The sequence below is a fragment of the Solanum stenotomum genome, chromosome 10 (assembly GCF_019186545.1).
Source record: "Solanum stenotomum isolate F172 chromosome 10, ASM1918654v1, whole genome shotgun sequence".
Lineage (NCBI taxonomy): Eukaryota > Viridiplantae > Streptophyta > Magnoliopsida > Solanales > Solanaceae > Solanum > Solanum stenotomum.
The window spans coordinates 47,688,321-47,753,941 of record NC_064291.1 but is presented as its reverse complement, the minus strand read 5'-3'; the positions used below and the strand labels follow the sequence as shown (position 1 = coordinate 47,753,941).

The 65,621-nt window shown below is 31.2% G+C and overlaps 8 protein-coding genes across 10 annotated transcripts; 4 read left to right on the top strand and 4 right to left on the bottom strand.

Annotated features, from left to right (window-relative positions):
- The first annotated feature begins 6,866 nt into the window (after positions 1-6,866).
- LOC125843092 (transcription factor bHLH52-like) lies at positions 6,867-8,007 on the top strand. The gene is made up of 2 exons (XM_049522323.1): positions 6,867-7,637; positions 7,834-8,007. The coding sequence occupies exons 1-2, from the start codon at positions 6,867-6,869 to the stop codon at positions 8,005-8,007; spliced, it is 945 nt and encodes a 314-aa protein (XP_049378280.1).
- Positions 8,008-14,291: 6,284 nt separating this feature from the next.
- LOC125841243 (uncharacterized) lies at positions 14,292-20,195 on the bottom strand. Its single transcript, XM_049520330.1, has 9 exons — positions 19,794-20,195; positions 19,494-19,697; positions 19,024-19,081; positions 18,887-18,949; positions 16,986-17,055; positions 15,322-15,437; positions 15,023-15,112; positions 14,806-14,937; positions 14,292-14,536 (listed from the first exon to the last, which is right to left on the bottom strand). Exons 1-9 carry the CDS (start codon positions 20,150-20,152, stop codon positions 14,402-14,404), a joined length of 1,227 nt encoding a protein of 408 aa, XP_049376287.1. The 5' UTR covers positions 20,153-20,195; the 3' UTR covers positions 14,292-14,401.
- Positions 20,196-24,458: 4,263 nt separating this feature from the next.
- On the top strand, positions 24,459-25,491 carry LOC125843091 (transcription factor bHLH52-like). The gene is made up of 2 exons (XM_049522322.1): positions 24,459-25,223; positions 25,309-25,491. The coding sequence occupies exons 1-2, from the start codon at positions 24,459-24,461 to the stop codon at positions 25,489-25,491; spliced, it is 948 nt and encodes a 315-aa protein (XP_049378279.1).
- Positions 25,492-26,853: 1,362 nt separating this feature from the next.
- Positions 26,854-29,570, top strand: LOC125841251 (60S ribosomal protein L7-3-like). Its single transcript, XM_049520337.1, has 7 exons — positions 26,854-26,984; positions 27,783-27,967; positions 28,051-28,148; positions 28,232-28,289; positions 28,823-28,902; positions 28,989-29,091; positions 29,178-29,570. The coding sequence occupies exons 2-7, from the start codon at positions 27,785-27,787 to the stop codon at positions 29,391-29,393; spliced, it is 738 nt and encodes a 245-aa protein (XP_049376294.1). The 5' UTR covers positions 26,854-26,984; positions 27,783-27,784; the 3' UTR covers positions 29,394-29,570.
- Positions 29,571-32,015: 2,445 nt separating this feature from the next.
- On the bottom strand, positions 32,016-40,360 carry LOC125841237 (uncharacterized). Of its 2 annotated transcripts, none has more exons than XM_049520322.1 (6): positions 40,039-40,360; positions 38,599-39,657; positions 38,082-38,276; positions 37,846-37,979; positions 36,152-36,262; positions 32,016-32,290 (listed from the first exon to the last, which is right to left on the bottom strand). In XM_049520322.1, exons 1-6 carry the CDS (start codon positions 40,207-40,209, stop codon positions 32,245-32,247), a joined length of 1,716 nt encoding a protein of 571 aa, XP_049376279.1. In that variant the 5' UTR covers positions 40,210-40,360; the 3' UTR covers positions 32,016-32,244. The 2 variants fall into 2 exon arrangements, with proteins under 2 accessions (XP_049376279.1, XP_049376278.1); XM_049520321.1 differs by having other exon boundaries at positions 37,846-38,000; positions 40,039-40,359.
- A 2,991-nt stretch (positions 40,361-43,351) lies between these two features.
- LOC125841256 (uncharacterized) lies at positions 43,352-48,815 on the top strand. Of its 2 annotated transcripts, XM_049520342.1 has the most exons (6): positions 43,352-43,581; positions 43,798-43,871; positions 43,964-44,033; positions 46,382-46,491; positions 47,024-47,138; positions 48,560-48,815. In XM_049520342.1, exons 2-6 carry the CDS (start codon positions 43,811-43,813, stop codon positions 48,642-48,644), a joined length of 441 nt encoding a protein of 146 aa, XP_049376299.1. In that variant the 5' UTR covers positions 43,352-43,581; positions 43,798-43,810; the 3' UTR covers positions 48,645-48,815. The 2 variants fall into 2 exon arrangements, with proteins under 2 accessions (XP_049376299.1, XP_049376300.1); XM_049520343.1 differs by lacking the exon at positions 43,964-44,033 and having other exon boundaries at positions 46,387-46,491.
- An 84-nt stretch (positions 48,816-48,899) lies between these two features.
- LOC125841245 (pectin acetylesterase 8-like) lies at positions 48,900-53,814 on the bottom strand. Its single transcript, XM_049520332.1, has 12 exons — positions 53,686-53,814; positions 53,233-53,315; positions 52,430-52,559; positions 51,844-51,923; positions 51,649-51,735; positions 50,640-50,764; positions 50,441-50,501; positions 50,298-50,351; positions 49,792-49,869; positions 49,576-49,681; positions 49,182-49,327; positions 48,900-49,028 (listed from the first exon to the last, which is right to left on the bottom strand). The coding sequence occupies exons 1-12, from the start codon at positions 53,792-53,794 to the stop codon at positions 48,936-48,938; spliced, it is 1,152 nt and encodes a 383-aa protein (XP_049376289.1). The 5' UTR covers positions 53,795-53,814; the 3' UTR covers positions 48,900-48,935.
- A 2,148-nt stretch (positions 53,815-55,962) lies between these two features.
- On the bottom strand, positions 55,963-58,229 carry LOC125843090 (pectin acetylesterase 8-like). Its single transcript, XM_049522321.1, has 12 exons — positions 58,100-58,229; positions 57,933-58,015; positions 57,714-57,843; positions 57,551-57,630; positions 57,381-57,467; positions 57,142-57,266; positions 57,004-57,064; positions 56,861-56,914; positions 56,668-56,745; positions 56,458-56,563; positions 56,200-56,345; positions 55,963-56,055 (listed from the first exon to the last, which is right to left on the bottom strand). Exons 1-12 carry the CDS (start codon positions 58,227-58,229, stop codon positions 55,963-55,965), a joined length of 1,173 nt encoding a protein of 390 aa, XP_049378278.1.
- Positions 58,230-65,621: the final 7,392 nt, after the last annotated feature.

Genomic DNA, 65,621 nt, shown 5'->3' with positions numbered 1-65,621 from the left:
TTACATTTAAATGTTATAAATTGCTTAATAACTTAAATATTAAATAGTAAATAGTAAATCATCATATTAATATACATAAATTACCACTAACTCATCATTATGTAAATGTATGTAACACCCACTAATTGTATTCATTATGTTTTTTACTCTCTCATCGATAATTTCAAATGGATTAATATCATATTTGTGACAGCTCTTTGTGTTTCTCAATGTTATCATATAAATAGTGACATTTGACACAATAATATTGTACCCACTTAAACCAATTGAAAAAAAAAGAAGAGAAAATCTCTATGCTCTCTTCTCTTGTCTCTTTTTATTTGTTTAGTTTAACCTTTATGTTTCTTGTTTGTTGTTATTGTACAAATTTCTATTGTTGTGTTGTTATTATTATTGAGAATTTGCCATGATTTGTTGCTTTGTATACATTAGCCTATCATGTGGTATTTTAGTATCCTCATTTGAATATTGAATTTGTCCAATTGTTATTTATTTTTACTTTAAGTACTTTTAGTCAATTTTACAGTTAAAAGTTTATTTTTTAAATTAGGAAGATATCATATTGAAACAATGTTGAATTTTGCAATAAAAATTTATATGGAGTATTTTGAGATAAACGTGCAACGCACGTTTCCAGATCTAGTTCAATTATAAGTATGCGTGTAAGTATTTAGCCGTTAATTTTGAGAGATCTTGAAGATGCTTTTCATTTTATTTTTATAAAAATGTAGTAAGTTTTATCGGACAATATGTTATTAAATGAATTTTATTTGTAAAAAATAATAATTTTGTGAATAGACATTATTAGTGTTTTTCTTGAAATAGACATCAAACAACTTTTTTTTTAAAAAAGAATATTGTAATTATAAAAACCATTTTCAGTTTTTGTTTATTTTGACTTACATCATTTATTTATTTCTTCTTTCGATTCATTGTAACAAAAACTCCGTGACTTTGGCGCGAAGATCTCCGAGTACCCACTTTTGTCACCACGAGCTCTAATTAGCAAAAATTTAGGCATGTGCTAATTAATTAAGAATTTTTGCAATATACCATGAAAACTAAATTTGAATTAAATTAAATTATATAAAATTACAACCAATCAAGAAACAAGCTATTTTTTTTTCAACAAACGATTTTCTAAGTACACTTAAATTTAAGCACTACATATGAACCGTTCCTCCTTTAACTAGACGTTGATTTTGAGTCCTAAATACAAAATATCCTTGGAAAAAATTGCTTTCCTCGAATGGACCCTAATCACCATATAATGGGTCCTATGCAATACGAGTTCAATTTAATTGAACTTCAACGTGAATATTGAGTACCAAATAAAAAAAAGATGCTACATATGCTAAATATTGTATTTCTTTGAGACCAAAATTAGTTAGACAGACAATTGAGTTTCACTTTAAACGTGCATACACAAATTGGTGTTGCTAGCCAGATGAGATTTTATATATATATACACTAGATAAGCGATGCCCGTGCTAAGCACGGGCCCAATATGTTGGATTTTGATGTAATACTATCACACATATGTACATCATTATACATGTATCATTGGATTCTTTTATCTCCAATATGTATTCATCATTTTCAATGAGTAAAAGTTGTAGGCATCAACTTAGCAAATAACTTTTTTATCATTCCTAACACCACCGTGTGGAGAAGTTTAGGATGAATACTTGCAAAAGACAAGTAATATCAATAATTAAAACATGGAAATGGATGTCAAACTATTCAAGAAGTATTGAAACTCCCATGCACATTATTATTTTTCCAACAATGAAGAAGAAAAACTAACAATATTTTACCAATTGCAATATTTACTATTAAAAAAAGTACAATGTGCAAAACTAATAAGAATTCCAAATGTTTATTCAAATTACCAACCAAAAAAGATTATTCAATTATAAAAAGTGAAGNCCCCCCCCCCCCCCCCCGAAAAAAAAAGAAGAAAAGAGGACATCAGCATCCTTCTTTCTTTTTAGCCTTGAATTGGCAACCAAAAAAAAAAAAAAGAGCAAGACATTGCATATATACTATAGCTTCTAATATATAATAAAATAATATAATATTTTTTTCTTACTGAATAAGATCCTAAATACATACAAATTCATTTCATCAATAGAGTTACATTTTCTCTACAGTCAAATACATCACAAATCCCCTTCCTCAATCGATAAGAATTGTGAAATGACTTTTATGCTTATGAACAATGTGATCAATCATTCATGATCCTTTTGAAAGTTGTCCTTCGATTTACTTCCTTCTCCAACTCTTCCATCACCCCTACTTCTTCCAGTTCATGCATCAATCACCATTAATCCATAGTTCTTGCATCAATCATCATTAATCCATTCTTAGATTCTCCTCTTATGTTGTAATAGTATTACTTTTGTTTACTGTTGAAACAGTGTTCTGTGTAATTTTACAATTCTTATTAACTTAGGTCCTAAGAACAAGCCAATGGAACACCATTGAACTTCTCTGAATGATGAAGCTGCAAATTCAGTTATCAAACAAATGCATTAGAATATCTTGCCAACCGCTAATATTAATCGTACTACTTAACCGTCGCACTAAGTGTGATTAAAATTAGCGAATGAGTTGCAGTCACCTTCCTAGAATAATGTGCATTGGCCACAGGTCCAACATAGAATCTTTTGTAAACCAAACCATCGTGAACGACATGTATGCCGTTCCAAATACTGTGATCCCCAGCCCCTTCATAATAGAAGACCATTTCATCACGAAGGTTGTTCAGTTCGAGAAGTCTTTCTCTTAGTTTGTGGTGCAATTGCAACAATTTAACTTAACAACAATCTTATCATAATCACCACGAATGAAATAAGGCATTTAATTTAAGCTCCAAATTGTCGAATTATAAGTGGTACACTGCTAAAAAAATACAATGTGCAAAACCAATAAGAACTCCAAATGTTATTCAAATTACCATCCAAAAAAGACGATCCAAATGTAAAGAGTGAGGTATATAAGCCTTGCATCTGATAAAACTTCCACCGTTGAAAACTCAAAAAATTCTCAAAATTTGCACTATACGGTTCTCACCATTCTCTATAATCCACAAATTATCAAGGACCATAATAACCTTAGGGGTCCTTTATTTCATTAGATAAGGTGGCATAGCTCATTTGTGAAACACACTCCACAACCACATTTATGGAACTACAAATACATTTTTTTGACCGTTCTAATTTGCTTAAACATTAAGTTTTTTAGATAATATTAGTTAGAATTGCAAAGGTATCTATCTATAATTAGAGAGACTCATATACTTGCTAAGAAGGACATGCCTTCATGTTTTTAGGTTTGTTAAGTTGATTTTGAAAAGTCCTATATTCATTATGTTCTAGTGACAAGCTACAAACAAGGTAATACTTCTAACAAATAAGGGAAACAATGAAAATAGAAGTAGCTTATGGGGTGAAGGTGACGATACCTTAAATGGACCAAAGATTAGTATTTGCAAGCCATTCATTTAAAACCTCAAAATCTCCCTTTTGAAAACAGCTTCGAGTATCCACATTGTTGCTGATAATATGAAGCTGTTGAGATGAAGATACTACAGACCATGAGTATTAATCTGAGTAAGAAAAAAAAATCGTGACTTCATAATCCAGAGAAAACAAACCAAGAGAGAGACCAAAAAAGAGGCGGGAGAAAGCTCAGAAAAGTTGGGCAAACATGACAGATATTTGGTGGACGGATAACACCACAATCAAAATAATGCTCAAACAACAAACTCAACTACCTTCCCCCTGACCAAAACAAGAACACTATTAATTAAATTAAAGTAGGGGCAAAAAATTAAAGGAAAGTGATAGCTTTTAGTGAGAAAGAACCTTTTTTTCAACTAATAATTCTCAATCAACAGTGAGACAATGCAGATACTTCTAGAGAGTAGTAACACTCTTAAAACGTTTTTTTTGTTAGGCAAAATCTCTATGGTGCAGCAATCTAAACGTTCTACTTTTAGTGAACTTGTTGAACAAAATAAAATCATCGTACAACGCAAAACTCTCATCACAACTCACGATTCTAGCTCAAAAGTCTGAACCAAATTTTATCTTGCTGAAACCAACCATCCCTGATTTGCGTAGAAAGGAATAAAGCAATATAATGTATGTTCTTCATTTCAAATTGTTTGCCTAATTTTGACTTGGTACGAAGTTTAAGAAAGGAAGAAATATGTAAAATGTATCAAAATGTCCTTTAATATCGTGGTGTTAAACATGTTATGTGGAAATTGAAAATTAAAGAGTTGCAAAAAAAGAAGTAAAGAGGCATCTTTTTTTTAAACAAAGGAAGTAGGTATCAAAATCCATATTCTTAATCCAAACACAGAACTAACATCTTGTGAGAAAGTTCAACAATTGATTATAAATAAAGTCAAAACAAAAAATCCACAGAGAAATTTGTAAATTTCCACTTCCAGTTGTAAATTTCCACTCCCAGTTGATATAATCTAAACGAGAAATAAGAATAATTTCTAAGTAAAACATAAGAAGAAAAAAGAGAATAAGATTAGACCGTACGAGTCTCATTCAGTCACCAAAGCCTTGTGCACCCTAATAAATTGACAAAGCTTAAAATAGTAATATGATTTGATCTGAGATGAAAACTTAAAGAGGATTAAAAAAAACCTAATGCTAAACTTCCTTATTATTGGAATTCTGAAAAGATTCATATGGTTGCTTGACCTTAGCCTTGCCTCTGGGTTTGAGAGAGAAATTAACGAGAGAAGAAGGAAAGGGAGGAATGATCGAGAAGCTCCTAAGAAGAAATAATTGATTCAAAAGACAAAAATACCCCAACATTTGTTTTAAATAACTAAAAAGTACAAATCTGTCTAACTTTTATTGCACAATGTACAATAAGATTATGATGTGGTCGTCTTGGTTCATCATGCTTCTACATAATAGAAATATATATATATATATATATATATATATATATGTTTATATCACAATTAGATTATCTTATTTAATTATAATACCCCTGAACTACAGGAAAATGTTTAAAAATATTCTTTTGGTAAATCAAGTGCAATAATTATTATTGTAAAAAAATAAAAGGTTTATGTAATTGTTTTTATAGATCCGCGGTAAAACAAAAAAGAAAGTGGTAAAAACTAATCTAAAGCACAAGTAGCGGTTACTCTTTAGCTAATCACAACTGCACTACTCTTAATTACTTAATTTACTATTTACTATTTGATTATTTTTATTTTTATTCTTTTTTTAGTTCATTGTAACAAAAGCTCCGTAACTTTGGCGCCAAGATCTCCATTTTCTGTTTAATATTATTGCAAGTTTAAGTTGCTCTTATATTTACGCATATGCTAATTGATTTAGTCAACCTTTCATAAATAATCTAACTATTGTTGAAGTTTTTGCACGGATAACTTTATTTGGGGTGATTTTTAATTTTGCCCTAAAATATGATGATATTTAATTTTTGTTCATATGGGTCAAAATATCTTTATATGTTATCTAATTTCACTTGACATAATTTAGATTTTTTTTTGCTTATATGACGTAAATTCTTATATTAAGTTATCCAACACAAGTTGTGTAGTATATAATTCGCTTAGTATAAATTTCACAGAAATATTATGATACGAAAATATAAATTTATATTGAATCGAAATTGTTTGTTATTTTAGTGTTGAGGACTAAAACTAAAGACTATCTAAAATTAAAGAATAGCCCGGCCATTTGTGCTAATGACCCATTCTTCGCCACTGTCCTAATTTTAAGCCCAAATATGGAGAAATGGGGCCTTATATTTAAAGTTTTATGTTGCTAAAAATGTTGGAAAAACATGAAAATTCGTATGGAGAAATTTTTAAAAATAATTTCATTAGATTATTGCGTAAACAACTTAAAGAAGAAAAAAAGGAGACCATTTGGCGCGTTGTAGAAAATACATTAAAAAAGTTTCTTTTTGGAAACCTCAAACCTAATAAAAATTTATTACGAGATACCAAAAATTATATATTTAGCACACTGCAATTTTTGTTGTCCTCAAAAAGCTTGTGATCATATATTTTCAGAGATTTACTTATTTCTTTTTCAAGCTACACTTTAGAAAGTAGTTTTTTTCGTACCTTAACTCTTAAGCGTTAAACAATGAAAATAATAATTTAAAAAAAAAAAAAACTTACTCTCGTAATTGCTTTTTTCAACAAACTTTCGCAAAACATAGATTTTTTTTTTTTTTTTTTGTGTGTGTAGACTTTTATCATTTTCAATTATAGTAATAATTTCGAACTTAAAAACTACATTATTTAATTAGGTATTAATACGAATAAATACTTACTTTGTATCATAAAGCCACTAGTTAAAAGGGATTATAAAAGACAAATTGGATCATTTTTTCCCCTTATAAATGATAAAACAGTATAAGAAAAAAAGAAAGTAAAAACAATTACAGTAAAAAAAAAGAGTAAAGAACGGTTAATAAAGTGAAATCGGTTAATGTCCCTATAACTTCTCCATTACTCTTCTAAAAAGTAACTGTCATTGAGATCCCGCACCCCCAACCCACCCACCCACCCCTCCGCCGTCATCATATATTAATCTCAACACTAATTACTTAGTTTGTCAGCCACAGAGAAAAACAAGACTTGTTTGTTAGGTCTACTTTTGTTGAACAAGTGAGGAAAAACAGCAAGATTCACCAAGACATATAATATCTCAATTAAGGTAATTATCCTTAAACTAATTTTATCTTTCTTACATTAACCACTTCATGTTTAAGCTACTATACTAGTATTTGTTACTTAAGCTCATTTTGTATTTTGCTTGTAAAGGGTGTGTTATTGGATCCATTGAAGAATGGCTAGTGTTAGCTACTATTCTGCTTCTAAATTGGAACCAAATGTTGAAGAATTCAATTCAGAAGAAATGCAGCACCTTCTCTTTGATTTCAACTATGATGATGGTCACACCTTTTCTGATGAAAATCAAGATTGTTATTTTGATCCAGACGAGTTTATTTTACCTGTCGAAATGAATAACAATTCTTGTTTCATGCCAGAGTACTCTGTTTTTGAGAAACAACAAGAGGTCGTTCAAGATGACATAATGAATAACAATTCTTGTTTCATTCCAAACTACTCTGTTTTTGAGAGCACCCCAAAACGTCAAAAGGTTTTTGACTTCCTTCCAAATAGTACTATAATAACCCCGGCCACTCACAATTCATCATTCATGCCAGAGTACTCTGTTTATGAGAAACAACAAAAGGTCTTTCAAGACAACTGTCAAAGTTTGTTCAATGAGGGGTTTGTGCCAAATCCTCCAATGTTTGAGGATTTTGCCTCGTATTTGCTTCCAGAAATTCCTATGCCTGTTTTTAGCAGCAATAATGCTGGAGTTGTCGCGAAGAAAGGCGGTAGTAATAATAATAATGAGAAGAAGATGTCAGCACAGAGTATCGCGGCGAGGCAAAGGAGGAAGAAGATTAGCGATAAGACACAAGAATTGGGTAAATTGATACCTGGTGGACACAGGATGAATACTGCTGAAATGCTTCAAGCTACTTTCAAGTATATTAAGTTGTTGCAAGCACAAGCTGGACTTCTTGCATTCATGGGATCATATCAGGTAAGTAAATAAATTATACTACAACATTCTAATTTTATCCTATACTTTATTTTTATTGTTTGGGTTATGACCTTTATTTCCATTCCTAACACTAGTAGTCGCAATCATAATTCATAATTTTTTTTTAATCGAATATTTAGCTGAAAATTTTGTATACTCAGCTATTAACGTATTTGTATTTGAATTTAATTTTCAGGAATCATTTGAAACATCAAATTTGCAGAAACTTGTTGGATCTTCCTTGATTCAAGAAAAGTTGTATTCAAGTGAACATTGCTTGGTTCCAAAAGTGTTCCTTGAAGCACTAGAAAATAATCAAGAATTCCAAAATTCACAAGTCCTTGAGGAAATCAAAACTTTGATCAAATGATTAATTTTCAGCCAAAGAATTAGTTTAGTTCAGTTCAGTTCAATTAACTGTTGTTTGTTGTCTAAGGCTAGCCATGATTTCATTATATATTTTTTGAAGTTGTAAGTTTTTATTTTTTTCTTAGTTACGATTTTAATTACTGTAATTTTCACTGTAAATTCCTCATTTACAAGGAATTTAATTCCATGTGAAATTGATATTTACTTTTCAATTATTAGCTCAGCTTGCATTAATCTTAATTTATATTGTCAATTAGTTTTATTTCTCTTCTCCTACTCTTCCTCATTTCACTATAATCATAAATCTCAACTGAAAACCATAGTCACAAAATAATTAAAGACATAATGTCTTTGTTTCCATAAATCTGTGAAAACGTGGGTGCAATATATTTATTTCCATTCTTTTCATTTCCTTTGAATTAATTAATGAACTCCATAAGAAAAGAAAGCTTTTTTTTATTTTATTTAATAATATGCCCCCTCTTTTGTTTCCATTATTTCTTTTTCTGTAATTAATTACCCCTCCGTAAGTTTTGTAACTGCAACTTATAAATAAAAAGAAAGGGAAAAGAACACTGGTATAAGCGGCTACTCTTTACTTAATACTTGATAGTTAATAGCGTTATATATATATTCTAATGGTATTAAGGGTAAATACTTTGTCTAGTGGGTTCAATTTGTATAGTTTTTTCATTAAAAACACTTGTTTTTGTCCGATTTTAGTACCTTTTAAATTTTATTTTTTCCGAAGAAAAGAGAATACAAAATAACAATTGAACGAACATTGTAAATATATATGTCTATTATTTCTTGACCTAATGTTAAAAAATGGGGTTTGAAATAAAAATTAGCTTTAAATTTGGCATGTATGATTTTATGCTACTTGAAACGAAATTGGAATATTGGTCTAACTCAAAGAATGATAAACATAATATATTTTTGTTGTTTGATTTCTCATCCAACTTTCCATAATCGTTTTGGAGCCTAAATAAATTTGAAAATACTAGAGTAAGGAAAATTAAAGAAAAACCACTTTTTATAAGAATTTGTTCTATTTATTTAACTTACATGATTGAAACTTGAGATTCTTAACTAAGAACGAAGAAATCTTATTCATCTCACCACAATCCTTGACGTAATAAACACAATAATATTAAATGTTCAAACACAATGAGATTTTGCTTGCAAGATGAGATTCCATGATGCAATATAAGTTATCATGGGTTTGCACTTCGATTATTTCACATTCAACTATAATTAATTAATATTTATTTTTAAAAATTAGTTAATTATACTAAATTTATAATTTTATGTAATCAAATGCAATAAACTCTTTTACCCAAAAAAAAAAACAGAAAATGTTCATGTAATTTTACTCTTATAGAATATAAATCCGCGGTAAAACAACTAAGAAGGTGGTAAAAATGAAGCTAAAGCAGTTGAGGGAGAGTATCTCTCCTTAATGTTAGGATTTTTTATTACTATTCTTCAGCTAATTACAATTTGCAAATGCACTACTCTTAATTACTTGCTTAAGTGTTTATTTTTCTATTTTATTTTCAACTTCCCCAAGTAAATAAAGACTTATTGGATCTTTACATTAAACTAATAGATGCATGACATGTGTTTATACATATTTCTTTAACTCTTAATCACGCTTCATTAAAATTCATCATAACATTATTAAATTATTTATAAATACCCAATGTGGGGTAAATATTTTGCTTGAAACAGGCATTAAACAAGTTGTTTTTTTTAAAAAAAATATATATTTTAATTAAAAAAGTTTAATATACTGTAACTTCTGCAGTTACTTTTTCATTTGATATTAAATTTTGTTTTGATTAAGATTTTAGTTGTCCTTAAATATGAATTTTATTGGGGAAAAAAAGAAATTAAAAATTAGTGAGTGAAAATCATTTTTAATTTTGAAAAATGTTATTTTCAGTTTTCTGTTTATTTTGACGCAACATTACATAATTTATTTATTTTCTCTTCTTTTTTGGTTCATTGTAACAATATCTCCTTAACTTTGGTGCCAAGATTTCTAAGTACCCACTTTGCTACAAAGAGTTCTTATTAGCAAAAAATTAGACATGTGCTAATTAATTAAGAATTTTGACAATTACAATGAAAACTAATCTTTCTCTGGATTTAATTAAGATATATAAAAAATACAATCTTTCAAAAAATAAACTTTTTTTCCACAAACTATTTTCTTGACGCACTTAAGTTTAAATAATATGAACAATCAAAGAATGCAGTGCAATGACATATATAATTAATTTTAATCTCAAATCAAGATAACGGTAAGCCATATGTAGTGCCCTTTTTTTTTTTTTTTTTTGTTTCTATCCATTATATATACTGCAGTTACTTTTTCTTTTGGAGTTAAATTTTGTTTTGAATAACATTTTAGTTGTCTTTAAACATGAATTTTATTGGAAAAAAATTTTAAGATTAATTTTACTTCCATTATGTTTCAATTCCAAATAGGCTTTAGTTGAAAAGCCTTTTAATTTGTTAACCAAAAATTGATTTATTTTTTTCTAACTTTGGACCAAACAAAAGTACGACTCTGTACAATAAGCAAAATAATTTTTAAAAAACACACATATTTATATATTTCTTAAACCCATTTTCAGTCATCTTTTTTATGTTTCTTCTTTCATTTTTGGTACATTGTAACAAAAGCTCCGTAACTTTGGCGTCAAGACCTTCGAGATCATCGCAACTCTCAAATATGATGGTAAATAATTTTTGTCCATATGGGTCAAATTATCTTTATTTATGATCTAATTTCGCCGGCCTAAGATTAGAAGACTTTGGCTCATTTGATATAATCTATGTAGGAATTAAGTTGTCCGACACAAATTGTGCAGCATATAATTCGCTTCGGCATAAATTTTATAGAAATATTATAATATAAAAATATAAACTTATATAGTCATTTTGCGGTTAGATATTTTCGCTACATATTTTTCACTTTTAAGTGTTGAGGGACTAAAACTAAAGACCATCAAATTTGAAGGTAAAATTAAAGATTAGCCTAGGCATTGGTACTAAAGTGTTATGATCCCAATGAGATACAAAATTGCAATTGCAGAAAAGGAATTCAGATTTTGGGACTGTTTTGTGATTTATAAATGCTAAAAATGAATTTCGATTATAAAATGAAATTAACTACGATGAACTAAGTTAACTGAACTAAGAAATACTCCATAGACATAAAATGAGGAAGAAATGATACCAGATATTTTCCATGCATGCCTTTCTCTCTCTAGTTGTTGCGTATATATAACCACCTATTGACGTGGCCTAATCTCAACCCTCGCCCTTCATTAATCAACTTCTAATCCCAGCCCATCATTCCATAATTTTATTATACTTGCACCTTTCATTTCGAACCCAGCCCTCCAACATTTCTAACAACAATCGGGATCATAATATAAAGACCCATTATTCTTCACGGTCTAATTTCTTCACTGCCCTATAATTTACTATTTTATTGCGCAGCTAATTTTGAAGTCCAAAAGAGTCCGATAGGCAATTGGGTTTCAACTGATCACTATTTTAAATGTTCCTACACAAACTCATTTTGTATTTATTATAGCTAATTAATATTTATCTTTTAAAATTAGTTAATCATACTAAATTTATATAATTTTATGTAATCAAGTACAATTTTTTTTTAATCTAAAACAAAAAGAAAAAAAATTATGTAAATTTGCTTAGTTAAAAAAAAAAATAACCTAAAGCACAAGGAGTACTATATTTCAGCTAATAGAAATTAACCTAAAACACAAAAAACAATTTAGGAAGAGTTACTCGTTATTAAATAAATAAAGTGAAAGAGACCCTAATCATATTGTTATAACTTATCCTCCATTATTCTTTCTGCCATTAACTTGTCATTTCTTCACCCAATGCCCCTTCGCCTTCATCATATATTAATTATATTATTGTTATTAATACTAACTACTTTTGTTGGCTAGAGATGGCTTAGTAGAATGAGTGTTCTAAAGTCAAAATTTAGAAAAGAGATATTTAATAAAAAAAAAATTGTATATATTTTTTACTAGTAATTTCATAAAATAGATAGTAATTAATTAGAATTTGATGATTAATTTTTCTTTTTCTCAATGGACAATATAACATTTCTTGTATATTTTGTAAGACATAATAGTCATATATAAATTATTATATGTTATATAATACCACAAATGTTTAAATCTTATGTATATTCTTATTGATTATAGTTTTGAAAACTTTACACAAAATTATCAAAATTATTCTAGAAGTATTTAAAAATAGAATTAAGATTTCACTTATTTATATAATATTTTATATTAACTTTAGTTACAAAAATATGTCTCAATCAATAATATTATAGTGACTGTTACCCTTGAGAAATCCTTCAAAGTTAAAATAATGTCTATTTAAATTTAATTATTTGATAATCTAATTAAATCCATTTATTTTTCATTTGTTTTTTAAAAAAACTTAATGAATCCAAAATGTATAATTAGGTATAATTATGCTACGTAGCCCATCGGCAAACTTATTTACAAAAAAAATAAAATGAAAAAAGATCTTTTTAGCAATTTCTGCAAAAGAATAAAAAAAGCATCGTTTCTAATTTTTGAAGACATCTATTGACTATTCTGCGTTCTTTCTTCTTCTTCATCGCTTATGCTTTTTCCTTCTTCTTTTGTGTTGAATCTTTTCTTTTCGGCATAAATTGTTTCGAACGAATTATATATCGAAAGATTTGAAATGCTGTGAGGATTTTACATTTAAAAATTAAGACTATTTAGAAGTGATTTTGAATTGGCCGAAATTAAATTCAGTACGTATATAGTCAATGTATAGCTCAAGCTGCACATCCACAATGTTATTTGTATATTCATGAATTCAATTATTTAGATTCTATATATAAATAAAGAAAGAAAGCTAATATTTAGTATATTCATGAATTCAATTATTTAGATTCTGTATATAAATAAAGAAAGAAAGCTAATAGTAAATATTTATAACTATTGACCATGAATCCAATTACTATTGTGTATATTAACTTAAAGTTATTGTAGTTTAACCATAAATTTAAAATCTCGAATAAATAGTTACATATTCCCTATAAACCATTTTCAGTTTTTTATTTTATTTTTATTTTGACGCTCTACATATGAACTACCAAAGGATGTGGGCTCCTTCCGATTTCGAGTTTTGAATATGAAAAAGTTACGGTACAATCGCTTGCCTTGAATTGGCCCTACACAATACGAATCTAATTAGTCCAATTTCAATATAAATATCGGACTCTAAATAAAAAATAATTATTTGATTAGTTGGCAATCTACCCTCATTTGAGTAAGTGTGATCGGACAATATTTGAATGAACTTATGTTAAAAGTTCAATATACAAATATTAATAACCAAGCTTCTTCTTGAAAATTACAGGTTTGGTCTTTGCTAGTCGGGTGATATTTAATGATAAAAGTCTTAAGTTGAGTGATTTTTAAAGATAAATATTTTAAATTGAATGATTTTATTGATATAAAACAAAGTTTATTGTCTTTATTAGATAAATTCTTATAATTCAATAACCTTTTAAGATATTAACTCAGTTAAAATGAATGGTAACTTCTGCTTACCTTTTCTTTTGGCATTAAATTTGTTATGGGAAAGATTTTGGTCGTCTTTATAGGGGAACAATTAGTGAGTGAAAATCATTTTTATTTCCAATAATTTTCCAAACAAGTATTGCAATTTCAAATAGCATTTTCAAGCAGAAAAAACTTTTAAACAGAACATTTATGAATTTTTAATTTTGAAAATGTTATGTTAAGTTTTCTGTTTATTTTGACGCACCATTACATAATTTATTTATGTTTTCTTCCTTTTTTGGTTCATTGTAACCAAAGCTCCTCAACTTTGGCGCCAAGATCTCCTTAGTACCACTTTTGCTGCCACGAGCTCTTTATTAGCAAAATTTTAGGCATGTGCTAATTATTGAGAGTGATTTCTTTCTTTTTTTCATACTTTTTAACTCTTGCGTAGTAAATAGTAAAAAATAATTTATAATAAAAAAAACGTATTCATAATTGTAATTGTATGTTTTTCAAAACATATAGTATCTCTCTCTACTTGTAATCTCAATTAAGGTAATTATGCTTAAACTAATTGTAAACTTTTGCAATGTTGTATAGGCATCACATTTCTTCTTTCGTTTCCAGAGGGCAAGGAGACATTTAACTGTACTATTGATGATATATATATATATATATATATATGTGCAGTTTTCTTCGTCGTTGAGCTATACATTGTGCATGAGAGACTTCCATGTTTATGCACATTTCAAAACGATATAGGATATCAGCTGAAGTGACAAAAGATTACTCCTCCAGACAACTGAACCAGTTGGCAATGGTTGTACATAGGCCTTTTGTGTCATTTATTGAAAGAGTCTTAACCACTTGAGCAATAGCATCTGCTGGAGTGTATACAGTTCCTACTCGCCATTTTGGTTCCTGATCACAAAAACAAATAATGACATTGTGTTTCTGTGAAAATGAACGAATAACGCAAAGTTCAGTATGAAGTGTTTTAAGTTTTGGAAGTTGCCATTATTTATCATTAAGTGGTTTGTACCAACATTTCAGCCTGAAAATGAAAGGCAGATTATGCTTTGTCGATGAATTCATCATTCTAACATGTAGAACTGATATCACTCGCTATAAGTCGTTGTAGCTGCTTAAACAAGTGAACAAAGCAAATCTTGCAAGAATGTGCACTATACCTGTACACATGGTGTGATGTGGTTCCCGGTTAATGCAATTTTGTCCACTTTTCCACCAAAAGATTCTACACGAGGCTTTAGTGTCTCTTCAAGCCGATCTGTCTCATCAATTGCGTCATTGTCAAATTTCACCTGAAATAAAAGTTTGAACCCATCAACACTAACATTGACTTACAATCCGAAACTACTCTGGATGATAAAACCATAATACAAATACCAGCAGTGTACGCTTGACATTGTACGCATTTTTGAAACACTCAAGATTTTCTGAAGGTGTTGGCTTGAACTCTGATATCCCTTGAGCAAGCTTAAAGAAGTAACAAGTTCATTAGAGCAGATAGCTAAGAGCAAAATTATCATGTGCCTAAAATTCATAATGCTTAAAGCTGAATATGCATCAAGAAAGTAACATTCAGCAAGATATATAATTAGCAAAAAACAGCAAGAACATGCAATGGAGACTATAAAATTTTCATCCAAATTGCTGGCTCAACAAATAAAATTGACAGCATATACCTCGCCAAATACTGAAGGCAACTGATCAGCAAATTTAGTCAATGAAACAACTGTTTCTGGATCATAGTCGGGGATGATTGTTCCAGCAGTATCAAGCAACACCCTCAACGCATCTCCTACATATTATTGATGAAAAGAAAGTAATTATAACGATGAAAAATATTAGCAGAAAAGGAGACTTCATTGAAAAGGGAAAACAAAACAAGTATAACAAAATGCAAGTAACAACACAAATTTAATCACAGAGAAATTTTAAATGAAGTTTCCTTCTCTATTCTCGTTCTCATTCAGGTGTACCACATCAGGTGTATAAGAACATCTAAAAAGTATACAGATGATAAATTTTAAATTAAGTTTCCTTCTCTATTCTCATTCTCATTTCAGGTGTTCCACATCACGTATATAGGAACGTCTAAAAGGGTATGGAAACCTCTTGGGTTCTTCCCAGTGCCCAGTGTCTTGTCAGGGGTTGGATGTTCAGATTCTTTCACATGAAATTAGATCCAACTTTTACCAAACTCATTCTCACACTTGTAAGAACACATTAAAATCCACCTTCGAACCCAAAATCGGGTCACACGTACTGAGAAGTGTTGAGTATCTAGTACTCCGTTCACTGATTAAAAAAAGAGTTATGCAGAGATCCACATCGGGTGTATAAAGACACCTAAATAAGCAGTGATATCAAATCCGGAGGTTAATCGTACTTTGGCAACTTTACATAAAGCAAAGTTTTGTTTATTTTGGGTGATAGCGGAGAAGTGGACAAACAAGTCACCCTTACTACCACTCTACATAACAGTACATGAGATTTTCACCTCATACGGCTCCTCATTCAATTTTTTCGAATTCATTGGATCCTTTTCCAGATTCAAGAATCCCCCACCTCTTCTTCCGCTCCGACTCGAAAAGTAACTAGGACCAATCTACTCATGTTCTTTTATGTTCTGATTGAACACTATCCCTTCTTTATTATTCTCAAAGGATAAGATTATTCTCTTCACCAATAGAAACAAATTAGACTTGGCCTAAAACTTTCCACTCATACCTGACCTTCACTAAGGATATTCTATTTTTGCTTGATCTAAAAGGATTATATCTCAATGACCCATAGCCATTTTAAATGTAAAACATCAGAAAAGGTAAATGTGAGATTTAAATGACTAGAACCATATATAGTTTTCTAAGAATAACTGGTATACAGCACATATGATTGACGAATTGCAGGAGAAAAATAGAAAGGAGAAGAGAATAGGGATCAAAAGACTATGGTAGGCAAAGTAGGAAAGGAAAATTCAGATAATATTCCCATGTTCTATAATTTGACCTACTTTCCTCTTTTTGTCCCAAAAGCCTTCACCCATTTCTTGAAAATGACAATTTTTCTTCCTCGAACAATTTAAACTCATAAACAAATACTGAATCATGTACATTTTCTACTAAGGATCCCCTTCCTCAATAACTCAAACAATTTTTATACACTTTGCATCAATCTCAACATAAGAATCGATTTGAACATTTTATTCTAAAGCTCCATAGATTTAAATTAGGTAGATGGGTAGCAGTTACATGCAAGATTGCTGCAGATAGGAAATAGCAATTGCCATAGCTATGGTTTCTAGTGAAAATAAGAAATAATAGATGAAGCTGTTAGATAAATCTACCTGAAGCCGATTGAGCCATTGAATACGCTGGAGATATAACAGGCACCATCTGGCCAACAAGAAGACCCAACTGCAAAATGGGATCAAAACTTCAAGAAATGATGCATTTTGGCTGCAGAATGTTCTATGGAGAAAATAAAAGGCAAGACTTGAAGATTCTAGAAGAAGAAATTGTCGCAATGGCCTATTCTATTTGCAGATGGTAGGCTGGCAGCTGACCAAATTCATATTATCAACTTTACCCAAGAAAGGGATCCTCTCCACCTTGACTAGATCATCCTTCAGAAAGCTCCATCACTCAATCTGTCTGACAACGACAAAGCTTCATCCTGCCCCTTCTACCTTACTTGATATGTGGTTAGAACCAACCATCATTAAAATTCATACATTTGGAATAACCATGTATTTATCTGTCAGCTTACTGCTTGTTCAGTTGCTTTCTTCCTTTAGTTGCATTAATCTCTTATTCTGTTATCCCTTCCCTTGAGATATTAAAATGAATCAGTGTCTACGGATGTGCACACTATCGGAAGAGTAGACTGCCTATTCCTTATAAATGTTTGTTTCTATAAAAAAGAAACAACTACCCCTTACCACATTACCTTTATATTCTCCTTTACAGTCTAGGGATCTTCGTGTATTTGCGTTTCTTTTTTCTTTCTTGAGCAGCATGGTTTTGGGAATCTTGTTTTTTGGGGGAGGGTGGTTCGGCTGTGTGTGTGTATTGAGTGATAGGGTGGTTCAGCTCTCCTTACAGCAGTTCAAGCACTCTTTAAAAATCAGGATTTTAGTTTCATTCATCTTCAGCAAGGTCTTGAGCATACAAGGAGGAGGAGAGAGGCAGACTGCTGGTGGAAAAGGGGAGCCTCAGTGCTGAAAAGAGTAAATCTCAATGTGATAGCCTCTATATCCAAATTTACACAGTGTGTTAGAACAGATGTTTATGTATTTGGACAGGTAAACAGCCAGACTACCATTTGATGTTACTAATTATCTAACATCTGAAGCACTAACAAAGCCCTACTCCTTTCAAAATTTTCTTGTGGGAGATTGCTTTCAGGGCAAAAAACATTCATGCGGAATTATTGCAACGAACCATAAAATAGGAAGAGAATGTTCAGAAGCGTCAAACTAAGGCTAGCTTATGCAAATGCCAATTACCTAAGAGATGGAAAGATCTTTAGTTTATGAGACTGAATATAAGGAGGTGAACAGGGTTAAGGATTTCTTTAGATATATAAAAATAATTACCTTGACCTCGAAAAAAGAACCAGGCAGAACTATACCATTAAAGGGTCGTTTGGTAGAATGTACAAGAGAATCTAATACATGTATTAGTAATGAGATTGTTTAATCCTTTGTTTGGAAGGATTTTCAGCATATGTACAACTAATATATGTATTATAGGGTATATTACTGATTCATAGCAGATTATGGTATTAGAAATACAAGGGCTATTAATATATGGATAAATTGTTAAAGAGAGAACTGCCCTTACTACACCAAATCAAACACTAGATAAGAAATAATCCCAGCACAACTAATACATCCTATTAAGTACTATTCTTATATACTCTACGTCTCTACCAAACGACACCTAAGGTAATGAGATATCATATGTTCAGAGAGGAATACATAACAGCGGAAATGATAAGATGAATAATTGTACACAAGTCATGACCACACACAGGTAAAATATAATAAGGACTGAAGCAGAATAAAGGGAACAAACTAAAAGAATCAATCAACTTTGGTACAGTGTCTCCTCTCAAGCTATAACGGAGTGCAAATTGTTCATAGATAGAAGATGGATCATGAGAAAAATTAAGTGAAGACAATATAGCTGCATAAATTTAGAATGTCAGAATCACCACACATTATGTAAGAAGTGGATGAATTACCTGCTCAAAATATGGCACTGCCTCTGACGCTGGCCTATTGTTGTATGATATTATAACATTAGCCTACATGAGAAGACATAAAAAGGGACTCAGTAGATTCATTTCTTTAACTGTGAGCCAGAGGTGAAACACCAAACCTTAGGTATCTTCTCACAAAAATAACTTCCTACGAGCGCTTGAATAAGAGCACCATTACTGCAAGTTGCACATCACCAAAAACGAAAAAGAAAACAGACATTTTAGCCAGGTAATACTTTAATTGAGTTTAAGAAGTTTAACGGAAAAAAAAAGTTAATGCATTTGAAACAAGTATATCAAGAAATCCAATTCAAACTGAGTTCCACTACACATAGCACACAAAAATGATTATGCTAAAGCATTCAAATGAAAATCTATTTTACAAATACCGAGTAACCCATTAAAAATGACAAGCCTAAGGTCCAAAATATTAAACACAAAAGAAAAAAGACGATTCAGGGATCTTAGTAGCTAAGTTGGTTGGTTGGCTGGCTACCTAAACTTTCACTTATTCCATTCCACACCTTGTAATACCCTCTCCTATCAGGCAACCCTGGTGCTAAAGAAAGACAGATTCAACACTAATTACCTGTGGCCAACTGAATAGAGTGGCAAATCAACAATGTCAGCAGCAGAAAGACCAGAATCAGGCAACCCTGATGCTAAAATTGAATCAAAACAAGCATGAAATCTATCAAAAACTTGTCTTGTGACTTGGGCATGATCAAATGTCACATTATAAGGCACACAAATTATCAGATACCCTTCTCTCGCCAAATTCTCCAGTAAATAACTGTTAACAAGAACAACCCAGAAAACAAAATCAAGAAAAGATTCAACTTTTAATCCCAATTCCACAAACTTCAAAGGAAACCACAACTTGTCTAACCTGTAAGTAACTTCAGGAACAGCTCCAATAAAAGCACCACCCACAAATTTGATAATAGCTTTGGGTTTTATACCCTTTGGTGGAGGAATAACCAAACAAGAATCCATCCTTTTGTAAAACTTACCAGTAGTGGGAGTATTGTAATTGATTCTTGTGGAGTTGAAACTACCTATTCCCATATAGTCATTTGAGAGTGTCATTTTAGGAAACTTGAAGAACTTTGGGTTTTTGAGATTTCTGGGAGAAAAGGGGCGGAATAAATATGGAAAAGTATTTAGGAAAAAGGGGTTTTGTTTGATTTCAAGAATATTAGAAGTGAAAGTAGTGGTCGCCATGTAAGCTGCAGAAGTAGAAGCCATTTCTCTACTGTGAGAGTGAAGCAGTGAGGGAATATGGAGAGTTCTTTTAGCTGTTAAATTTGTGGAGCTATGGAGACTTTTATGTAACGTGGCATGATTTTAGCTACAACAAAAGTTCAATTTTATATTCACTAGTCCACTTTAATTGTTATGTTTCCTTTTTTAGAGTTGAAGTAGGAGTTTTGATTAATATTTTATGATGTATTTTTTTATCATATTGTTATATAAAGTGTTATAGTAATTTAATATATTTTTTGAATATTTAGTTTTTTTTATTTAAAATATTGAATTAATATAATTTAATTAAATTTTAAAAATTAGTTAAATTGATTTTTGAAAAACACAACATGACAATCAAAAGTGAACGGAATATAGCATTGATTTAGTGTGATTGTACTGTTACTTTAATATTTTCTTCTCATTTTATTTTTATTTATTATTTAATAAAATATATATTTTATTTTTTACCGTAACCCTATTTTGTACTCTACTTTTTTTTATAAATTTATTATTTGAATTGTTGATATATGACATTACGTAACGACTAAAAATAATATAACATATCCAACTATTATGTTCATCAAAATAATATACTAAGATATAATACAACATAATATAATACATTATAAAATAATACGTATTTTATTTGGGGAAAATGAAATAAAGTAGTAGTATTTTATATCGTTTTCGTTATTTTATTGAATTAGAATTGTTATTTTATTTTACATAAAACAATCGATGATATATTTAGATTTACACGCATAATATTAAGATATTTTTACTACAATTTAATTCCTAACTATAATTATGAAATACGGGTAAAGTTGCATTTATGAAGCAATCTAATTGAATTGTAATGAATTTTCTAATTTTAAGGCATTATATAAAGCATATGTTTGAGTCATTTTTAAGTAACTTAACAAGACATTTTAATTAAAAAATATATAAATTTTTGGATAAAAATAAATCAATCATGATATCATAACATAAAAAATTTCATTACATTAATCTAGACCACATTGTATTTTTATAATCCACCAAATCCTAACAACATTTATATTGCATCAAATTAACACAATCAAAACTTATATTCTATCAAATTATCTAACGTCATTAGTTTCTATCAATCATGAATAAGTAATTTTTTTTTTCTTTTAATTAAGAACTATAGACAAATAATTTGCCTTGCATTTTTTTGTTAGTCGAAAAAAATGTCATCAAATTTTAAGTTTTTGTGCTTTAATTTTATTTTCTGGATAAAGCTATGTAGGTAGAGTTATACCGTTACATCTCATGTTAAATATTCTTATTATATGAAGGTTTTGTTTTTCTCTTTTAATTATTTATATTTGAGTATTACTTATTTCTGTATTTTCATTCTCTCTCTATATATATACAAATATTTTTAATGAATAATTGGGATCTACAATTTCAGGATTGGACTGCTCATTTACAAGGAATATAATTCCATGTGATAGTGATAATTACTTTTCAAGTTGTCAGCTCAGCTTGCATTAATCTTCATTTATTTTTCTACAATCATAAATGTTAACTGAAAACAAAAGTTACAAAAGATGGATTTCACAAAAGAATTAAAGACCCAATGCAATAGTAAAAGTAGTCAGAAAATGTAGGTGAAATATATTTGTAAGAAAGTAAAGTTTTTTTTAAATTTAATAATAGGGAAAAAGGTCTGAAATATATTCAAACTTTGATTGAAATTGTTGTTACAATATCGAACTTTGGAAATGACCTTTTACCCCTCTGCACTATTTAATAGTATATTTTAAAGGTATATATGTGTCCATCCTCTATAAAGTTTGGTATCGTAACAACAACGAACACAACCTAATGCATGATCCTTCATAAGAATTGTTAATTTCTATTTAATTTTCACGGTTAAAACATGAGATTTTTTTATTAAGAATTAAGGAATTTTATTCATCTCATTACAACTCTTGATGTGATAAACGCAACAATTTTATATGTTAATACACAAACTGATTTTGCTGGCAAGATGAAATTTTCTGTGATGCATTGATAAATGTATGATATGTGTTTGCACTTAAGTTATTTTGCATTCAATTATTATTAATTAATATTTATTTTTACAATTTAATTAATCCTACTAAATTTATATAATTTTAGGTAATCGAGTGCAAATTATTTTTTACCGTAAAAAAGAAAAAAAAAATATTATGTAATTTTGCTCTTATAGAACTGCAGTTGTGGGAGAGTATCCCTCCCCAATCCTCAATGTCACAATTTTTGTTACTCTTAATTAGTTGCTTTAAGTGTTAATTTTTTCTTTTATTTTTAACTTCCCTGGTAAATGAGGGGGAAACAAATATTTATGTGATTTACTTGTTCAGTTTTTACCTTAAGCTAATAGATATATGACATGTGTTTATATATATTTCTTCAACTCTAAATCACGCTTCATTAATATTCATCATAACCTTATTAAATTATTTATAAATACCTAATGCCCTCAATTGAGTAAGTGTAATTAGACAATATTTTATTAAATTTATGTTTAGATATGACTTTTAAAAAAAATAAAATTTTGTGAGTAAACATTCATTAATATTTTGCTTAAAATAGGCATCAAACAATTTTTATTTTATTTCTAAAAATATTGTATTATAAACACCATTTTCAATTTTTTTTTTTGTTTATTTTGACACAACATTACATAATTTATTTGTTTTTTCTTCTTATTTGATTCATTGTAACAAAAGCTCCTTAACTTTGGCGCCAAGACTTCTTAGTACCCACTTTTCCCACAAAGAGTTCTTTAGCAAAAATTTAGGCATGTGGTTATAACTTATAATTAATTAAGTATTTTGTACTACAACGAGCAAAACAAATAAAAAATACACATATTTAACCCATTTTCAGTTTTCTGTTGGATAATATTTTGTTATTCTTCTTGATGAAGTTTTTGCATAGATCGCTTTATTTGGGCTGATCTTTAAATTTTTACTCTCAAATATGTTGGTAAATAATTTTTGTCTATATGGGTCAAACTATCTATATTTATGACCTAATTTCGCTCAACATAATTTTAGAAATTTTTGGGTCTTTTAATATATGTAGGAATTACGTTATCCGACATATGTTATATAGTATATAATTTGTTCCACATAAATTCTATGATACAAAAAGGTAAACTTATGCCGTCATTTCAATGTTAGGATATTTTTCGCTATATATTTTTTACTTAAATATCGAGGGACTAAAACTAAAGAGTAAAGAGTAAAGACCATAAATTTGAAGGTAAAAATTAAAAATTGGCCTAGGCGTTTGTGCTAATGACCCATTATTCTATAAAAAGTTATAGTATTTGTGGGAGTATGGAGCCTTATTTCTATAGTTCTGTGTTGCTAAAAAGGTTTTAAAACAACAAGAAATTTCGTATGGAGATATTTTTAAAAGATTATTTAATAAGATCAATGCGTAAATAACTTAAGAAAGGAAAAAAGAGAGACCATTTGGCTCTTTAAAAAAAAATAAAGTAAAAAGTTTATCTTTGGAAAATACAAACCTAATTAAAGTTTATTAGGTAATTAATATTCAAAAATAGATTTAGCATCGCAAATCTGCAATTCTTGTTTTTTTTTTTTTTTTGCTCGAGACAACAATTCTTATTGTCCTCGAAAAGCTTGTCATTGTACATCTTTAAAGAGCTACTTCTTTCTTTTTTCATGTTGCATTTTAGAGAGTGATTTGTTTTTCTTTTTTTGTACTTTTAACTCTTCCGTAGTAAAGGTTACATCATTTAATCAGGTATTAATAGGAATAAATACTTACTTGGTATCGCAAAACTAGGAGTTAAAACTTAAAAGGGATTATAAAAGATAAATTGGATCATTTTTGTCATAAAACAGTATACGAAAAAAAGTTAAAAAAAAAAAAAGGAAAGTAAAAAAACGGTTAGATAATAACTCTCCCCATTATCCTCCACAACTCTTCTAAGAGCAACTGCCATTGACACCCCCCCCCCCACCCCAACCCACCTACCCCTCCGCCGTTAGTCCTATTAATTAACACTAATTACTTAGTTTGTCAGCCACAAAGAAAAACAAGACTTGTTTGTTAGGTCTACTTTTGTTGAACAAGTGAGGAAAAACAGCAAGATTCACCAAGACATATAATATCTCAATTAAGGTAATTATCCTTAAACTAATTTTATCTTTCTTACATTAACCACTTCATGTTTAAGCTACTATAATACTATTTGTTACTTGAGCTCATTTTGTATTTTGCTTGTAAAGGGTGTGTTAACTATTGGATCCATTCAAGAATGGCTAGTGTTAGCTACTACTCTGCTTCTAAATTGGAACCAAATATTGAAGAATTCAACTCAGAAGAAATGATGACTCTTCTTTTTGATTTCAACTATGATGTTGAACACACCTTTTCCGATGAAAATCAAGATCAAGATTGTTATTTCGATCCAGACGAGTTTATTTTACCTGTTGAAAATTCTTGTTTCATGTCAGAATACTCTGTTTTTGAGAAACAACAAGAGGTCTTTCAAGATAACTTAATAACCCCGTCCACTCATAATTCTTGTTTCATGCCAGAGTACTCTGTTTTTGAGAGCACCCCAAAACGTCAAAAGGTTTTTCAAGATGACTTCCTTCCAAATAGTACTCACAATTCATCATTCATGCCAGAGTACTCTGTTTATGAGAAACAACAAAAGGTCTTTCAAGACAACTGTCAAGGTTTGTTCAATGAGGGGTTTGTGCCAAATCCTCCAATGTTTGAGGATTTTGCTTCGTATTTGCTTCCAGAAATTCCTATGCCTGTTTTTAGCAGCAATGATGCTGGAGTTGTCACGAAGAAAGGTGGTAGTAATAATAATAATGAGAAGAAGATGTCAGCACAGAGTATGGCGGCGAGGCAGAGGAGGAAGAAGATTAGTGATAAGACACAAGAATTGGGTAAATTGATACCTGGTGGACACAGGATGAATACTGCTGAAATGCTTCAAGCTACTTTCAAGTATATTAAGTTGTTGCAAGCACAAGCTGGACTTCTTGCATTCATGGGATCATATCAGGTAAGTAAATAAATTATACTACAACATTCTAATTTTTCAGACTTTGTTAGCTATTAACTTATTTGCATTTGTATTTAATTTGCAGGAGAATGAGAAATCATTTGAAACATCATACTTGCACAAGCTTGTTGGATCTTCATTGGTTCAAGAAAAGTTGTATTCAACTGAAAATTGCTTAGTTCCAAAAGTGTTCCTTGAAGCACTAGAGAATAATCAAGAATTCCAAAATTCACAAGTCCTTGAGGAAGTCAAAACTTTGATTAAATGATTAATTTCAAAGAATTAGGGAGTTTTGGATTAGTTCAGTTTAATTGCCTGTTGTTTGTTGTCTTATGTCTTAGGTTAGCTAGCCATGATTTCATTTTTTATTTTATTTTTTGAAGTTTCAAGTATTTATTTTCCTTAGTTTAGCATTTTAATTATGTAATTTTCACTGTAAATTCCTCATTTACAAGGAATTTAATTCCATGTGAAATTGATATTTACTTTTCAATTATTAACTCAGCTTGCATTAATCTTAATTTATATTGCCAATAAGTTTTATTTCTCTTCTCCTACTCTTCTTCATTTCACTACAATCATAAATCTTAACTGAAAACAATAGTCACAAAATAATAAAAGGCATATAATGTCTTTGTTTCCAGTAATTCTTTTTCTGTAATTAATTACCACTCCATAGGTTTTGTAACTGCACCTCATAAAAATTACATATTTTTGTCCTATTTTAGTTCCTTTTTAATTCTTAAAAGTTTTTATATACTATCTGAATATTTATTAATTCAGTTTTGAAATATATAATATTTAACTGCTTTCGGAGTTTAGCCAAAATATATTTTTATTGAGAAGACAAGAAGTATAATTAAGCTAGAGGAATCTCCAAATAAGAAAAAAACTTAATTTAAATCTTTTCCTTTGTCTTCCACAAAAAGAATTTCTTATTGATTCAACCTTTTGCTTGGTTGGTTCATGCAAATATTCTATTTTAGGCTATCATTTAATTTTTTGTCCATATTTTAAATAGTTATGCAAATATAGCCATTAAAAGATTACCTTCTCACTAATTTTAGACTCTGACTTAATATTTGCTCATAAATTTATCAATCTTACAAATAAAATTCTAATATTTTTAAATTTTTTTTTCAAGGTATGTAAATCATAAGAAAAATAATTTATTTTTTGGGCAAATTACAGAAATCACATATTTTTATGGCAAAATTACAATTTATCCCTTAAAAGTTTATAATTACAAAAATCTCTCAAACGGATACAATAATATAAGCGCTGATACATTAATCTGATGCGCGAGATACATTAATCATTAAGTAAGATACATTACATTTTATACATGATACACTAATCTGATGTACATTTTATACATGATACACTAATCTGATGCGCGAGATATATTAATTTGATGCGCGAGATACACTAATTTGATGCACGAAAATGAGAGATTTTGGAGATTTGTAAAACTTATAGGGGGATAATGGTAATAAGTAAACTAAAATGTGGGATTTTGTAATTTTTTATAGTGAGAATTTCAGCTTTTCAAGTTTGGGCTCAAGCATCATAGGCTATATCCAATTTAGCTGACGGGCCTATATCATTATTTTGAACCGACCCGACCCGGCCCATATCCACATCAACCTAGGGCACTAAACTTTACAAAAACCCTAACACAGACAGAGTCGCCAGTTCAGCTGCCGCGAGCACAGAAAAGCTCTAACAACCCTATTCTCTTCTCACTTTTACAATTTCAAGGTACACATACATTGCTTTTATGTACTATATTCCTATTTTTTTGCTAATTGTTATTAGATTTCATTCACATTCTTCTGTTATTGCTTTTACCTTTAGTGTTGCTTCTTAATGCGATTTAGGTAGCTTTTATTTGCTGTTGTTATGGTTTTATGTTGAAGATCTTTGTGTGTGTTCACTTTTACTCGTGGAAAATTATTGTTTTGTTGTTAAGTATGATTCATTGGATTTCCTGATTACTTTATTAAAATCTATTTAAGTGATGGTAGTAAAAGATTTCTGCTTTCTGAGTTTTTTTCTTTTTGGGCTTAGGATTGAAAACTAGTTTCTTAATCTGTTATATGATTTATCATAGAAAATTTTGTTAGAGGAGCTGTAATGCACTCTTAGTAATGACATATGAATTGCGAGATTTAAGGGTGGTAAGGAACAAAGAAATGCTGCATCCAGGTTGTTAATGAATACCATGAGGTCTCAGTTCAAATACCACAAGAGACAAAATTATTACATGATTTCTTGCTATCTGTTCAGAGTTACCTTATACATGTTTCTTGGGGGAGTTGACAGGTCTCCTGTGAAATTAAATAAACCTGGACACCACAGTTATGAAAATAATAAAGAAATGTCTTGTCTTAAGAGATTATGTGTTCATAAGATAGAGCATATTTATGGAGTAGCAATTTAATGGTTTTGGTTATTGTTATGTTTGTAAGTGTGGTGTCCAATTTGATGATCCTTTTAACAATGACCTAGTTCCGGGTGAAATGATATATCATGTTATTTGACATTGTTATATGACAGAGATGGGTGAGGTAGTTAAGGGAGCTGTTCCAGTTCCAGAGTCAGTATTGAAGAAGCAAAAAAGGAGTGAGGAATGGGCCCTTGCAAAGACACAAGAGCTTGTAGCTGCAAAGAAGAAAAGTGCTGAGAACCGGAAATTGATCTACAACAGAGCTAAGCAGTATGCTAAGGAGTACGACCAGCAGGTTGGTCAAGCTCAATCACCCTCAGATAATATTCTTGTTTTGAGTGCCAATTGTAGTAATTAGTTTTCAATTGCTGTTTTTAGGAAAAGGAGTTGATCCGTTTGAAGCGTGAGGCTAGATTGAAAGGTGGTTTCTATGTTGACCCTGAAGCAAAGCTGTTGTTTATCACTAGAATCCGTGGGTAAGAGCTCTTATTGTGGCTGGTCTTTTAAGCTTTGAAATCACTGGTATTGTAATGGTACTCATTAAACTTATATTTCTTAGGATCAACGCTATGCCTCCACAGACCAAAAAGATATTGCAGCTTCTACGGTTGAGACAGGTAACTAACTACTTGTTTGATGGTATTGCTAGATAGAGCTGGTAGGATCTTGTGTTACTACTCAGAACACTCTAGGTTGTTTAAAAGTAATCAGTTAATAACCAGATTGTATTTTTTTTCTCCAATACATGCTTTAATTTTATTTGTTATTTCCCCTTGTTTTGCTTGAAATATACCATAAAAATGTTTTTTTTTTGCGGTATTGTTTCATGGCTCATCTTTTTCAAAAATCTAGAGCAGAATCTTTATTTAACTGGACTTGTACCATGAGTGAGATTTTACTTGAAACTGTCTTCACATAGATTTTATTGCTGAACTTGCTAGTGTTTGATCTGCAGCCTAACAATTGTAGTAGTTGTTCGTATTCTTCGTTATTATATTTCATCACTTCTCTTTTGCATAAAAAAATGAATTTGCATTTTCTTTATATCTTGATTTTGGTGTGGCGGATCCATTTAGATTTTATTTGATATCTTGAGGTTACTTTCCACTATTCTAATTATGTGATTCTCTTACTCCCATGTTGATGGCAGATCTTTAACGGTGTCTTTTTGAAAGTCAACAAAGCCACTGTCAACATGCTTCACAGGGTTGAACCTTATGTTACCTATGGGTAGGTTATCACTTGAGAACTTTGCCATTACCTGGATCATTTTTGCTGTTATCTGTTATTTATAAACATTGGTTTTCCTCTTTCAGTTATCCTAACCTAAAAAGTATTAGAGAATTGATCTACAAGAGAGGTTATGGGAAAGTTGACAAGCAGAGAATTGCTTTGACTGACAACTCTGTCATTGAGCAGGTCAGTTTCTGAAACAACGGCACTTTGGTCTTTGAATTGAATGTTTCTCGTGTTTTGTTGACATGTTGTGATTATACCTGTTTCAGGTATTGGGCAAGTATGGAATTATCTGCATGGAAGACCTAGTCCATGAGATCATGACCGTTGGACCCCATTTCAAGCAGGCCAACAACTTCCTATGGCCGTTCCAACTTAAGGCACCTTTGGGTGGACTGAAGAAGAAAAGGAATCACTATGTTGAAGGAGGTGATGCTGGTAACCGTGAGAACTTTATCAATGAACTTATTAGGAGGATGAACTAAGAGAATTGGAAATTTTGCTGTGTTAGGAGTGAGTAACTACTTTATCTCATCTTTTAAGACCTTTGTGGGGTATTGAAGTGATAAACAGCTTCAGATTTTCTGCCTTCATTTGAGATTGTTTAGAGTTATGACAGTATACGACAATGATGATGTTTTTTTCCGCAAGGAACATATCTATGTCAAATTATTTTCTTTATCTATATTTTGTATTTCTTGTGCCTTTAGTGCCTTGAATGTGATCATAAAATTCCTTTCAATACTTTGGGGCTGGAGAAATGTTAGTAATTCGTTTTTGTGGATTACTTTTCGAGTTAGTAGAGGTTTCAAATGAGATGAAATGCTAAGCATTTTTGAATATGAGCAGTCAAGGCAAGAATGCTAGCATGTATCTTGAAGATGACCATTTACAATTGGAAACTGGAATTGGATGCAACTTCTGAATTTTTGTTTTTTGCATTTGGTGTTATCGAATTGGAATCTCATTCTAACTAAGGATTCTTGTGGTTACTAAAACGTGCTTGCTTTCCTTGGCAAAACCAAAGTTGAGCCAAAAGATCTCAAATTCAAGATAAAATTGCACTTGAGGTTTCAAAATACAGCAGTCTTTTACTGTGCTATATATTTTCCTTCAAAAAAGTAATTGAGCAGAGCGGGAGGGGTATTGACTGGTGAAATGAGTTAAATTATTGTATTGTAGATGTTAGGGGCATTCAATTTAACATAAAGGAACAAGGAAGAAGAAAAGGAGGGTGATTTGATGTTTGTTTGGAATAGACAAAATTTATTGAGACTAAATTTATTAATTTAGTCTGCCTTCGTCACAAAATACTTATTGTGTTTTTCATTTATATGCCCGTAAGAAAACATTAATTAGGAGGGGTGTTTTGATTATTTTATCCTTATTTATATTATCATGATTGAGCTATTTGTTGACTTCCAAAACAATTACAATCAAGGTTAAAATGCAAAAAAAAAAATATTAATTTTTCTTAAACTTCTAAAATGACAAGCATTTTAACTTGGACTTAAAATGTTGCTTAATAAAACGATGTTAAATCCCTCAGATGAATTTGAACCTTCTCTAAAGGTATCCACTAGTAAATTTAAAACAAATAAAAACCTTAGATAACAAAAACTTCAAAATAACAAAAAAAAAAAAGGGAAAATTTTACTAATTTTTTTTTTCAAACAACAATCTGAAATTTAAAGAGACCATTCAAAACCTTAAACCATATTTCCAATCAGAGTTGCAAACATCTTCATTAAATTGGGAGTAGGAAAGGAAAACCGGGGGAGGGATTACAAGGTTGGGAATAGAATCTTCACCAACAACGTAAAAGTTCATGTGATTACCAACTGAGTTACTAAAATTCTCCAGTTTCAAACATCTTGACTTAAAGAAACATGTGAAAAAAAATCTTCATTCTTCTCCAACAACTTCATGTTTTCTACTGGCAATGCCATCCATACTTCAATTCACTTGCCATCAGCACTATTCATAAAATGACATCCACATGGACATTTTACAGGATTAGCTATCCAAATAGGCTTACCCCATCCAAAATCACCTTCATAAAAACCAACTTTACACCAACTAATAAAACCAACAATTCCCACTTCATTTCTCTACTTGTAAACAATTCAAGAATTGAGTTTAAGTAATCTATGTACTCATTTTTCTCATGAATTCTTCTTATATATCCATCTTCTACCTTCCTTAATGATTCTTGGACTTTTTCCACCAACTTTTTGTAATCCATTTCCCCTTCAACTTCCCATTTGGCCATTGTTGGATAAATTAGATCGCCAATGCAATTTGTGGGGAAATTTGGATTCATTCTCTTCCTCAAGTTAACTGATACCATTAGTATGTAACCTTTTTTTTGTCCTTCCATGTTGGTATAATTGATGACCATAGGAAGGCTGATAGAGCCTCAACACGAGTCGCACAATGTTCCTCAACAGGGCAACTCTGTGTTAATGACCACATGGAATCATTGTTAACATAGGATTATTTCCAACATATATTGGTGGAAAAATCCTAGTAACGACAACCATGAATCCATTGATTTCTTGATCATTTTCTTGATTGACTTTTGGCCCATGTTTTGCCAAAAGTACCAAGTGTGGATGCATCACCAACTAAATGCCAAACACACACAAATGGAAATTCCTTCACAAGGGAACTTACTCAATTTTGAACTCCTAGCAAAAGTTGTTCACTTGGTTCTTTAGATCTATCATGAGGTTGGTATGGAAGCAATTGACAAAAAAATTTCAATTTTTGGGTCGTTGACAATGTTGGACAAGGTAATGTTACTAACATTTGCTTCAAGAAAATTGACCCCTTCATCGTTGCATTCGTTTGTGTATACATCTTTTATCCTACCAGCTAAAGGGTACATGTAAGTGTTGCTCTTAATGAAGTAAAGTAATTTGATCCTCTCGTAACTTCCATTATCTCTATACCAATTTAGGAATATAAAAAGATGCTTCTCAGTCGTGAATTGGGTTTCCCGTAGTAACCACCAGCACATTATTTGAAAAATCTGCAGCTCATTTCTTACCCCATATGGAAACGTTGCCCAGATCATTTGGTATGGCACAAGTAGTTGATCCATCTTTAATGGGAAACTATAGGTTTCTATCACAAATGAATATTGTAAAGGAAGACAATTACAACAAAAGAGATGGATAACTGCATTGAAACAGGACCAAACTCTCAAACTGTGCATAATCAAGTGTATCGAAGAAAGTTTCAGGACATGTGAAGTTACTCCTGGCGCCAACTCTTCTTGCAACACTATCAAGGGGATCCATAATACAATACAGGATATCCAGGAAAGCAACATCAAACATTCCCATGGCAGATATCACCTCTACATAATGGGCATACCCTACATAAAATGAACAATTTTAACTCCAGTTTCATTTAGCAGAAGATAATTTTTTGCCAAAACCAAAAAGATAATTATCTCAAGACAAGACAAGATTGTAATCACTCTTATTGCTTTCAGAGATTAACTAAAAAACTAGTGACCACAGATTGCAGGGTACAGATATCATGTTGCAGGCACTTCAGGAACTATACATCCTGTCCAAGTCTAAATTTTTGGGGGGTAAGCAATCTTCATGGGCAGCTCTAATTTCTTTTCCTGGTATGATGATCAACTTTCCATTTATGATCCTCAACGAAGCCTTCAGCTTTAGATGAATATTTATGAGGCCTACAAAGTCATTATCATTGAACGCAAGATTTGTCTGAATATTACCATGTTTCTTTGTGAGATCTAACTTGATAAAACATCCAGAGGCACAACAAGTACATGGTCAATGACCTTCCATACTTGATGACATACATTATCTTTACCCATTTTAAAAGAATAATTTTGAGAACCCTTATCATTCTCTTGTTTATTTCTATCACTGTGAATTCCGCCTCTTACAACATCTGTAGCCACGACCACTAATTATTTCGTCTATTCTCACAATTATCATGTACAACTACATTCATTTAAGGGAATGAACATCCAGTGGAACAACTTCATGATTTTTCGTTAACGAATTGCTCTGCTCAACCACAAGTAAGCATGTGATGAACTAAGAGTATTTCTTAAAACTTTTTTTGTGATATTGCTATTGTAGCAGCACACGTGAAAGCAAGAAAAGTAAAAAAGGTTTTCTCACAATTTCTACTGCATGTCTTAGAGATTCTATCAGTTGAGTGGAAACAGTATGACACATTCAAGATATTTTACCATCATCTTCAAATTGAACTCTGCATAAGTTCTAAGAAACAGGATATGTTTTGGATTTTGTCTTTACATAGTTTCTTGTAATTGGTAATATCTTAATTAAGAGATATTAGTAGGTGTATACAATCAACAATATCCACTCCTTTCTTAGGAGTCCAGAGCCAAAAGGGCAAAAATGGTTGGCACAAAATTCCAGAAGGGCAAACAAATCACGGAAGAAACCAAAGGAGTAAAGGTGTAGGGGGCCCATGCACCTTACCCCTTACGTTGTTAACCAACAAAAGGAACGCGCACAGACACATTGGCCTAGTAAAGTGCACTGACACCTGCACCTTGCAATAGAGGAAAATATTTTATAGTTGATCAACTCATTTTTTTTTGTATTCTTAACATAAAAAGTGAGATCATCCTAACCTCAAAATGAACCCGAAAAAATTCATAACTTTCTACTATTGAAACACCTAGCTTGTACGAATATTTGACTTCTCTATTTGTTGGAGTCTTAACTGAAGTACTCTTAAAAATATCTTCATCTTTTTCGTTGTTAACATGATTGTTATCTTCAACAACAACCATTACTTTAGCCTGTCCTAGGAGGACGTAAATCATTATTACCATGGCATGTGTTAGCCTTGTACATTCTTAACTTCTTCGCCTTGTAACAAAAGACATAACATGATTGTTTCCATCAAAATGATTTTGCTGTAACTTGGATATCTTATTTTCAAAAAGGAACTTTCCATTAATACTCGTGCTAAAACCTTTCGAGTAGCATCTAACATAAGTAATTATTAATGTAGATTTCATATCAAAAAAATAATAATGAGTTAGTAATAAAGAAAATGTGGTAGGAACATCTAATGTGAATAGAAATCTAATTATATGATGAATTTGCAAGTGAAAGTAGTATATATAGAAAAATCAATAGGTATAAGGTGCATGAGCCTTATTAGGCGCATGAGTTCATGTGCTTAAGGAGTATTTTTATATTTTTTTACTTTGAAAGTGTTGATTTGATTCAATCCATTATTTTTGAACAATGACTATTGTAAATTTCAAATATGTAATTATAAATATTTAAATATTATAAATTATCTTGTGAAAATAAAATAATATTGAGATCACTTATCGGATACCATAAAAATAATTCAATGTCGTTGAATTATTTTTAAAACTTTGCTATCAGCGTTATATTAATGATAATGATGTTATGACAATTTATATTTGAATCAATATTGCAAAGATTCAAAACCAGAGGAAAAGAACAAAATCTTAAAGTAAGGTGTATGAGCCCATGCACCTTACTTTATGGTTTTGTCCTTGAATCTTTGTTGTGTTGATTTGATTCAACACTGCAAAGTTTTAAAAATAATTCATATTAGAGTCCGAAGTCTAATATAATTTGAAGTCAAATATAATCTTTTTTTAAACCTTGCGGTGTTTAATCAAATCAACACTGCAAAGATTCACCGTACAAAACCCTAAAGTAAGGCGCATAGGCTCAAGCACATGAACCCATGTGCCTTACTTGAAGGTTATGTTCTTTTCCTCCGATCTTGAATCTTTGTAGTGTTGATTCAAATCAACACTGCAAAGTTTTAAAAATAATATAAATTGTCATGTCATATTATCATTATCACTAATATAACATTGATGGCAAAGTACAACAATTTTAATAAATTTCAAATATATAATTATCAAAATCATTATTAAAATAAATAATTAGTTATTTTTCTATTATTAAATAAAATATTATAAATTATCATGTACTATGAAATTCAATTAATATTGAGACCAATTATCGAATACCATAAAGACAATTTGAAGTCTAATATAAATTATTTTTAAAACTTTGCAACCCTTACTTAGGGTTTTGTTTTTTTCCTCCGGTCTTGAATCTTTATAATGTTGATTTGATTCAACAGTGCAAAGGCACAGGTGTCAATGCGCCTTACAAGGCCAGTGTGTCAATGCGCATTACAAGGCCGGTGTGTCAGTGCGCCTTACAAGGCCGGTGTGTCAGTGCGCCTTACAAGGCCGGTGTGCCAGTGCGCCTTACAAGGTCGGTGTGTCAGTGCACCTTCCTTTTGTCAATTAACACCTTTAACAGCGTAAGGGGAAAGGCGCAAGGTCCCCTTGCGCCTTTACCCATTTGGTTTCTTCTGCGATTTGTTTGCCCTTTCGGAATTTTGGGCCAATTTTTTTGCCCTTTTGGCTTTGGACTTTTCTTAGGTGTGTTGTTAGGTTTAACAAACTTCTTATAATAAAAAATATCTTGGTTGGATGTATAACATGATATCAAGTTATCAACCTACAATAATCATAGTGTGTTGTTATTCCATAGGTTGTACACAAAGATCTTTCTCAAAATTTCTCTCCAACTATATACTAAGACCTTGGAAGAGTAGCTTTCTAAGAAGAAACCTTGAGGAGGTTTGTAATATAAACTCTAATTTCGTCTTTTTCCAGATAAGAGTGGTCTCTGAGCCAGTTTAAGTGCACCTTGACTAGTCCACTGAGTCCTGATATCTCTCACATGTACAGAGACCGATTATCTCTATCAGTTATGCCTTAGACGATAAGAAAAAATCACCTAGTGCTTTTATCTAGGTTGGAATTTGAACCGGGGTCTCCAAAGTTTTCACCCACTTCATGGACCACTAAGCAACACCCTAGGGTGTTGATGAACTCTGATTTCAAAAGTGATACTTTTGCTTTAGTATGGTAGCAAAGGCGACGGAAAGATTGAGGCAGAAGGGTACTAACCAGGGAAACTCCCTAAACTGGTTAGGAAACAAGTCCTAAACAGATTCCATCTAATCAAATCATATTCAAGTACATTTTTGTTCATCTCTTTGCCAAATATCATGATAAGAGGAAAGGCTAGATTGAAGTTTGTAACTTCAGTCTACAGGAAAATTGGATGAAACAAATAGATGAGAAGCCTCTGAATTTTGAAGTTGACTGAAAGATAGCAGCACAAAACAAAAGGGGAAAGTATACCTGTGAACTTCTTTGAGCCATTTGTCAACACAAGTCCTGTGAAATTCATGATGGCAAGGCAGTGTTCGTAACATATCTCCTTCCTCGTACTCAACCAGACAAATGTAACATCTATCAAAATAAAGCCAAATAGTTTACATGAAGGAAATAAGGCCATATCAAGCTAACAAGACCACCTAACGAATCAATTTTTTGACTAAGAATGAAAGAAAGAAAAGGAAAAATTTAAATACTCTACATATAGAATTAGATAATAAACAAAATATGAAAGAGTTTTAACATAAAGAACCCAACCGTGTTATATTTACTCCCAGACAACCAGTAATGATTATTTTAACTTAGTCCAGGATGGCATAACCAAATAGATTATTTCTAGGTTTAAATCCTATGCTAGCAGCAGATTGAGCATGAAAAAAGACCACTACTTTCACCTACAACTCTTTAAAACTTCTATTTCAGAATAAATTAATGAAAGTACAAGTGACAGCAAAATACTAGTAGAGAAGACCCTTAAGATTATTGGTACTTCGTTGCAAATGCTTTGGAGTTGAGAGGTTTCCCAGTATCTTAAATTATTTTCTTTCTTTTTTTAGAATCATTGCATTCTCACGGTGTTAGACTGTTTGTGTTGGTATCATCAAATATACAAGGACACATCTTTCTTCTAGGGTTAGAGATACAATTATATCAATTATATAGTTCGGAACAGTATGCCAAAGCACTATTCGTGCAGGTGTACGTGCTTGCATTTCAGACAAAGCAAACTCTCCATGCTGAAAAGAAAAAGAATACAATGGTAGAAATCCTAGCTGAAGCAAAGATCTGCTCATTAAATGGCTCTAAATCTTCTTATTCCAATATAACTAATGCCAAGTGAGCTGGCTAGTTTGGTTTATTTGATATGCCTCGCACAATTCAAATTCCACACTGAGAGCAATAAAAATCAGATCCTCTCACATATTGGAAAACCAGAAAATAAAGATACGTCAAGCTTATCTTTCACAACATTCATCAACATTCTTCAATCAGTATTCTATAACAAACCTTTAGATACATCTATATTCACCTTCGTTCAGAGGAAGAAAGATTTTCATTTTGGGATTTGCCGAATGCAGTATAGAAGGAACTAAAGAGGGTTAAGCAAGACTCATCTGGCCATTGAGCCTATTTTCATTGGTCATAATGTTTCCTTTTCCATAGGACTACTAATTAATCATGCTAGTAAGAAGTGCTACTCTTTTTCAGTGATTTTCCTTCAATCTCCTGAGTATCTTCTAGCTATTTTTTTATCAGACAAGTTGAATTTTTAGTTATTTAGCAACCAGAGATGCAATTGCAGGAGCTCCTACACGTTCCTTTGTCTCCGATCCAAAATTCAAGGAGCTTACAAAATCCAAAAACATAGCTGCAATATTTAATTACAATGGTTGCACCAAGCAAAAAGTACCTCTTTTAGCTACTTTTCCCCTAAAAATTTGCATAACCTTTTGGAAATTCATTTACATTTACTTCCAAAAAGTGCTATATCAAATTAACAACTCTCTCAGAAAGAATACAAAACTATAAATGGTGCAAGCAGAAAAGGAACCAATGAAACAAAAACATAGCATTGTTAGATTGCTTGGAACCAAATAACATACATAATAAATCTTAAAGGTGCAATAATCTGGCAAAAAGTAAAAAGTTCTACTCACTGTGCAACTTCGTCATTCGAACTCCTACGAATTTTGTTGAATGATTTGACAGGTAGGGATTCAACAACTTCATTGGGTGCTGGAACAGATCCAATTGAGGATACAGAAGGCTGGGATGATAATACAACTGATTGCTGATGAATTTCATCCAGAACCTAAAATGAGTATCCAAGTTCAACTCGTACTGATGATTAAAAGGTAGATGTTGATGAAGTAAAACAGATTGGTAACATTACCTCGAATAAAGCTTCTGCCAGCATAACAATTCTTGAGATGCTTGCCCTGGCACTACTGTCACTATCTAAGTTAGCTCCTTGGCTACTGATACGACATGTACAGTGACCTGTTCGATGCTGACCAGATAAAACACAAAACCTCTCATGTCCAGAATGGTTCTCAAAGCGCCTTCCCAGTCGTTGAAGGGCATAGACCTAAAAAGTTGACCAATATGTCCTTGTCAAGAAATCATGTCTTGTCTCAAAACTATACATGATTAGAGGGACTGTACATATATATGCTTTTCAAGCACATTCAGATTACTATTCTGTTTGAAAAAGTAATACCAAATGATATATCTTTTTTAAGAATTATTTTGGAAGTAATGGCCAACGAGTTCCACCAAACACGTGACACACAGGATTAGAAGTATTGCATTCATGTTTAAAGCAAAACACACTATTACCCTCTTGCTTATATGGGGTTGTCATATAACCTAAATGTAAGCACAATGAAATTAGGCAGATATTTACAGACCTGAGATCTTATTCTTCTTCGCCGCTCTAGCCAATTTGACCTATGCTCCAGAAGATCATGATATCTTGTTTCTCTTCCTCTTGGGCTCTCAACTGCATAATATTGGCTCCCATACAAGGAGGTAGAGGCACCAGATGATGCAAAGCCAGAAGCATTTGATAGAATTAAGTCATTCCCTTCGGATGCTACCGAACTTAATTCACCACCTAAATTCTGTCTCATACTATTCTCACTAGCATGCCCAGTTTCCGTTTCCCGTTGAAAAGAACAAACATCAGGAAATGATGATCTTCGAACAACCCTATCGCGAAGTCTACCAACACTCAGAGTTCTGCTGATACTGATGTTCCTTTCAGTAGGTTCGCGAGCTGCACTCCTTCTGTCAGAAACTCTTGTCTCGAAACCATCAGTATAATTATTATTTCTTGGAGAAAATAAATTAACAGTACACTCTACTCCAGTATCATGTCTGTCACCTGACAAACCTCTTCTGGAAGCAGGATGTGGCTCATCCGTGAAATTATCAGAGAAGTTAGCAGTTGAAGGAGTGAATACTAAGTTATTAGAAGTAACATCTTCAGAGCATTGGCTAGGAGACTGATTGCTGAAACAACTAGGAAGGAAGTCACAATTCTGTGGCCTTTCATTTCTGTCAGTGAATCTACCTGACGAACTTGAGCGCCGAAGCTCATCCTCATTAATTGAAGTAGCAAACCTCTGTGAAGATGCAAAAAGGGACCTTGCTGACCCTAAACTGTTTGCTCTGCTCAGCCGGAAGCTCATGTTTCCAGGACGAAAATTGAACCGGGGGAGAAAACGACCAGAAAGATTCGATGATCTAGATGATGAAGCTCGAGAAGAAGCATCACCTTTCCTACCAATTGTATCAGATAAGTGTGATTCATCCCAATCATCAATCTCAACATTGGAGGCTACACATGTTTCATCATGCTTCTTAATTTTAACCTTTCCAAACCATTCACCTTTTCTTCCTCCTGATTTAGTCTCACTCAAACAAGCACCACTACCCTCATTTCGTTTCGTTTGAGTTTCCAAAGCCTGAAATACAAGTTTATGAATCAAAAACGTTATCACATATGGCAAAAGTTTAGTAGTTTATGTACAATTTTTTCAAAGCACTAACCATTGTAGAGCCAAAAGTACAACAATGAAAGCACAATGAACAACCTCTACGCATGCCTATAGATGCAGAACTAGAAAAATACCAATCTATTGTCCATTAGCACTAAACTAAACCACTAAAAAACAAATATACACGGAAAACCAGTTAGTACAAAATTGCGTTTCATAATGTGCCTAAAATATATTGTGAAAGAACATTTTTCCAGATCACTAACCTATTGTAGGTCATTATAAAGCCACAAACACAATGTAGCATGATCAAAGCTGCAGAATTCTAGAAAAACATATAAAACAAACCTGTGCTGGTTCATTTTCAGAATCGCGAGATCCGAGACACGCGGACTGAAAAACTTTTCTCCGAGTGGATCGAGATCTCCGAACGACCACCGATGATGAAGATGAAGCCGCCGGAGATGACGGTGGCAGCGGTGAATCAACTGCATTATTCTTGCTACTACTCGTACCCATTTCAAGTAGAAAAAGTGTAGATCCAAATGAGGAGTTTCAGATCCAGTAATTTGAATGTAATAGTTGGATTTTGATTATTTTATACAAATTTATTGTGTATAATTTTCATTTTCATGGATTAGTGCAGTGAGAGAGTAGTGGGGTAGGGTGGTGGGGGTGGGGAAAAGAGAAGCATATGGGCGTTATTTGTGGCAGTATTTGGGGATTCAAATTCAAGCTTGGTCGGGACGCTGCCGTTTAACGGTATATACATGTTTTTGTGTTGCCCTTTTGGCTGTGTAAGTGTTGCTGGCATTGTAGTAATAGCGCGAATTCAAATGCAACTACTTTGTCTTGTGTGTGGCGTGATAACGCTCTTTTTTAGGATTTTAGAATGATTGTTCTCTATCTTTTTGGATTTTGGTAGATTTTCTTACTCTTTCATCTCAATTTAAAGTATTTTAGTTTAATTAAATGTGAAATTTAAGAAGGTTTTTAAATTAGATAGAATGTTAGAATTGAAAAACTTATTAAGTAGATGTTTGAATATACAATTTCATTTCGTGATTTGAAATTATCATTTGGACACGTGATTTCAAATCTTGAGATAATATTCTTCAAAAAAAAATTGATTTAGAAATTTCATATCACGATTTCATATTTTTGATATACAAAATATTTGTCAAAAAAATCAATAGTTTTATATCTACATAATTTCTTGCAAGAAAACTAAATGAGTGATGAAATATTCTTAGAAAATTAATATGATGATACAGTACTACAATTCAGGTTCAATTTTACCTTTTTATTGAAACTAAAGTTCAATCAATAAATGTTGTATTTTTAAAAAATTACTTTGTGATAATGTATTTGTTATGAACTTTTACTTATTTGGTAAGATTGTATTAAAAAGTTGGGATAATTTTGATAGTTTTCATAACTTATAGGGATTTATATTTCTAAGTAAAAAAATAGAACTTAAAGATCCAAATTGCACGTTCAAACAAAACTTTAAATTCATCTCATATGATTTTCATATCATGATTTCATCTCACATGGTCAAACGATCCTAAATATAAAAAGTGACATTTCTTTGGGGACAAATCAAAACGAAAAAAGGAACTTAAATTGAGACAAAAAAAAAGTAATTGTTTACTAAAAAGAAAAAATAATTTGAGAAAATGTGATTCTTTTTCCCAATAATATCTTTCACAATCTCAAAACAAAAGATATGAACTTGAGATATATATTTATTTTTCTCATTTCAAAACAATTACACTAACCAAATTACAATTTCATTGATCTTATCATCAAAGAGTGAAGTTGTGGTTCCAAATGACACAAATAACTTTGGTAGTACTTGTTTGTCTAACCAAATCAATGACTTGTGTCATTGTTGGTAGGCCCTGAGATTGTACTATGATTAAATGGGCCAAGAGCCCACTGCTTTTTTTGCATTTATTGATTTGTTCCTTGAAAAGCAAATCAAGAAAAAGACCTCCAAAACTTTTGACGTGTTATAAATTTCGTTGAAATTAAATCTACCATACTTGTGTGTTTGGATTGACAATTTTATCAAACTTGAAACTAAAGCAACTTTCGATCGATGGGAGGTCATTTGTCATATCCACATCGATAGCGAAAGGCCTCCTTAGAGCCTAGTGTAGACTTATATATATGTATAAAAATAATATTTGGTTATATGAAAAATTAAACTATTTCACATTAACACTAAACAAAGTGTAGTGGTTTAATTTTGCAATCAACTGGGTGGAGGGCTCTACTTAATTCATCTAGAAGTGAATATAAAATTTAAATTTATAAAATTTCTTAAATACTAAATTAATTGTACTATCAAGTTTAATTATAAGATTTGTTGAAAGTTTAATAAATATTTACGCATCAATTTACTCTTCGCCTGAAAAATACTGAATTCAAATGAACTGACATTGAAAAGTGTCTTTGCCAACAACCTAATAAATGTCCATTCATTCACTGGACAAGGAAAGCTGTGATCAAGTTGGTTTTTAATGTACAAAAAAATTGCAAATATTCTTCATATATGTGTTTCTTATAGCTTTAGGACAGTTGTCAATTTATTAACACTCATCTAATTATTATGAATAAAATTTATGAGTAGTATATACAACACTTACAATTCCTAATGTATAATTTTTTTTTTTTTTTATGACAATGGAAACCCGCAGTCGCTATCTTTTGAGTGCGCACAGGGTAAAATTCTTGCTCCTATGCAATAGCTCGCAAATCACATAGGAGAGATAACCCGCACTAGTATAAGGACAATAAGATAATTTTATGGTTGAAATTTCCAAGGGTAATACTTGCAAAAATAATTCAATCCCAAAAGTATAAAGAAATCTATAATGGGATAATTTCATGGGTGAGCCTTGAGAAAATAATGATGTAATTTCATAGGTGATATAAGAAAATATTATGATAATTTTATGAGTTATAATTATATTTTAATTTTTTTTTAAATACGTAGATGAATCTTCAAGAATTTTTTTATAGAATTTTTTTGGAATTTGAACCAAAGCTACGTGAAAATGACTCTTAGTCGCTTTCAAATAAGCGGACCAAAAAGTGGGGCATTCTATTTTGACGCTCCCATTTAACCTATAGTCAATTTGCAAAAAAAATAATTATTTGATAGTTATTCTAGACAAAGTTCAGGTAAAACAACACAATTGAAGTATGATATTTAAAGCAAAGTCTAAAAGAAATAATGTCAACAACTCATATATGTACAATTCAATTTTAACAGAGTAAATTAAAGCATCATCTAAAATCATCATTGTTATTACAAGCTTAAACAAGTGGATTTTGAATATAAAAAGCAAATTTAAATTACGTGAATATTATTGAAAATTCTTTGAAACATGAGTAAGAATGAACATTAATAGTTCAATTTTTTTAAAAAATATTAATATTGAACATCTATGTCTAAAACTTCAAACAAATATACGAAGTTTAGCTTTATCAAATTAAATTTGTGATGCATATGTCAAAAGTTTACATGTACACGCATTACCAAACTTCATTTGCAAATATTTTGAAGATATTAACCACTTACAAAATGAAAAAAGAAACAAAGTTTTCCAGATTATTTTACTTAAAAAATTATATATTTCATATAAGAAAATCATAACAATTTTTTTTTTCAAATATTGGTAAATTGTAACCTTGGTCTACTATGGTTAAATGTACGAAAAAGTTGTGAGCAAACCGGTTATTTGTGCACTTGAGCCATTTTCACCCCAATTACAACTCTGCTGGAGTCTGCTCTGTCAATCAAATTTGTTTTGGTTATATTTCGCCATTTTTGCTATTTTTGGTGCTCTACTGAAATTGCTATATCCAAGTTTCGAGCAGGTATATTTGTTTTTGAATCAGAAATTAGTTCGTCTGTTTTATACTGAGGAAAGTTGTTTGTGCCCATCTCCTGTTTGATGAAATTCCTCTGAGAACCTCTTCTATCTGTCTATGTATGTATCTTTTTGGTGGTGAATTGCTTTCATTTATGTCTTTTATCTGCATAAAGTTTCTCTAGAATAAATGATTTCGAGGTGAGTGTGTTGTTTCTTGCAGGCAGAGCAATATAATGGAGTGGGCATTTGTGCATAAAATCTGGGAAAAATCGATTTCGAGCAATGTTGGTTCAGGTCTGTGAATGTAACATTGCTGAAGAAGATTATGTGTTCTTTTTTTACTTTAACATGTATAATTCAGCTGAGATGGGTTCTGCCATTTTCAGGTCAACCATTGAAGGCTGCTTTGCTTTTAAATTACGACCCATTAGCCCCTTCTCGTCTGATGTCTACCATGTAAGGGAAAATGTGGAAATACCATTTATAGCTCTTATCTTTTCTGTTAATGTATGTCTTGAGGTAGCTAAACTGGTTATTTAGAACAATGCAATTACTTTTTACTAGTAATAATTTTTTTACATAAGCATAATAAGTTCCAAAAGGAATTCCTTGGCCAAAGAGGGCTCTTATCTTGCCCTAACTTACGTGACTGTTGATCAAACCCTTTTGCCTCAGTTCAAATACCACCAGTACTTTGATAAAAGTGATCTTTTTTTCTTCTTTTACTATAACAAATGGTCTTGTCCACTTCAGTATAAGCAACTTGACTTGTCATTCTTGGGGTTTCTTTTTGATCATCTTTCCTTGAGACTTGAGATTTTACTGTAGTTTTAGAAGAGAAGCTGTACAATCATTCTCCTTGTTCTGATCCTGGAAGCCTACACATGGTTAAAGATCTTGCTTTGGGGGTATCCACAACAAAATGCTAAATAATCAAAGTTCAAGTGTCATTTTCTTGTCCTATACTTCAGAGTTGACAATCTTTGGGTGCAGTAAGTACTGGCTTTCTACGGGTCCTTTTCGATTAGTAAAAGATGTACTTATTGACAGTAAGAAGACCCAGTATCCAAGCTTTGTACATTATCGTTTGGTAGAGTGTATAAAAATAATACCCAATAGAGTGTATTAGTAATGCAAACATTAGTAATGCATGTATTAATTATTCTTGTATTAGTTATGCATTGTTTGGTTTGGTGTATTAAAAATAGTATGCATTGTATAAAAATATTTATTTACAAAAGTATCCTTAACAATTATGGTGGAAAAGATGTAAAAGTACTTTTGAGGGGTAATTGGGTCTTTAACCATATTTATGCATGTATTAAGTCATTTGCATTACTAATACCTAGAAATAGGGATGGCAATGGGGTGGGGCGGGCGGTTGCGGGGCAAACCCGCATAGACCCGCAAACATACTAACCCGCCCCGCTCCGCCCCACATAGCAAAAAATTGTGTTTTCAATCCGCCCCACATAGACCCGCTCCGCTCCACCCCGCATAGTTTGTTTTATTCTTAATTGAGTTTCACACAACAAATAAAATTCATAAAACTTTTTTTTATTTTTCTGCTAAATAAATAAGCTTGTAACTGTTATACTATTTCCTACTAGCATATACATATAGAGAGAGATCATTGTCTCAATCATGTAGTTGGGGATAGATATAATTTTTTCTTGTTTAATAGAAGGGGTTAGTGAATCTGTGGGTCAAGCTTATGTTTTATTTGGTTTCTAAATTATTTTTTTGTCAAACACAAAATAATACAATTTCAAGAAAATTATAAGGCTTCATTATAGTGTAGCTAAAGTGTTTCCAGAATATTATAGTGTAGCTTAAGTGTCAAAATATTTGAAAAAAAGCAATGACAAAGTAACTAAAGAGAGAAGCCTGGACTAACTTATAAATATTTTTCTCAATATTAGAAACTAATTAAGTGAAATTGAGTAGTTGAAATCTTGTAGAACATTTCATTGAGAACTAAATAAATGATTGATATCAATGAAAATATAATTATATAAAACAATGTTAAGTTTTGTAAAGCGAACTCCACCAAAAACTTGAAGCAAAAGAAAGTAGAAGAAAGTGACGAGTATATATTGAGAGGGAGTTGCAATTTCCACAACCCGCACCCGCCCCGCACCCACCTTACATTCCTTAAAAGAAGTTTCAACCCGCCCCGCCCCGGACTGCACTTCATAAAGCCATACCCGCCCCTCCCCGCATAAGGTAAAACCTGCCCTGCTCCTCACCCGCTCCGCCCCATTGCCATCCCTACCTAGAAATCCATGGTATTAGTAATACACTTCTCAATACACAATAGAGTGTATAACTAATACAAGCATTAGTTATACATAGCATGAAAAAATGCACCAAACAAGGGATTACTAATACATATAATTAATGCATGCATTATTTTTGCTAATTCACTCTACCAAACGACCCCTACACTGATTGCTTTGTGCAAAAAAATGCTTTTGCAATGTTCGTTAAATCTGGACATATATGAACATCACAAGTGCTCCAAAAATAGACCAAGTACTCTGTATTTAAGGTTCTTTCAACTTTCAACTTTTATAGCTGCACTCCGAAAACAACCGATGATTTAGTCGTGAAGTAACATAAGAAACTTTACATACTTTCCTCTGATATGGGACGAGAAGATCAGATAAGAAGCAAAAAAAGAAAAAGTTCTTTCTAGAGACTTTATAGTAGTGTCACTATGTGCAAAACTGTTTTTTTTTTCCGCTTTGCTCTGTGCTTCTAGAAAATGGGGTAGGTTTAAAGGCTTGTGTTTATGCATGTAGTGCAGAGCAAGAAGGTATAATGGCAGATCCAACCGAAATGTGTGAACTCATCAGCTTTGTCAAGAGAAACAAACTGCAGAAGGAGAGCTTTGTCATTGGACAAAATCAATGTGAGTTTATTGCTGTTTACAAATAAAAATTAATCATGCTTGAACTTTGGGTTCTGGGAAGGATTTTATCTTTACTTGTCATCTGAACTGTATGCCCATTTGTGGTTTTCCAAAATTCTGAAGCTTGGAGCTGGCACTTTGGTTTAAATGTGTAGAGATAGTGATGGGGTACCTACATTCATGTTCGTACTTTGCCTCTTGCACGTGTGATATTGAGGAGTAAATGCAATATACCTATCTTTTCTTAATAATAGTTTTTGTGGTGGCTGCGTGCTGGGCTGCTTATAGGGTTTGACAGCATTGTTTGTGCACTCAGTCATAATGCCAAGCAAAACACCAACTGTCACGCCTGGTTACTTTTTTATTCTTATTGTTATTGCAGTTCTTTAGAAAGGATTACTAAAATCAGAACTATCACAGTTTTTTTTTTTAAAAAAAAAAAATCTATCTCAATTTTTTTTTAAGAACAGCTGGTTTGCTTTCTTGAAAATAAACACCGCTTAAAAGCTAGCTTTGTCATTTTTGTTGACAGATCTTGTAACATCAATTCATGAGAGTTGGTTCTGTGCAAGAAGTATGAGTACTTCAAAACCTGCTGGTGAAGGTGCTATTCTGATGCAGACAGGGGCATTCTTCTTGATTGGATTGTAAGTATTTCCATACTTAGGTTACAGTAGTCCAATCTGCTCCCACCATTCCATTAGACCCAAAATAATGATAATGCATGTATAATCCTGGCCAAATTCTAGTCTGTATTCTAGAAGTCACATTGTCATGGAAACAAAGTGGGAAGAGCTAGTATACTGGGTAGTATTTCCAATATTCATCAGGTAATTCAGCACAACTATCTATGGTGTAGTGACTAATCGAAATGCTTTGGAACATACCATGATTCTTTCGATTTTGATGCATGAAAGAAGATACTTCTTCATTATTGACAAAGTTTCTATGTAGGACTTGGTATATTTTAAAGAAATACATTTATAAATAACAATAAGATTCATTCAAATTCTTCTTTTGATTGTTAAGATTCCATAAAATTCCCTCATAGCCCTTTGTTGATCGTTTCTTAAATTCATTCAAGATGTTCCTAAGTTTAAGGTCTTTGGAGAATCAATTTGTTTGGTCTTCTCTTACATGTATATATATTCGGATGGCTGTCCCTCTTTAATCTATCTCAGTACTTCAAATATTCATTTATTGGAGCTCTTTTAGTCACATTTTAAAAGAAGCATAAAGTTAACTAAATGCGACGGTGTTAATTCTCACAAAGATACAAGTTTGGTTCCATTGGCTTCTCCATCCTCTCTTGGTTTGCAACTCTCCATCGAGCTAAGTAATTGTTCACTGTTTTGATCTCGAAAGGCCTACAAAATATGCTCAGAGTTTCTATTATTTCGTTCCCTCATTGTTGGGTTATATCCCTCTTTCTACTTATCAAAAAATAAATAAAAAGTCCCTCTTTCGTCATTCATCAATGGAACTCTGAGGCATTGATGTTCATTAAGTTGGATGGTAGTTGAAGCTTATTCTATGGTTATGTTTGAGTTTAACCGGGCCTGTCTGGTTTAGGATTGAGTTTGGATGTGTAAGTCTCTCGGAAAACTATCCAATCCTAAGGATGTGGGTTGGAGTCACCAGGGGAGCAAAAAAGGTGGGAGCTCATAGGGAGGGTTAATAAAAATTGTTGCACTTCTTCTCAGCTAGCTAGACGATGACATTTCTCTATTATCCTTTGCTACTCATTGATGATGCTTTTTGGTATACGAGGGATTTTACGTTGTTTGGATTCTTTAAAACTAAATTAGATTGTGGGGCACGTGAACCTCTTGTCTTAACTACATTAGTTTTGAGTCTTTTCTCTATTGAATTTAAAGCACTTATTAGGTCTAGTAAATGAGGGTCTTATGTGCTCAGGTCCAAAATCAAAGTTTGCTCTTGAAGTCTGTCATTCCCCATTTTAACAGAAAACTTGCTGCCTGCACAGTTTTGTAGTGACTAGTCTAAACATGCTTACTTGAAATTGGGATTCGACTCATTGGAACCATGAATTTACTTGATTATACAGGTATGATGGCTCTATTGGTTCAGCATCCCGTGCAATGGTAGTTCTTGATCAGTTTTCATGGCAACTTAATCGAAGAAATCATTGATTGCTTCTTATATATGTCATTCAAAATATGTTACATAGATCCATGATCTCTGCATCTGAATGAATAGGACTTTTTTTTTTTGTTGAAATCAGTATTTCTTGAGCTGCAAAGTTGTATCACCTCAACTAGTTCATGTCTTCATGGCATTTGTGATTTAACAGACATAAAAATTCTATGATGATGATACAATCCCATTGATTCAAAGAAGTTTTCTTTCTTCCTATGTCACAATTCCCTCTATAAAATCTCATAATAGAAAAAGACATGTTGTAAACTTATTATATGACTGGCTTAACCACATGTTTTGTCACAAGGATAAGGGCAATCAATCTGTCGAAACTGATTTCTCTCCAGAACCCAATCTCCTACTGCTTCAGCTATTGTCTGTAACAAAGAAAAACGAGTACAAATTAAACAAAATTATATAGGTAAACAAACAAAATATATTTTTCTCAAAAGTATTTTTGAAAAAAGGAAACATTTTTGGCCTTCTAAAAACTTGTCCAAAGAGACTATAAATCTGCTAATTAGCTTTACCTTGTTGAATAATCTAGGTGAATTGGGACCAAACCAACTAGCTTGTTTTTGAGTTTGGCAATGTGCAAAGCAAGAGTTGATGTAATATCCTCTTGTTGAAGATGGCCCTAGACCTTCCAATGCCTTTAAAAAGTTCAATCTGAAACCTAAAATAATTGTCCAAAAATTACTACTTAAAACAAATTCAGTCAAATATTGTTTGGAGAAACAATTAAGTCATCTCCATGTGACTTATGGAAACACCATTAAAATAGACGATTTACATCACTCTTTGGGGTGCAACCTTCTCCAAACCCTGCTTTCGCAGGATGCTTTCTGCACAAGGCTTATCAAGGAAAATATAAATAAATTGATGAATATATAACGAATCGAAAAATTTGAAAATATTATTGACCTTGAAGAACTTTGAGCTGATCTGGTGTACAAGTTTTTATATTAGCTCCACAGTTATTCCATGCACCCTTAGGATCGGTACCACGTGGCACCAAAATGTTCCTTACCTTAATTTAAAGTAAATATATATAAAATTCAGGAAAAAATCTAATAATATGTAAAGGAAAAAAAGGAAAAAAATAATGTGAAACATATTTGAAAAATATAATAAACTGACCTGCCAACCATCATATGCTGAATTTATAATGAAAAGTGGTTTTTGAATTTGTTGAGCCGCATTTTGAGGGAAAAAGCACTGCACCATTTAAATTAAAAAAAAATAATCTTAGATTTGGAATTTCATTAATTTGTTTGTTAATTCGTAATAGATGTAATAACATTGAGGAATTAATCTCCAAAATTTAAAATAATTATTGGTAAAATTTGTTATTGCCACAGAGGAATTAGTAAACAAGATCCTATAATGTTGTTGAATGAAAAATTAGTTCTTGATATTATGTTTTTCATGACAAGGAACCAACATTGCTATCCTTATTCTAGTGTAAATTAGTATGCAAATCACATAGGAGAGATAATCACAGTACACAAGTTTCGTACGAAGAGCTTGATTAAGAAAAGATGCAGGGGTTCGAACTTGAGAATCCTCATTTGAGAGATCCCCTACTCAATTAACTCGATTACCCTGCAAATATTAGTTCTTGATATATATTATATTACACTTACCAAACCTGGTTCCAACTTTGAAGTACATGATGGAGGCAAATTCTTGGCCGAGCCCTAAAATCAAAATATAAAATAAAATATAAGAGCAAAAAGTACATTTTTCAAAATTATAGACAATGAAAAAGTGGGAAAATAAAACATACATGTAAAGTGACAACATCATTGAAGAATTGTTGAATAAATGGTTTCCCTGAAATATCCTCTCTGGAATATATACAGATTAAACTGTTAATAGTATGAAGAATTAAATCGATAAAAGGTAGGAGTAATGACTATGAACATAAAATTTTGAGAATTTAATTACCAAAAATAAAATAATAATGAGAAAAAAAGAATACTTACATGTTAACAAAATAGCCAGCGTCTGAAAAACATTTAACTTTAACACTATTTGGTAATAAAATTCTGAAATTGTCACAATGCAAAATTGTTGTCAATCCTCCTGCTGAACATCCAGAGAGTATAGCCTACCAATTTATAACTATTGAAGTCAATAACATTAAAAATAAAAGAGCAATTTTCACATATAGCAAACACAAAATTCATATTTGTATGCTATAACAAAGTTTGCATAATTGCGCTCCATAGCAAACATATATATATATATATAATTCGCTATACATATACAAAGAAAACAGTTTTATAATTCGATATACATATACAAAGAAAGCAGTTGTATAATTCGCTATACATATACAAAAGAAAACAGTTGTATACAAAGATCAATTGTATAATTTGTGTATGTATAAAACGAGAAAGAGAGAAAGACAAAAGAAAAATGGGCAGGGAAATATTTATATTGTATAATTATAAGTGTATAGGACGAAGATATATGTAATTGCATGTGTATATACAATTTTCTCTCGCTTTATACAAACAAAAGCGTAATTTATACATTTCGTTTCTGTTTGTATAAGCGAGAGAGGCGAGGGTGGCGAGCGAGATTTGGGAGAGTGGCGAGCGAGATCTTGGAGAGGGGAACGAAAATATATGTATCTATACAATTTCCTCTCGCTTTATACAAACACAAACACATTTTATACATTTGTGTTTGTATAAAAGCAAGAGAGGCGAGCGAGACTGCCACCAAACGAGAGTGGCGAGCGAGATTCCACCAGGGAGAGTGGCGAAAATAGCAATAGTTTGCTATAGGGTACAATTAAATCAAAGTATATTTATAACATTTAATTTGAATTAATAATTTGCTATTATATATAATTTTCCCAAAATAAAATATGTTTATTTATTATGACATGTTAAAAATAACTTTAATATAAACATCGAATATTTTTCTGCAGAGAGCCTATATATATATATATATAAGTAAAAAGTTGAATGTGATCATACGTACATTTTCAGATTTATTCATTCCTTGGGCCAATAATTCCTCCATAATAGCTTTGAATATCCTTGCCCCTCTATAATGAAGTCCAGTACCCTGTCAAATTTTGGAGTTTTAATTAGAAAAACAAAATTTTAATTATTATAATTACTAGTACTAATTAACAAATTAAGAGCTCTGAAGAATATACCTAATGTAACTTACAGGATCAACTGCTTCAACATCTCCTGTAAAGGATCCTCCATCACAATATCTAACAAAAACTCTATTCCAATTGTAAAATTCTACAAATTGCAAAAACACCAAAGTTGTATTAATGAAAGAGATTTTTATATTGTATATCCGTTCATCAAGATAATAATTTTTTTTTTGTATATTAATGTATAATACAACAACAACCACCCAATATAATTCCACGAGTGGGATCTAGAAAGGATAAAAAGTACACAAATCATTGTACCTGTGAAGAAAAAAAAGACTATTTTCGAAAGGTTATCGTTAATGTATAATTGTGTATTTTTCTAATATTCGGCTAGTAAATGTAATTATTTTTATATATCAATCGATCGGCCAAATGTGTAACTTGCCCTTAATCAAACTAAGCTTCATATATACATAAAAGAAGGAAATCTTAGTAGTTCAGTTATTTGGCTACCTGAACTTTCACCATGTCGGTGAGGTTCGATTCCCATCTTGTAATCCCCTCACTATTTTCCCTTTTCCTATACCCAATTAAAATAAAAAATATTAATAAATGTGAAATGAATCAAAAATTAAATTAGAAGATTACCTGGATTAAATTTCTGTTCATTACTCAACATCCCAGAGAAATAAACTTGGTTTTCCATTTTTGCACTAGAGCCATACTTGCTATTCTTCCTCAGAAGACATTGTGCAACATTTTGGCACCATCCACCTCCCTTAAATATCCAAAATTTAACATTTAATTAATAATAAAGTTGCTATTCTAAGATAGAAGAAATACACAAGAATATGAGTGTGTTTAATCCGAAGAAATATATATATATATATATATATAAAAAAAAAAAAAATTTATTTTTTATTTTTTATTTTTTTTTAATGTCTGAAAAACATATTCTCTTGAAAAACAAGCTTATTGAAAATAAGGAAAATGACTTCCTAATGGAAATAGAAAAAACAAGTTGCATAAATGACATCCTAAAGTTTATTGTTTTGACCCACCCCTGGACCATCCCGCTCGCTTCACCCCCAAACCTCCACTCAAGTACTCAAGATATTACTCTAAATAATTCTAGAAAGTTCTACTAAATATCTAAATTTAGACATTTAGTTATTATACCTTCAAAAATCATCTTTATTTTTCACACACTCCCCATCCCTATCTGCCTCCATAACATTTTGCTAATAATATATAAATACTTTTGTAATAGTATTTGTTTGCTTATGAAATCCACCTTCTAATAAATCATCTTCATTGATTTTAAGTACACTTTTATTTAATAAATTATCTCAAGGATGGAGATTTGGTTTTGGAAAATATAAAGTTTTTTCATTATTATTGAAATAAATTCCATAAAGATAAACTGAGTTTTAGAAAATACCAAAACTAACCTCAACTGATATTACCCAATTATTCACTCCTGTACCTGATCCTCTATCAAGATGATATGCTGGTGGACTTCCATCCAAACAAACTAGCATAATAAACACAACATTAATAATAAATAAATAAATAACCAGTAAATATATACAAATGTGCGTGTGCACGTTTTTATATGTGTACACACAATAGAGAAGTGTCAACAAATAATTCGAACAGATAGATTGATAAATAGATATAAATAAATAGATAGAACGAATAGTTGTTTGTGTTTTTGTTCACCTCCATGTGTGTACACATACATACACAAATCGAGAAACGTCCTAAAGTGTAAAAAACATTCGAATTTTTTTATATTTATTTTTAACCCAAAGTACAAACACATGAATCGAGAAACATTCTTCAGCCAAGCCAAAAAAATAAGAAGAAAAAATAAATGGAATTAAAAGAGAGTAGAAAATCACCAGCTCCTTTTGCAACAGCAGTTTGAAGTATAGTGAGATTAACAAGGGAACTTTCTGTTGTAACAAAATTCAGCAAATAAACAAAAAAGAACAAAAAATTGGTCACCATTCTTCTATTTTTAATTTCTCTTAATAAATAATATTGCTAATTATGGGCAGAAGAAATACACACATATATAGAGAGTGTGTGTGTTTTTTCTACAAAGAAACTGATTTTATATCAAGTAATAAATCTTTATTTGACCAAAAAATATCAAGTAATAAGGTATAATAAACTAAAGACATAAATGGAATATTTGTGAATTGCGATTCTTGACAGTGAATTAAAGGGGAATTAAATTCATGATTATATCAAAATAATCTCTCTTTTTACTTGTATAATTTTGAATTTTTATTTGTCCATTTTTTCTAGTTTTTTTTTTTTTGACAAATCAATAAAAGATAATAGTTGTTACCTATTATACCCTCAATTTATTTAGAGAGTTAATATTTTTGAAAAAGATAAAAACTCTTTAATGAGTAAAATGATTTTGGAATTCTATCAATTAATATGACTAAAGTGGTAAACTCATTATGTCAATTATTATTTTCTTAATAAGTGTGCTAAGTCAAAAATGAACAAGTAAATAGGAACAGAGGAAGTAGTACCAATTTAGATAATTTTGGAAAACCTTTAAAATATAGTGTTAAACTTGTTTCAATCTTATTATTAGGCAGATAAATCTGTGATACAAGTATCTAACAACAAAAAAATAGCTGGAACAATGAAAATTGACCACTTGTTAATTAAATTCTACATCAGAGTTCTATTAACTAAATTTTGAGCCAAAAAAATGTTAAGGACATTTTAAGTTTAAGTGTAAGGAGGATATTTTTGAACCATTTCTATTAGAATAAAGCTATTTTTGAGCCTTTTCCGCATCTAAATAAAGATAAAAACTTAAGTAGAAGCTACTTTTGGTGATTTCGAATATTAATGTGTATTATAAATCAATTACACTGAAATACTAAAGCCACAATTGACTGGGGATTGTAGGAACAAGATCAAAAGGACAATTATCTGACTATCCATCAAGATTTTTATTCATTAATCTGATTATTTGAATCTTTAACATAATCACATAGTTTAATGTTGGGTTTATTTGCTACTCTCTTTGTCCCTAATTACTTGTCCACTTTTGAATTGACACACCTATTAAGAAAACAATAATTGATATAGTGAGCTTACCATTTTACCCTTATTAATTATGAAATAGATGAATTAAAAACTTAAGATTTTCAAAAAGTTCTATATTTTTCAAAGTAATAAATTGAGGGTATAATAGAGGAAAAAAATTTGTTCTAATTTCTTAATTTGTCAAAATTGACAAGTAATTAGGGACAACTAAAAAAGAAAAAGTGAACAAGTAATTAGAGACAGATGGAGATGGAGTAATACTTATTCAGACTCATTCATAACATAAGCCTTTGTCTCTCGCACAATTTCGTTACATAAAATTCCACAAATTTTAAAGTTGAATTTAGAATTATTAAAAAGGATAAAAGAGAAAGAATTAAATAAAATTGATTTATATTTTACGGGATAAATAACTCAATATTCAATAATGTATACCATTACGTCTTTTGAGGGCACGGAGCCAATAAATAATATTAAATTAATTAAAAAATATAATTATATAGAAATACCATGAATTCACGTTCGTTAAATCCGTGCCCACAATTTCGTCTAATGCAACTTTATGCATTGACAATTATTTAGATAGGGGATGCTAATTGATTTAAGCATCGTGCCGTAATTAACGAAAATACTTAGATTAAAATTATCGTAGAGCAAAAGATAAAATCAATTAAGGTCTACATCTTTTGAAAGAGAAAGAAAATATTATCACTAATTGGCTTGATGTTTATCTAATTGTTTTTTTAATGAAGATGCATGCATTAGTATTTGAATCTTATGAATTTCTCTCTCTTTATAACTAGGACAAAGATAACTTACTTTAAAGGTGTCATATTTACTAAACCAATCATGAGAAAGACATAAGATGGAGGAAAAGATTAGTATGGACTAATATTGGACAAAATTGAAATACATTAAACTTAAGTGATGTTTAACAAAACAACTAGAAACTTATGTACTAAAATCTAATATGACTCAAAGGTGTAACACAAAAACTTTCTTCAACTCCAACTTAGCTAATCCTCAACAACTACGTACCACCAAATAAGCAGGAGGTACAACATCGGCAAGCCTATTCACTATAAAATTTCATAAACTTATTATAATTTGCAATCTCTAGCACAAGGGTAAGGGTCTTCATATTGAAACCCTGATCTCTTAAAGTACCAATCCGCAACAGCTTCTGCAATTGTCTACACACGTAACATTTTACGATAAATTAAAATTTGTTACGAAACTCATCAAAAATAAGAATAATAGGCACATGATAAATTTTGAAAAAACAAAAAGAATGTGTATGTTCAAACTTTATATGTCTAAAACAAATGAAACATTACCTTATTAAGTAACCTTGGAGAGCTAGCACTGAACCAATATGTTGGAAAACGAAGATCACCATGAGAATAGCAAGACGTGAGGAAATAACCCCTTGTACAACAAGAGGGTAGTTTATTGAATGTCTTCAAGAACTTCACTCCAAAAGCTAAATTATAACAAAACATACTAAAAAAAATTAAGGGAGAAGAAGAGTCATTATACACGTGTAATGTGATGTCGTATTGTATACATTAGTTAATCACTAGAGAAATGTTAACCTTGAATAATTATAAGTTGGCTAGATGTGCATCTACTTATGTTATTGATGCAATCCGTCCAGGCATGTTGAGGATCAAGGAATAGAGGAACCAAAGTGTTATTAATCTGGATCAGTGTACAAAATAATTAATTTCGTTTAAATTTATATTTATAGAAGCTAAAGAATGAATTAAAACCGAGAAAATTTAATTAGCATTTGTCTACTTGACCTGCCAGGAATCATAAATTGAATTGATTATGAAAAGTGGAGTCTGAATGTATGGAATAACATTCTGAGAGAAAAGGCACTGCACCATATATCATCAATTAGGAAATATATATATAATGTTATAATTAGAGTGAAATATTTATACTACTATAGTATATAATTAAAGAAATTATTTTTGTTCTGAAAGCTTTTACCAGACTTGGCTCCATTACAGACGTGCAAGCTGACGGCAAATTCTTAGTTGATCCCTGATAACGAAAGAGGAAAAGATTCATCCTGATATCTACTTCTTAAGCATATCAAAATTACTAAAAAAAAAAAAAAAGATGTGACTCACATGTAGGTTAACAATTTTCCGATACATCTCTTGAATATATGAAGTACCATAGATTGTCTTGCTGCATTATAATTAATCATGAACGTGCCAAAGAGAAACGAATTTTCCTAAGATCATAAATAAGAAGAGTGTGCTGACCTATTGATAAAGAAGGCAGCATCTGCGACACATTTTACTTTAGCACTCTCTGAAAGGAGGCATTTAAATTTGTCGCAGTTCAAGATTGTTGCCAACCCACCTGCTGATGTTCCCAATAGAATTGCCTAACAACATTTTTATATTCAACATTTAGCCAAGTAGGATTTATTTATTTTTTGAAAAAATAAGAAGATAGAAGATATCATAGTATAAGGGGAGTAGTAAGTACATATTCTTACATTTTCAGCACTTTTCATTCCTTTGCTCCATAAATCTTCCATAATAGCCTTAAATATTCTTGCCCCTCTAAAATACAACTTGTTCTCCTAATAATATACATTATTTGGATAATTTAATCAAAAAAATGTTACGAAATTAATAATATATACATATGTAGTATATTTCTTACAGAGTGAACTTGTTCAACATCACCAGTGAAAGATGAACCATCACAATACTTCACCCTCACCCTATTCCAATTATGAAACTCTACCAATTCCAACAATGTTTTGGAGTTAGAAGAGGTGGGTTAAAAATTCACAGATATAATTAGTAATAGTCATGTGTATCACCTGGATTTTGTTTAGAAGTATTATGAAGTACACCAGCGAAAAAACCTCGTTGTTTCATATGGTTGGAAGAACCTAAGGACGTAGTTGAACGATCAAGGCAATCCGGGATACTTTCGCACCAACTACCTCCCTGAATTTTTTTCTCCGGACTATCTAATTAGTTATGTTAAATATATGAAAATTGATTGAAAATTAAGAAGAATTAAGTTGGTAACTAACATCCAAGTAGATAATCCAGCTGCGAAGTCCAGTTCCATATCCCCTATCCAGATGATATGCTGGTGGACTTCCATCGAGACATACTGTTGACATATTAAAACAAATGAATATTATTTGATTAGTTTTCTTTGAGGAATTAATTAAGATTATATATTTATGTATACTACCTGCACCTTGGGCAGTTGCACTTTGGAGTATTGTGATATTAACGTACAAAGAATCATGTTTATTGCTGAGAACATGAGTTGTACAAAATACTGCTAGAAATGCTAGCAAAGCCAACACAAATGTTGTCATCCTACGGCAAACAAAAACAAGTGTAAATTATACTTAAAAGGGCTAATTAGGCATGAGGCATCGTTACCAAATTTTAGAATTAAAATCAAGAAAAGCTCAAATTATTAAAAGCGATGAACATTGATCTTATTTAACTAGCTCAATAAATTAAAAACCATGTCCTCAAACCACTTAAGCCTTAAATTTATTGTAAGATGTTTGCCTAAATGTCTTGCACAAGTTAAATTAAAGTACATCATATTAATATTTTTATTCCATATAAGTGTAAAGCAGTAACATATGATGAGATATGACATATATCATCATTAATCATTTAGGCAATTAAATGATATTCAACAATGTTACAACTTATAGTTGTAACTTGTAATCACAAAAACTGCAATATCTCTCATTTGCAATGAGTAAAACCAAAAATAGAAATATGTGCTCAAGCACCCAACTCATACAAGGAGCTTGGGTTCAAAAGACAATCTCACTCAACAAACACCTTTTTTTGTAATAAGGTTACTTGATTTCATTCATTGAAGATTTTTTCTACAAAAGAAGATCAACAGGGATACTCACATATCCACTATATAATTGGACTCTGTGCATATAATCACACTAATTTTTTTTATACATCTATTTTTCTTATAATAATTAATAGATATATATAAAAGGAGAATCTCTTTTTGCTTGGAAACCCAATTAAAGGTATAACATGACAAAAATAAGTATGCCAAAATTTGAATTATGGTAACAAAGAGAACAAAGTAACCTTAACGAAGTTAATAAAACATAGAGAAAGAGAAAATATATACCTTATGACAAGCCCAATGACGATTTTCATTTGAGAAATAAAGAACTCCATAAAATGCTTATAATACTCATCAAAACACTCCTTTATAAAACTAATGATCACCCCAATTGCCTCTTTAGTCTTCTGCATAATATAAGTTTCAAGAAGAAAAATGGATAGAACAATTAGAAGTTGTTGCTAGTAAAAGAATTGGATAAAGAATCATTTATATTTTTGACCTTTTATCAAAATATGAAAGCAAATACAATAATGTGATGAATGATCAATAAAAGAGATAAAAAAGAGCAAAATATCTTTAGAGTTAAGTTACTATGAAGAGAAAGTTTCTTATGAGTTATAGAGGTACATAACATTTGGGTAATATGAAGAAACATGAACGATATTAATTATTAGAATATTTTCCTCATATTAATGATAACTTTATTAATGTCCCATTTGAAACCATTGAGTGAATAGGGACCAAACAAATGATTCATCTATACAAGAGAATTTTCGGTCCTTAATTAAAATTTAATAAATAAATAAATAATTTATGTATACTTAATGCAAAGTATTATTAATACATATATTGTTAATGAAAACATTATTAATACACTTTATTTAACATCATTCTTATACATTTTACCAAACCGACCGATATTAAATATCAAAATATTAGTAGAAAAGGTGGGCAACATTTCTTTTAAGACTTCTCTGTCGTGTGTGTTTGCTTGCTTTTGTGCATTAAATTCTTTGTTTCTTAATATTAATGTTTCTATATATATATATTTTGAATACAATTTTTTTCTTTACATTTGAAATTTATTGGTCACACATGTCTCTTGTCGATAATGGAGGAACTTATTTAAGTACATATACACAAAGTGTACCATACAGATGCAATTTAAATATTCAAAAATTACGAATTGTAATGATAATATATATAGGCAAGTGGACTTTCTGTTAATAATATACAATATTTTTAGTTTATACAAGTTTTTTTTTTAATTGTGCTTATGAGACTCTTTAATGTTATTGGATATTTGTCTATGACATTATATTGGTGAATTGTACATGCAAAACATACCCTACTTCGATAAGACTGGCTTGTGCATTGAAAAATGAGTTTATCAAAATGATGATATGCCTACGTTGGAAATCGGACGAATGTGTAAAGAGGAGTTATTTACAGACTTTCATTGTACCCTTAAGAATGTGTATGCTGATGTCATTGATAAAATACCCTTTTAAAAATCTCTAGAGTGCCCTTTCAATAATTTGTAGACTATAGTCACATTTTGTATTTTTATTATTTTATCACGAAAATAAGTTTACATTTGTAATATCGCATCACGGTGATAGTATATCTCACGATAAGAAATATGCAATGGGTCTTTATTATTTTCTCATGAAAAAAAAAACTATTCAGATAGAACAAAAAAAAAACATTACCAAAAAGGATAATTCATTTGTCCTCCTCTTAGAATTCTAGAATCTTTCCATAGTGATTTTCTGTCTTCTTATATATATATATATATATATATATATATATATGGGAAAATGGTCTAATATAAAAATCAATAGAATAAATTCAACGAACTTTTTCGCCTCAATAAAATGTATCCTCGCTTGTTCATATTATACTTAAATTAAAGGTGAGCGGGATACAAAAAGAAGTGTGACAAATTTGAGGTGGCTGAACAAATAAAATTTTTTAATTTGCGCAAAATGAATAAGTAAAAGGAAAAAATGAAACAGAGAGAGTAACGATTGAATGAAGAGGAATCAAATGATCGTTTCATCTGAACATAATTAAGAGTTTTTTCACCTCTTAATTAAAATTAATGAATGATTCATCTATAACGTGTGTTACATATCTAAATTCGATTAATTGCACTCTCTCTATATATATTTGAAACACCTGTTAATGGTGACCACGGTCTGAAAATACTAAATAGGGTGTTTATCAATGACATACGTTAAAAGCAATGCATATATAGTAAAAAAAGATTCATTCAACGCTCTAATTGATTCTCTAATTTTATAATTTTTTTCAACGTTCTAATTGATTCTCTAATTAAGTGTCAGAGGTATATCAGACGTGAATTAGCGTCCTAAGGAAACTCCAGATCGGAACTCTATCACAAAGTTTTACGTATGAGTTTGTCATCCTACAAAAACAAGTTTAAATTTTACCCAAGCCATTATATTCTTTTCTTTTATGTATATGTCCCATCAAAATAATATAAAAACCTATGTAACGCTACTATAAAGTTTTGTTGTTCATGAAAACTATTTATCCTAGAAGTAATTATTTTCGTTTCAATCAAAAAGTAATTTCAAAAGACATCATCATAATTACCGGCAAACTGCAGAGCAACTGAAAAGATTTACATGTTGGTATGTACCTATACTAGCGTAGCCGCATATGGTCCATAGTGGTCAATTAAATACCATTTATCAAAAAATTATACTATGTATATAAAAAATTATATGAAATATACTGTTATTCATATTATGCTTAAAAGGCACGCGTGATACATAAGAACAATGGTAATTTTGAGGTGCTTGAACAATTGTACATTGTAGGGAATATGAAATTGAAGAACCATAATTAATTTTAATTTATCAATGAATTGCATACACAGTAACAAAGTAAATAAGAATAATAAGAGTTGACAGGTGTTGAAATGAATTTTGATTTTGATGATTAACGAACAAATGTTCACTACAACATAAACAGCGGTTAACAATCGGAATTTGGTTCCTAAATAGGGTGCTTAGTCACTTTTTTGGTCCATTAGTGTCATGTTTTTTTTTTTTTTGCCTCTGTAGCATTGCCAAGTTAAATTTGACTACAATATTTTATGTAGTAACTTAGTATTAAGGGTAGAATGAGAAAAATAAAAAACCTCTCTTGTAAAATGAAATATGTATTTTTGATTAACGGTCAACTAAAAATTAAATGGAGGGAGTAACTGTCAGCAGTTCTCTTTTGGAACATTGAATGAAGAGGAACCAAAGGTTTGATTCATCTGAACATAATTAAGAGTTTTTTTCATCTCTTAATTAAATTTAATAAAACCTTTTATTCATCTATAACGTGTAATATATCTTAATTCTATTAAGTGCTTTCATCATTATATATATATGTGGCAGCATTGTCTTTGAAAAAGGTAAGTCTAAACCATACATTATTGTGCTATAAAAAAAAGGTAAGCAAGTTTTTTTTTTTTTTTTTTTAAGAAAAGAAAATTTCTCCTTTTTTTATATTTGAAATTTACACTAGAAATTTGTTGGATGACAACACTTAATTAGTTCATAACAATAGCAAAATTGATCTGTGTGACTAATTAATGTGATTCCTTTTAGGCTTAATATCATATCTATCGATCTATGAACATTATTATTATTATTTTTTTAATAATCAATTGAAGTAGTAATCTAAGTATTAAAACAATATTTTTAGTTTATAAAAAAAAAAAGTGGTTCTGAAGCATAATTTTGTATATATGATTGTGGAATTTTGGCAGGATTAATTGATGGCTTGTACCCGGATGATGATATTTGAGCGAATTTGCATGTTATTCTTTATATTGTCTATGGCATTAGCAAATTGTAAAAAGTACCCTCCATCAATAATAGAAGGGTGTTACCGCCTTTGTACTGCTTATTGGATGCGGACAAGATCTGATACTCCTCCACTATGGGTAGATGACGCATGTAGAGATGGAACATTTTCCGAATTTACCAATTGTTACCTTAAGGATGAGTATGATAAACGCGACCTATATAAAAGGTCCGATAATTTGTTACCATAATTTTGATAAAAATAAAAGATATGCATACTAACAATAAAAGTTAGTTTTATTCAACGATTTGATTTGATTTGATTGATTCTCTATTTTTATAGATCTTAATCAACTACCAATAGAGACAATAGTTATTCCTAATGAAATATATATATGAGAGATTTCACACGACTTCAATTATTTCTATTTCTCAATTTTTGAACATTTCGGTAAATGTGTTGTTCCCTCTTTTATAACCTCAATAAGAGCATGTTCATATGCATATGCAGACAAACACAAAATAACTTATATCGACTAGAATAGAGTAGGTACTAGAAATGGTCGAGTTTAAATGCGGATACAAAATAACAAATGGATTCAAAAAAAGAGTAGGTACTAGAAATGGGCTAACTAACCAAAAAAATATCACACAGCCGATATGCACATATGGATCATCAACAACACTTAAGAATAAGAGTCTTTCATTTGTACATGTAGCATAATATTTTGAGTTAAATGACTTTTTAATTGTTGTACATGTAGCATAAATTTTTGAGTGTCATGATTAAATGTCATGATCTAAACCGTTGTGAGAGGCGCATTGAGATTGATTGCCACTTCATAAGAGAGAAATTGCAACAAGGGTTGATCAAGGTGGATTATATTCATACTAAGGAACAACTTGTTGATGTCTTGACCAAGGGACTGTCCAAGTTACAACACAATCATCTTCTATCCAAGCTTGGAGTATTGAACATTTTTGCCCCTCCCAGCTTGAAGGGGAGTGTTGAAGTATGAAGATGAGGTGTCTCAAATTAGAAGTTAGTTAAAGTTGTTAAAAGTCTGTTAGAGAATAAAAAGGGCATTGTAGTCATTTACAAATTAGTTATAACTAATCATCAGATAGTTAGTTAGTTAATAGAAGATTCTAGATGAGAGTTGTATCTATACATATAGCTCCATCATACATGTAAGTGCTTAACACAATAATGAGAATGAATGTAGACACTTTAGAATTGCAGGTCAAAAGCTCCATTGAAGCTAGAATCTGCATCTTCTGAGGATTTGTATCATTTTGTGCTTCCGCAACAAAGGTTTTGTCAAAGTGTTCATGGCGATTGAACAAGTAACTGAAGATCTATCTCAATCTCAGTACAATGGTCAAGGTACCTCTGTTCCTCTCTACAGTAGTTCTCTGTCATGAAACTCATTGTGTAACACTCCGAAAAATGGTAGGTTAAACTAGAGCCTAACCGTAAGGTTAAAAATCATAAAAAGGACTCCCCGAAGTTTTAGTAGGTCATTTAAGGTTAAAATAAGGTAATTGGAGTCTAGACCAATTAGGGGCAAGTGCCAAGGCAAAGGAGCCAAGCCAAGGCCAAAGGCCAAGGTTGTCCCTAGCTAGGAGCTACTGCCCCAACCTTCACGAGGGGGATAACTCCACGACTCGTGAAGGTGGTCGTGAAGCTCCCTTGGTTTCATGGAAATTGGGACACTTTGGGGGAGCTACTGCCTAAGGGACCACAGGCCGTGGTCCCCTTGACGAAGAGTAAAGGTGCTCGTGAGGGTGCCTTGGTTGAAGGAGCCTTGAGCTCTAAAAGGCTAGCTACTGCCTCACACTTTACGAGTAGGACCACAAGGCGAGGTCCACTTCACGGCTCGTGAAGGTGCTCGTGAGAGTGCCTTAGGCAATTGAGCCTTGTGCCACCTTGAAGGGGCTACTGCCCCAAATCCTCATGACAAGGACCACGAGTCGTGGTCCTCACCACGGCTCGTGAAGGTCCATGTGACACCTGGGCATGAGTTTTAAATGAACTCTATATTGGTTTTAAGTCAAAATTCACAAGACTTGGTCATTTTTCACAAACACCCAAATATTTCCCCAAAATCCTCTTCTCTCAATATTTCTCTCTCTAGAATTTCCTCCATTGAAGAACACCAAGAACTTGAAGGTTAGGGCTCAAGAATCCATCTTCTCAACTCCAATTCGTGGGCAAAGCTCCAATTAAGGTATGGAAACCTTGATTCATGGAACACTTTTCTCCATGAAGCTCTTCAACTCTAATTTCGAAATTTGGGATATTGTTCAAAAACTAGGGTTTCCATTCTAACCATGGGTTCTTCCTAAAAATGATTTTATTATGTGGATTGCATTATATTATGGATGATCTGATGTTTAATGGTGATTTTTATTGTAAAATTCCCCATGAACCCATGAACTACCCCATGGCCCCAATTTCATGAATTGTGATGAGTGTATTGATACAAGATGATTATTATGAATTGTTCCTATGTTAATCTAGTTATTGAATCTTGTTTTATTCATGCTTAAAGTAGTATTTCTAAGTGTGATTGTGAGACTTGGTTCATGACCCTTGAAGGTTTGTTCATGGTTGATGAAAGTTGTATGTGAACTTATAATTCACTTGAAAGGTAAAGATCTTATCACCATTGTGTAAATTGAGGTATTGTTGAAAAGTCAATTCTCCTCTTACCCTTTACAAATATTCATGTATGACTTGTTTAGGATGGTGATAACATTGTTGTGTTGATTGAAAAACTATTTCTCATGAAAATACTATGAATGTAATGTGAAAGTTCTACTCACATGTTAATGACGATTCTAAGGTTGAAAGTACATTCTCACCTTGAATGAATCTATGAGTTATTTTGACGAATTGTATTGAACGAAGGGTAAAGCGCTCATTCACACATGTAAATACAATTTAATACTAATTATGTATAATTTGGGAAATAATGCTTAGTAGTGAGTGGATATGGAAAATGAGGTAAATGCCCTTCCGTCAATGCAATAGGTCGGGT

Coding starts and splice junctions, on each gene's coding strand:
- LOC125843092 (XM_049522323.1), top strand. CDS start 6,867: ATGGCTAGTGTTAGCTACTATTCTGCTTCTAAATTGGAACCAAATGTT. Junction 7,638..7,833: donor CATTCATGGGATCATATCAG/GTAAGTAAATAA, acceptor TTTAATTTTCAG/GAATCATTTGAAACATCAAA.
- LOC125841243 (XM_049520330.1), bottom strand. CDS start 20,152: ATGGCTTCTACTTCTGCAGCTTACATGGCGACCACTACTTTCACTTCT. Junction 19,698..19,793: donor GTTCCTGAAGTTACTTACAG/GTTAGACAAGTT, acceptor TCTTGTTAACAG/TTATTTACTGGAGAATTTGG. Junction 19,082..19,493: donor CTCTATTCAGTTGGCCACAG/GTAATTAGTGTT, acceptor TGCAACTTGCAG/TAATGGTGCTCTTATTCAAG.
- LOC125843091 (XM_049522322.1), top strand. CDS start 24,459: ATGGCTAGTGTTAGCTACTACTCTGCTTCTAAATTGGAACCAAATATT. Junction 25,224..25,308: donor CATTCATGGGATCATATCAG/GTAAGTAAATAA, acceptor TTTAATTTGCAG/GAGAATGAGAAATCATTTGA.
- LOC125841251 (XM_049520337.1), top strand. CDS start 27,785: ATGGGTGAGGTAGTTAAGGGAGCTGTTCCAGTTCCAGAGTCAGTATTG. Junction 27,968..28,050: donor CTAAGGAGTACGACCAGCAG/GTTGGTCAAGCT, acceptor TGCTGTTTTTAG/GAAAAGGAGTTGATCCGTTT. Junction 28,903..28,988: donor GAACCTTATGTTACCTATGG/GTAGGTTATCAC, acceptor TTCCTCTTTCAG/TTATCCTAACCTAAAAAGTA.
- LOC125841237 (XM_049520321.1), bottom strand. CDS start 40,209: ATGGGTACGAGTAGTAGCAAGAATAATGCAGTTGATTCACCGCTGCCA. Junction 39,658..40,038: donor CTGAAAATGAACCAGCACAG/GTTTGTTTTATA, acceptor CTTGTATTTCAG/GCTTTGGAAACTCAAACGAA. Junction 38,001..38,081: donor TGGCAGAAGCTTTATTCGAG/GTAATGTTACCA, acceptor TACTCATTTTAG/GTTCTGGATGAAATTCATCA.
- LOC125841256 (XM_049520342.1), top strand. CDS start 43,811: ATGGAGTGGGCATTTGTGCATAAAATCTGGGAAAAATCGATTTCGAGC. Junction 43,872..43,963: donor TTCGAGCAATGTTGGTTCAG/GTCTGTGAATGT, acceptor TGCCATTTTCAG/GTCAACCATTGAAGGCTGCT. Junction 44,034..46,381: donor TCTCGTCTGATGTCTACCAT/GTAAGGGAAAAT, acceptor TTATGCATGTAG/TGCAGAGCAAGAAGGTATAA.
- LOC125841245 (XM_049520332.1), bottom strand. CDS start 53,794: ATGGTGACCAATTTTTTGTTCTTTTTTGTTTATTTGCTGAATTTTGTT. Junction 53,316..53,685: donor TGCTGTTGCAAAAGGAGCTG/GTGATTTTCTAC, acceptor TTATTATGCTAG/TTTGTTTGGATGGAAGTCCA. Junction 50,765..51,648: donor GAATGAATAAATCTGAAAAT/GTACGTATGATC, acceptor ATAAATTGGTAG/GCTATACTCTCTGGATGTTC.
- LOC125843090 (XM_049522321.1), bottom strand. CDS start 58,229: ATGACAACATTTGTGTTGGCTTTGCTAGCATTTCTAGCAGTATTTTGT. Junction 57,844..57,932: donor GCTGGATTATCTACTTGGAT/GTTAGTTACCAA, acceptor AAAAAAATTCAG/GGAGGTAGTTGGTGCGAAAG. Junction 56,564..56,667: donor CAATTTATGATTCCTGGCAG/GTCAAGTAGACA, acceptor ACACTGATCCAG/ATTAATAACACTTTGGTTCC.